Source organism: Mesocricetus auratus, unplaced genomic scaffold, assembly GCF_017639785.1.
Source record: "Mesocricetus auratus isolate SY011 unplaced genomic scaffold, BCM_Maur_2.0 Super-Scaffold_100007, whole genome shotgun sequence".
Classification (NCBI taxonomy): Eukaryota; Metazoa; Chordata; class Mammalia; order Rodentia; family Cricetidae; genus Mesocricetus; species Mesocricetus auratus.
The window spans coordinates 76,666,879-76,723,508 of NW_024429191.1; the positions used below are offsets into that span (position 1 = coordinate 76,666,879).

Here is a 56,630-nt window from a genome sequence, read left to right on the forward strand (position 1 = left end):
GAGCCACAGCTCAGTCCTGGATGCTGAGTGAAGCCTGCCTTCACCAGGGGGCGTATGTAGCCAGGGAAGACATAGCCGGCCCCTGTTTCTGATCCTTAGGCCATGCCTGCTGGGCAGCACAGCCCTGGTAGTGACTAAGTCGCTTCTGTCCCGGGGCTGGCAAAGTACCAGACTCAGCTCTTCTCGGTAGGTGAGTCACTGCCCTGGCATCTTCCCCGGATGCGGCTGAGTCACCAGGCCATGCCCGCCTGGTAGGTGGGCATCATGCTAGGGCTAGGGCGGTGGTTATATGTGTACCCCCAGTGATGTCTCTGGTCTCTTTCATCTCCTTGTCCTACCCATAAACCTGCAGGGCCAGGCAAGCATGATGCTTCCCCCACATGCTCTGTTAAGAAGGTAAAGGAAGAGTAGCAGGCTTCAGGATAGAGTGGGATATGTTTGATTCGAAGGAAATGGGGAATGTAGACTTGATGGCGGGCAGGAGCGTGGAGCAGATGGCTATGAGTTTGAATCCTGGATCTGCATTGACAAACTGCGTGACCTTGGTAAAGCAATTCATTTTGTTTTGTTTGGGCTGGCCTGGAACTTACTAGTAGCCCTGGCTTGCCTAGAGCTCATGGCCGTCCCCTGTCTCAGTGTCCCAAGGGTTGGAACTATAAGCATGAACTACCACATACAGTTGGTTGGCAATTCCTTTTTAAGCCTCAGTTTCCTATTCTGTACTATGGGAAAAGGACCCATGTTGGACTGAAAAGAAGTAGATCCAAGACAACCTCGGGGAATACACCTTTTGGATAAACAAGCTGGGAGGCTGGGGAGGAGGAACCGGTTGAGACTGGCTCTAGCAACGAATCTGTCCTTCCTCACCCATCTGCAGGTGGTCTTGGAGAGACAATTTTTCCCCAGGCCCTCTACAGACTTGGCTTATTGCCTGCATGAGTGTGGAGTGTCCTTCCTGTCCCTCTTTAGGTTGTCCTCAAACTCCTGATTCTCCTGCTTCCACCTCCCTGGTGCTGGGATGCTGGGTAATGTAAACACACACACCACCAGGCCTAACTTAACAACGCTATTCCTTGGTTGGTCTGTTTTGAAACAAGGTCTCACTGCAGCCATGGCTGGCCGCAATGACCTTGAACTCCAGCAGCGCCTGCTGGAACATCCCAAGTGCTGGTGTTACAGGTTAGAGGTGTGTGCTACCACTCCTGGCTTAAAACTGTTCTTTAGGGGTTCCCACAGGCTGCAACTCCTTTGATGCCTAGGAACTGTGACTAGGAGCTGTCACTGACAGTTCCTTACCTGCCTGAGCCCTCTGTGGCCTCCACTAGTCTGAAGAGGGACTCTTGTCTTGGGAAAACCAGTGTCTCCCCTGCCACACAGCCTGTTTCCTCTGTGCAGGGAGGGCAGAGGCCCTAAGAATGTTTCCTGAAGAGTCCCAGCTCGTCACTTCCTAGACTCTTGCTGTATTCTAAGTACTCTGCTCTCCTGAAACAGCATCCCTGGCAGAGGTAGGCGGGGACCATGTTTTGAGACCAACACAGCTGCTGCCATGGACTCCTGACTCCTGCCCCCCACCACACACACCTAGGGACTTCTGATTTCTGCAGTAGGAGGAGGGTAGGGCTGCACTTTGGACCTGTGGCACTGAGTTCACTGGGCATGAAGGAAGCCTCCCAAAGGTGTGCAGGCTGTGTGTCCACTCTTGTATGTGTCTGACCCCTGTAGGAAGTGGTTTGTGTAAGTATGGGTTTCCTCCGTCATCTCCACATGATCTACAGCTACATCTGTTCACAAGCAGGGTCCACTCTCCGCTTCATGCTCTTGTATATATTCATAGATGTCTCTCGGTGCTTTTTTGAGCTGGGTGTGCATATCTGTCTTGGAGGTGTACACATTCACACCATGAATGTGTGTGGGTTATGATTTGCGCCATGGTGTGTGTACAAGAAGAGTGTACCTGAACTCATATGCTGGCAGGTGTGCCTGCAGGCTGTCCATGTGGGAGGCAGTGTAGCTCTATGCATGCACACTTGAATTTTCCTGTCCATGAACCTTCCCTTTCTGCCTCAGAGAATCTAGGCTGGGAGGAGCCTGTGGGAGCTAGATGTGAACTGGCCCTAGGCCCCCTCTTAGCCTAGTTCTTCACTTGGGTGGAGGCCCTTGAAGATGGTGGGACTCTGGCTGGAAGGCTCAAAGGGGATGTGGGCGGGGTGCGTGGAGGGTAAGGGGTTAAGCGGCTGCCTCCACATCTGGGAGCCATTGGTGCATTCTTGCCTGCTGAGCGCATGTTTGTGGATGGATCTGTATGGGACAGACTGGGGAGGACAGAACAGGAGGGAGGGGAGGGAGGGGCTGGGCGGGTGGTTAGCACCGGCGGAAATCCAGACAGGAGCGGGAGACGGCTCTGGCCCAGCGGGCGGGAAGGGCCTGGGGAAGCACAGCTCCGCTTTGCCTAGTTTTCCCTTGCGTCGGTTCGACCTGACCTGTGCTACCTTCCTCGGCCGCAGAGCAAAGCCAGAGAGAGACAAGCAGACACCACATCCTTTTCTGGGTTCAGCAAACGATGCAACCGTGGACAAAATTCATTGTGGGCCTTGGACCTCCTGTTCCTAGTCTGCAAATCGAGCCACCTGGTCAGACTGAGCGTCTCTTCCTTAGGGTGGAGGCCTGGGTGTGTGGCACTTCCCTTTCCAGTGGGATGTCCTGTGGGGGCACTGCCACTTCTCTGCCCAGGAACAAGGTGAGGGAGGCGCTCCACAGTGGACCCACCCTCCTCCTGTGGACTGCTGTAGCCGCAGGGACTTTAGCTTCCCAAATGGCTGGGAAGGGGCTTGTGACCGTTGGGAACTGAGATCTGAGATCTGCAGATAGAGTATTATTCAGATCCTGTCCTCCTGTAACATGTATGAACTGCCCTGGCCACTTGAGTGGAGCCTTCTCGAATGGAGGTGTGTGTGTGGGGGGGGTCCTGGCTGACCCAAGAGCTATCTTTTGGTATGATGATAACATAAAAGCTAGCTGCTCGGAGGAGGAATTGCGTTGTTAGAAAGTTTCCTCTAACCCACTCAAGCTGGAGAGGTGTTGGGGAAAGATAGTCGTGTGGAGAACAGTCCACTCTCTGTACTTCGGTTTTTGCAGATGAGAAATATAAAGGTCCAGAGAAGGGAAGTGGCTTGCTCAAGGTCAGATAGCTTTCAGTTTCAGCTGGCCCCGGAGGACTGTGATTAGGAGAGACAAAGACTTGACAGCCGGGGCAGGAGTCAGTGCGTTCTCTTCCATATTACACCACCTCCTCTCTTCCCAGGGTTAGTAGGTGTGTGTGATGTGTGTGTCCCTGCGAGTGTGGGCGTGTAGCTGGGGAAAGGGAGTGTGTAGGATACCCCACACTGAGGTTCTTTCTCCGCCGAGTCTTATTTTTATTCTTTTCTCTGAGCTTCACACACACACACACACACACACACACACACACACACACACACACACACACACACACACCTTCTCTCTCTGAATCTCTTTTTGGCGTTTTGAGGGAGGGATTCTCCAGGATTCCCACGGTCCAGCCGTAGGCTGGAAGCGTCTCCTCTTAAAGGAGTCTTTAACTCGCCCTTCCCTGGGTCTATTAAGGAGAGAGGGACGGGTGTGAGCCTGAGAACCCGCCCCCGGCTAGTGATTGGCCCGTGGCTGGCAAGGGCGGACCTTCGAGAGGGGGAGCCTCCCTCCCACCCCAGCTCCATACCCTCCGCCCCCCCAGTCTGGGGCTCCGGGTAAAGTTTCAGCCTCCGCACGTGACTCGCCATGGCCGCTGCCGTCGCCCCGCGCCCCTGATCCGCGGCCCCCTGGACGGCTCCTCTCCGAGGACCTCACACCCCTGACTCCGGGCAGTGTCGAGGCGCCGGCTTGGGGCAGACGCCGTGCTCAAACAGACACCCAGACGGGCTGCATGCCCTCGCTTCGAGGTAACCTCTCCCCTGGGATCCTGGGGAGCCCTCGGCTCTCTCACGTATCGGGCCCGGTGGCCTGCTCTGGGTGGGAGCTGCGGGCGGGGACTGGGTGGCGGGCGGTTTCGACGGGCACCCGGGGTTTCCTGGGCTTCCCAGCCTGCCGCTGGCGTGTCCGGGGTTGGGGAGCCCCGTCTGCGCCGCATCTTCGCGCGCAGCCTTGAGGCTTCTGCGGGCCGTCTGCCGCCTGTGTCCCCGGCACTCCGGGCCGCGGAGGATCCACCGCTGGGAACTCTCCTTTTCTTTTCAAAACCAAACCAAACAAAAAGATTTGAAACCTGTTTGGGGAGAGATCGGATGCCCAACGGACTAGCCCCCTCCTACTCTCTCTCCTGTTACCTGAGCCGCCCTGTGGTTTGGGGAGAATCAGCCAGGGGGCCCACCCCCACCACAGGGAACTGGCTGGGGGGCGGGGCCCGCTCAGCTGGTGTCTCGGTTGGAGTGTGGGGGAGCCGTCAGAATTGGGTGCGGGAGCCGGTGCAGTTGGGTGAGATGCGCCTGTGTCTTGTGTTTCGTGGAGGTTATGGAAGCCTTTTGGGTTGAGGGAAGGACAGAATAGACCGGCCGACCTTGCTTTACTGAGGATGTCTGGGATCTAGTGCCACCCACGAGGCTTGGAAGCTGCTAACCAGATGTGTGTATGTTGAGGGGTGGTTGGCAAATCAGTTTAACTGTGTCCCCTTTTCCTCCCTGGGCACTGCCCTGCTGTCAGACTGTTCGTGGGAAAGGGGGTCAGATCCTCCAGTGTGCTAGGCTGGGGGTGGGGGCCAACTCAGATGGAAATAATTTAAAAAACAACACACACACACACACACACAAAGCAACAACTCAGTCTTGAGAAGTTTCTTGGGGTTTTATTTTTTGTTTTTGTTTTTCACTGCCCATCCTGTCTTAGATAGGATGCCCAGCATGTTGGCATGGAAGGAAGGGCACCCCTGCTCGTACCTGGTGCCACCTGGCGATTTTGCAGCCAGATCGCTACCTCCTGCCTGCTGACTGTGCACATGTGTGTGCTCTCCAACAGAATTGTTTCCTCTGCCCCTGCTCTTTATACCAACTCTCCGTTCTGCTCTTGACCCACCCCGCCAGCACGGGGACTCAGGAGTGCCATCTCCTTTCTCTCGCTGAAGGCTTCCCAAGGCAGATGCTTTTGGTGGAGGACTTAGTAAGGACTCCTAAGTCCTACTAGGAAATTAGGGTTCAGACCCCCAAACCTCTCCAACTTCTCCAGGACTTTGTGCGGAGACATAGCTGGGGAAGGCCCCAGGTTAGAGTGGGGGTAGTCTGGAGCCTTGGGGCTTTCCCCAGGAGGGGTGGAAATGAGTCTGGGGGGGACAAGAAGAGTGTTTGGTGTTAGATGTGTGGTTCTTCCTTGTGAAGAAGAAGGATGTGGAGTCATAGAGTTTGGCTGTGAAAGTTGGTATGCTGGGAGGAACCGGCACATCAGTCCTGCCTGGGAGTCTGGACCATGCAGCAGGGAGGTCAATGGGGTCAGATTCAAGGAGGCCCTTGGGAGCCTACAATGGTGGATTTGCAGGCACTTGGAGGGTGTGAGCCTGTGGTGTGTGCAGAAGGCCATCCCGGGAGGGGTTTCTCAGGTCTGGTGGCAGTCAGTTCTGTGAAGGTGCTAGGCTGGGAATTAGCCTTGTCCTGCCACAACCCTAAATATCTGTCTCTTTAGTCTGACCCTAAATGCACCTGCTCCACCCTGGGTTACCTCTCTAGTTCACCTCCTACTCCTAACCATGTGGCAGCCTGGCAGGAAGCTAGCTGTAGGCAGCCTGATCACCCCTGTGCCTCCCCCGATGGGCACAGTCACCCACACACACCATGACGTTGTTCCTGCCAGCCTGTTTAGTGTGGGGCTGAGAACACCGAGTGGCCTTCGGGTCCTTTTGGGGGACACCGGCAGACCCTGATGGGCTGTCCTTTCATTAGCCATTTGGTCTCTGAGGCTGGCTCTGCCCTCTGGGATCTTTCTCACCACGTCTCTCTGCTCAGGTTCTGAGGTTTTAACTGGATGGTCCTCAGAACTGTATGATACAAGGGGCAGACTAACCATGATATAAACCTAAATGCCCAGATCCCTGAGCAGGGAAGGACTTCTTCTCAGTTGGAGGGGAGATGAGTTGAGCCCTCAGTGTGTGTGTGGGTGTCTTCTGGGGAGCACTGCTGAGGATCTAGAGTGATGGATGTCTAAGGAAGGTAATCCTATCCCTTGACAAATAAGCACAGTAATCCACTCCCAGCACCCCACACCCCTGTCTGGTGGTGGTGGTTTTAGGAGTGTGGGAAGCTGGCAGAGCCTCTGGCGAGATGACCAAGGTTGTCATGACTTCCTGAGTCTTGAGAAAGAAGTGTAGCCAGTGATACCCCCAGCTCGCAAGGCTTTGGCTACACATCTTAGCTGCCGCCCGCCTGCTGTCTTTCCTCCTGTGTTTCCCTCTCCGCCCTCCCGCTGCTGTCTGGAGCCCACAGGGTTTCTGTGGGATGTGGGGGCAGGGCAGGCTCTGGTTCTCCGTGTGTGTCCAGGAGGTGTTCTGGGAATTGGCAGGGTTAGTTGAGGGTGTCTGGGTGTCCCTGCAGGGTGGGCGGCATGCGAGGACCTGGCCCAGAGTGTGAGAATGTGTCAGCGTTGGTGTGTGTGTCCCTCGTCTGGTTTGGGTGTGGGTGTCTCTTGCTTCGTCTGGCTCTCGTCTGGATCTTGCCTCCCTCTCTGGTCCTCACACCCCTCCACACACATTGCCCCCCCCCTCCAAAGCTGGGACCGCCTGCCTGCTCTCCTCTCACTGCAACTGGAACCTCCCTTGCCTGTTCCAGGAATTTGGTAAGGAGGAGGAAGAGGCAGGCAGGCAGACGACAGACCTCCCACGCTTTAGTCCGCCTGCTAGCCTGGCATCACTGGAAAGATGAAATAGGTGCTGTGGTAGGTTTTGCCTGGCTACGCTGGTCCCTCCATCTCATAGGGGCTGCCTCCTGCAGAGGTCCCTAGTTTGCCCTGAGATACCTCCTCCCACTTAGCATCTTGCCCCCAAGGCCCCCTGCTGGACCTCCAGGCTCCACACTCAGTCCCAGGAGCTGGTGGGGGATTAAACTGCTGCCAGCCTGGCCAGCACCTGTTGCCATCTCCTGCCTTGTAACCAGAGCTGGCCAGTGAGGGGCTGCAAAATGACAGGTGGGATTTCTCCAGCCAGCCCCCAGCCTCTTCTAGATATGCCTTTCCCTTCTGGTTGGAACTGGGAAAACCCATCCCCCACCTCCGTAAGTGTCAACCTAATCTGCGCCTTGATGCTCCTATCCTGCCTGAGGACCCTTCTACCCCATCATTGGCTGCTGCAGAGTTAGGCAGCCCTCCTTCAAGTTCTTAGAGCTCTCCTGCCTTGACAGGGCATGTGTGTGTGTGTGTGTGTGTGTGTGTGTGTGTGTGTGTGTGTGTGTGTGTGTGTGAGTGTGTGTGTGTGTGCGCGCGCGAATGGGTGGGGAGCAGATGGGGGGTTCTCTTAATGTTTTAATTGCATAAAACTGGGAGCTCAGCTCTCGGCCGGTGGGGAGTCTGGAGCTGGCTGGCCGCCCAGTTTGAGCTAAATATAGGCTGGGACATCTGCAGAGAAGGGGAGGGGAGTGGAGGGAGGTTCCATTCCCCTCACCTCAGCCAAGGTGCCCTCGTCTGGGCGGGCACCTTGGAACAGGGAGCAGGGATTCCTCAGCACAAAAGGCAGGGGAGTGGTGGTAGAGGCTGAGAAATTTCGAATTTGCCTGCTTGGAGGCCATGGGGAAACCAGAACGAACTTTGAGGCTCAGGCTAGGACCCTGTGGGGTTCACGGGGCGCTGGTTAGGTCCTCTGGCCCTGGCTCCCTCTTCCAAAATTGCCTAAGGTCAGGCAGCCTCAGTGTGTCACGGTGACCTACGCACTGTGTGCCCTGAGTCCACACCTGTGGGGTGGCCCCTCCCGGCCCCTCCTCCAGAGCATCTGTCCCTGGGGCTCTACTGCAGGTCCCCGGCCCTTCTGTCCCTCGCCTCACAGCGAAACCTTCAGCCCAGGAATCGAGACTTGAGAAGGGGAAGCTGTGGGATGGAGTTCTCTGATCTCCAGTCACGGCAGGAAGTGGAGATGAGGGGGATGAAGGGGGGTAGCCTTGAGTGGCAGGTGGAGGAGGGCACTTGGAGCCCGGCGTGAACTGACCGTGCACACAGTGGTGGGGGGTGGACAACCATCCCCCGTCCCACCTTCTCTCCAACTCCAGGTAGGGGAATGTTGGGGGACGACAGCTGATTCCCCAATGGCTGCAAACTCTCCTGTCAGCACCCCCCCTCCTTACAGTGAGAAAAAAAGTCTTCCTGTCACGTGCTCATCACTTCCTGTCCCACTGTGGTTCCTGGGATGTTTGTTGTTGGTTGCCATGGCGATGGCCGCCGTAGGCACTACCCCTGGTTTTTGTGGGGAGGGATCTGCCCCTCCCCTCAAGGCCCACAATTGGGAGGGGGTGCTGGGGAGGCCTGACTAGGGGGCCCTTTCAAGCTGAGTCTGTGTGTGTGGTCTCTGACGACTCAGGTCCCTTAGGGCCCTCAGACTTCTGTCTGTGGGAAGGAGTCACAGCCACCTACGCAGACTGTGTTGGGAAGACTGACTTGTGGCTGTGACTGTGTGAGACTGATTTAGTGGCTGCATCCCCTCAGTCTGGGTCCTTCTGCGTCTCCAGACATCACTTCACAGACCCTACCGTCCTCTCTCCTACCCTTCCTCCCTCCCTCCCTCCCTGGAGAGTTTGTGGCTTCTTGGGACCCAAGGTGGAATATCCAGGACTGTGGGCCACCGGGTCTCCGATGGGTGGGGAGACAGCAGTGGCTCTGCAGCCAACTGGCTCTCCCAACACAGCCGCATCTGTTTCCCTCTGCTTCAGCAAGCGCTGTTCTTGAAGGGAAGGCCCAAGAGTTCAGTGACCAGATTTCTCCACCCAACGTGGGCTTTCTCTGCTTGGCTAGGCATGGAGAAGGGAAGAGATTCCCCTTGATTCTTGCTGGACTTAGGGGCTCCCTGTGGAGTAGGAAGTTCCTGGGGGGTCCTAGGGTGTGGGGTTGTGGGGCAGGGCCCAGTCTGACTCAGGCCTGGTCTGGGGTCAGAGCCAAAAGGATATCCTGAGCTAGGAGGGGGTGTTCCTGGCTTCCCTGCAGCTTGGGTCCCTGAGGAGGGATGCTGGGAGGGGACTGGTAGCATCTAGTTCTATTGGCAGTGTGCCCTAGGATCCAGAATGCAGCGGGCTGGGTTGGGACTGAGCTGAGGCGATGAGTGGGGATGGATGTAGCCCACCTCTGCTTGCTTATCTGTGCCCCCCCAACACCTTCCCCTAATTATGAGTGAATTGTACTTCCTGCATGGTGGAGAGGAGGTGGGGGGGCAGCTGCCAAGGTGGGGTGGGAAAGCCCCATGCCAGGCTGGGTATGCACACCGGTGGTTTCCAAGCTGGGGGGTCCCCTTTGTGCCTGTTTGGGCCCCCATAGACAGAGTTGCTGTTGTACCGTCCACGCACTCCTGTGGTCTGGCTGGGGCCAAGGCAGGCTCATTTCTTCCTCTTCCTGTTTTCTTCCTTCCCCATGGGCTGGCCTCCTCTTCCTGCAGGCCTGGGCTGCCCCCTGCCCTTTCACCTACTCTCTGCTCCCGTGGAAGACCCAGCCACAGCCCTGTTTCTGGATGGGCTCCTCAGCCACCCTGGGCATGGGAAGTCCTGAATGAACATGTCCCTCAGGAACCCTGAGGTATTGTCCCTGTAGGTATCGGGAAGAGCCCTTACTCCTTTCTCTTGGGACCCAACTTGTCCTGAATGATCCCCATGCTTGCTAGTCATTCCCAGGTGACATGTGGCACCTGGGAGATGGGACGGAATTCTGGTTTCGTGGGGTATACATTGGAGATGTATGGGGACCATTCTTGCGGGGATGGGGCACTGTGTCTTAATGTGGGCAGTGTTGGTACCCAGCAGCAAGATTGTATTCTTACCTCCCTGACCCCTAGTGAGGGAGGCCCTGCTCAGGGCCTGTCTTCACACTCTGGGGCAGGCCGGCCAGGCTGTAGAGACACAGGCCGGCAGTGTGTAGGACTGGTGGGAAAGAGCGTGCCTTCCGCCGTCTTTCCCTCAGTGAGGCTGAGTGGTGAGGCTGAGCGTGCCTGTGAGGAGGAGAGAGAGAGCTATGACTGGGAGGACCTTTGGAGAAAAGAGGGTGGTACAGCTACTTCCCAACCCGGTCTGCAGATGAAGCTGTGGGGGAGGGGAGGGGAGAGGTTGTGGCTTTGTGTGTACAAGTATTTTTCCTGGAAAGCTTATAAATAGTTCTAGCCCACTGTTCTGGTTTGAAATCGGTCCTGTCCCGCCCCACCCCTGCCTGGCCAGCTCAGCTAACTCCAGGCAGGGTTGGGGGGTCCAGAGAGTATATGGCTCCCCTGTCCTGCCAGGGCTGGAGGCCCTCCCACCCAAGTTGAGTTTGAGCTCTGTGTCTCATTTGCATATGATTCATTAACTGTCTAGAATGCTTAGGAAACCCCCATCTCCCCTTGTTTTAAGCTCTCCAGCCTTTGCCCCTTCACTCAGCCCCTTCAAAGGGAACTGCTTGGGGCTGGGGATGTAACTTGGTTGGTAAAGTGCTTGCCTGGCGGGCAGGAAACCCTGGGTTCTGTCCCCAGCACCATGCAGACCTGTCATGGTGGTGTATGGCTGTAGCACCAGGATTCTGGAAGTGGCAGCCGGAGAATCAGAAACTCAAGGTCATTAGCTAGTCTGAGGCCAGCTTGGGTGGCAGACCCTGTTCAAAGACTGCAAATAGCCGGGCGGTGGTGGCGCACGCCTTTAATCTCAGCACTCGGGAGGCAGAGGCAGGCGGATCTCTGTGAGTTCCAGGCCAGCCTGGTTTACAGAGTGAGTTCCAGGACAGCCTCCAAAGCCACAGAGAAACCCTGTCTCGAAAAATCAAAAAAAAAAAAAAAAAAAAAAAAAAAGACTGCAAATAAAACAGAGGGAACTGCTTGACGTCGGTCTCTGGAGAACCCTCCTTTTGAGGGAGCGCAGAGTGGAGGGGATGAATCAAGAAGGGAGGTTGGCTCAGCTAGGTTTGGGGGCCTCTGCGTTCTCTCTCCCCAGGACACGGGAGGAAATGGTCTATTTCTCTTCCCTCCCCACATCCAAAGATTTCCCTTTTTTGGTTTGCGAAATGCAAGAAGGGAATTTGGGAAAGGGTTGTGGTCAGGCCTCTGCCCACACCCCAGATAGCCCTCTCCCCACAACCCTACCCTCCGTCTGGGAGGAAGCAGATCCAGAAAAATGGGTAATGTTCCCTGCTAGCCTTGTTCACAGATGTGGGGCCCTGGTTGGGACAAGGCAAGGGGACAGGAGGCAAGGAGCCCAGGTGATGGAAAGAGATCAGGATGGACACACACACACACAGAGAGAGAGAGAGAGAGGGAGGGAGGGAGGGAGGGAGGGAGGGAGGGAGGGAGGGAGGGAGGGAGAGAGAGAGAGAGAGAGAAGAGAGAGAGAGGACTTAAGTGCCTTCCCTGCACCAGGCAGTGCTAGGTGCTTTCCAGGACCTCGTTTGTCAAGGGAGACAGTTCACAGGCAAATAAACATGCTTAGAGAGGTTAAGCCACTCGCCTAAGGTCACCCAGAGTGGCAGAGCTGAGATTGGACTCCTCAGACCTCTAGGTTTTTCTTTCCCATCTTCACGGCTGTTGAAGCTCTCACCTTTTCCCCCCCCCTAAAGTGTGTAGCTCTGGAGTGATGTGCATGGTGTGTGTGTGTGTGTGTGTGTGTGTGTCTGAGGGCGACAACTGATCAGGATACATTTTAGGGATTAAAGAGCTCGGTAAGGAGGGGTGCGTGGCTGGTGGCAGCACACCACACTCTTGCTTTTTCTGCTGGCTCAATGGATTGCAGGTACGGGTCTGTGGTTTTCTAGCTCAGGGTAGGTGCCTGTGAACAGTGGAGGTTGCTGGCAGAGGGTGGGGGTTAGATGTGGGCAGCTTGTTTTCCCTCTTTGGTGCTGGTTCAGAGTCTCTGGCCTGGGCACAAAGGGCCAGGGCATTCATTGGTGTCTCTTGAGGGTCATGGCTGCCAAAGCTCCGTGGCAGCCCCGCCTCATCATCTTTGCCCTTGCCTATCCCTGTTCCCTGGTCAGCTTGGCCCTTGGCCCATTTCTGTGACCTTTGTCCCCGCCCTCATCAGAGAGCCTTCCCTCTTCCCTCAGGGAGCTGAACAACTTTGTATTGAAGTGTGGAGGCCCTGCTGGGTTGGGATACTAGAGGCTCTGAGGCCTTGCAGACTCTCCCCAAGGTGTGTGTTTTCAGGATAGGCTGGTGGTTTGAAGCCTGATGCAGTTTTAACTTCTTCAGGGCGAGACTTGAGGCATTTGTTCTAAGGTAGATACCACTAGTCTTCTGTGTGGGCAAAGCTGGATTCTAGAATGTGAAAGTCTGGTCCTCGAAAAGCCCGAGCCAGGTGTCACCCACCCCCAAGGCCAGGATGCCTTGGGTTTGGAGTGAGTAGCTTTCAGGGTTCAGCCATAGCTCTGATGGCCTCTCTCTGGTCAGCTGCCTCTCTAGGCTTCACCTATAGGGAGGTAACCCTCTATGTAGACATGACCACTTCAGGGCTGGGGAATCCTGGTACATGTTGATGTTGGGGGCCACAGTTTGGGGCTGGCCTACAGGGATGGCCTTGGAGCATCTCCTAGCATGAGAAGCCGGCCTGTTGGTAAGCAAGGCTGGGAACAAAAGGAGCACCTTGGGAGGCTGGATGGCAGCGGTTGCATGTCTTCTGGGAGTGCATAGAGGAGCCCATGCACACAAGGCCTGAACTGATGGTTTCTGTAGACTTGCATGTGAGAGTTTCTGCAAGCGTGGGGGTATCCGTATGAGGGTCCACGTTGTTGATAGGCCAGCCAGCTCTCCTCCTTAGGCCTGGCCCTTGCAGCCCATGTTCCTGTTGTATGGGACCCCATAGGAGATGGGGGACAGAGAGGCAGCTGGCCCTGTAGGTGGAGCCCCGTTTTTCTCTGTCATCAGTCTGTGAAGGGAAGGGGACACCTCATCCAGGAGTGAGGCCCAGTGGTTGGTGTGACAAATTACGGTGGAGACCATGGCCACTGACACAGTGCAGATTCCACACAACTGGCAGCTGTTGCTTCTGTGGCCGCTACCTGCCTCCTTTCTCCCTGTCTTGAGTCCTCAGAAGATACAGACTGGGACAGTGGACTGACTGCTCTTCCACAGTGGCCTTGGCCAGAACCTCCCCATTCTCATCCTGGTCCCCAGCCAAACGCTGGTTATGTATGGGGCCCCAGTCTGCAGGTTTAAGCCTGGAGCTTGGAGCTTAGAGCTTGGAATGTCCTAAGTTTGGGGAGTAGGGCAAAGTGAGAATGTTGGAAAGGGACAATTGTTACTTTAGGCCTCTGTAGCTCTTTTTTTTTTTTTCTTGGTTTTTTTCGAGACAGGGTTTCTCTGTGGCTTTGGAGGCTGTCCTGGAACTCCCTTGGTAGTCCAGGCTGGTCTCGAACTTACAGAGATCCGCCTGCCTCTGCCTCCCAAGTGCTGGGATTAAAGGCGTGCGCCACCAACGCCTGGCCTCTTTTTTTTCTTTTAAAGAGCTTTACTGAGATATTAACTCACCACAAAATGTACCCATGAAAGTATACAGTTTAAGCCCAGCATGGGTGGTGTACACCTATCATCTTAGTCCTCTGGAGGTTGGGACAGAAAGATTGCAAGTTCAGTACCAACCAGAGTGAGTGAGACCTTTTTTAAAAAGCCAGAAAGACAAGGAGCACACACAATCGCGTAGTTTTCACGTTTATAGTCATGCAGCCGCCGCCGCCACCGATTTTAAAGCGTCTTCACCACCCCCATACCCTTAGCAGCAACTTCTCATTTCCCTCACACCCAACCCTAGTTCCTAGTAACCACAAATCTATGCATGCAGATCTGCTCCTCCTGGACATTCTTAGAAGTCGAATCATACAGCATACACTCTTCAGCAACTGTATTGTTCTCAAGGTTTGGCCATGTTTGTGCGATAGTTCTTTGTTCTCTAGTGTCTTGGGTGTCCACCATTTTAGACATTCAGGTTGGTTTCACCGCTCAGTTTTGATCTGTGATCCTGCCCTGATCATGTTCACACAAACTTTTTTGGGCAGGATTTCTTGTTCCTTGGGTAGATACTGAGAGTGGACTTGCTATGTGTGCTAGTGCCATGTTTAAGTGTTTGAGGAACTGCTCAGCTGTTCTACAAAGCAGTTAGTGTTTGACACTTCCAGTAGCAGTGTGTGGACTCATTTCTGCATATTCTCAACCAGTACTTCTTTTTTTTGTTTTTGTTTTTCGAGACAGGGTTTCTCTGTGTTGCTTTGGAGCCTATCCTGGCACACACTCTGTAGACCAGAAGGAAGAAAGACCTGGTTTTGATTGGCTGCAATTTTTTTGTGTCTCTTCTATTATATGTATGATATGTGATATATAAATATATGTATAGCTGGGCTGGACCAACAGCCTCCAGGAAACTAGCTCTTGTAGACCAGGCTGGTCTTGAACTTACAGAGATCGGCCTGTCTCTGCCTCCCTAGAGCTGGGATTAAAGACATGCACCCCCACCGCCCGGCCCCTGCATATTTATTTTCAACACATGTCCCTATCCATGTGTATGTACTTGCGTATAATCAACAAACGGATTTGAAGAATCCTTAGCTCTGCTTCTTTTTTTTCTGTTCTGCTGCCGCCTACCTGGCTGTGGTCACAGAATCTGTAGGTCACAGCTGTGTCTGTACCCCAAGGTGTGATTCGTGTATGTCCTCTGGCCTCAGCTGTTCAAATAGGGTGTGGGTCTGTGTGATCTGGGAGCATCTGGTCTCGCATGGCCTGTGCTCACCACCTCATCTCCTGCGTGTCGCTTTTGCAGATGGAGGTATGGAAGTCTGGATTCTGTCTCTCTTTATGCTGGGGGCAGGCACTTCCATCCTGGGCAAGCCTTGCCCTCCTGACTTAGGGCTTCCCGGGGCCACCGGTATGGTTTGGTATTGGAGGCGTTGCCTAGGAGACCTGGAGATCCATTTTCCTGAGTGCATATATGAAATTGGGCCTCCTCCTCAAGGAGGGATGTACTGATCTGGGATGCTGGGTCTTAGGTTTGGGGGGAAGTGGTGTGAGAGCCCCCCTCCCACCCAGGAGTCATTTTCTGAGAAGTGCCAATGCTTTAGGGAAGCGGCTTCTCCCCCTCCCTGCCAGCACACGTTCTCTGTATCTTGACCTCAGGTAACCTGCACTGGGGGAAGGAGAGCCAGCTGCCTGCCTCAGCTGCACTGATCTTTTGGGTGGCACTGTGGACCCTCTCCCACACATTCTGGGTGAGGGCCCCTCCTGTGCTTTGGGCCCTGTCCCTATATTCCCCGTCTGGCTGTGCTCTCCTGCCACCCCCAGCAGCGTCTGGGCCCTGGTCCTAGGCTGGCCTTGCCAGCCAGGCATGGTGCCAGGTGTCTGCTCAGCTGGGTGCCACAGGAAAACCTCTGGCTGCCCAGGTTGGGGAGCGCCCGCCGTGGGGAATCCCATGCGCTTGCTCAGTGCCCACTTACCTGTCTTTCCTCTTTCTGCAGCACCGCAGGCCATGCCACCCCCCAGCTGCCTAGCCGGGGCCCTTCTGAGAGGGCCATCCTTTTTGACACCCTGAAGACCAGCTCTGGACCATCCTACAAAACTGCTTAACCAAAGGACCGACTCTTGGGACATCCCCCAGTCCACCTGGCCCCTGGCTAGGGAGGGGCTCCGGAAGGCTGAAAGTAACTAACTTTGGACTACAACTCCAGGGACAGGAGGGGTGGGGGTGGCCTGACCACCCAAACCCCCTCTGGGCCCAGGCCCCATGCCCGGAGGAGGAGAGACTGCATGAAGCCCACCTCAGTCACCTGCCAGACTGTTTGCCTGCCATTCTGACTGTGATTGCTTGGCATGGCCAGCAATAGCAGCTCCTGCCCAACACCTGGGGGCGGGCACCTCAATGGGTACCCGGTGCCCCCCTACGCCTTCTTCTTCCCCCCTATGTTGGGTGGACTCTCCCCTCCAGGAGCTCTCACCAGTCTCCAGCACCAGCTTCCAGTTAGCGGATACAGCACGCCATCCCCAGCCAGTAAGTCTGGGTGGGGAGGCTTGAGGGGAGGGCTGTGGAGGGTGGCAGGCCTCAGGATTTGGGTTCCTAGACACACCTGTTCTGCTGGAGGCACAGTCACAGCGAGGGATAAGGTCTTTTCTAGACTAGGGGGGCATCATGTGTATGGGGGTGCTTGAACGTGGTCCCACTGCTGTTAGCCAATCAGTGGCTGTTTGATATTGGGGCGGCAGAGGAGAGATGAAACCATTTTGTTCCTTCCTGCGTTGTTGTCCCCCTTTGTCCCTTGTGTCCCTGGTGCTGTGCTGTTGAGAGCCTTATAAATAGCTCTGAGGAGGAATGGATGTAGAGGCCGAGGTGGGTAAACAAACCTCTCAGCATTTGGTGGAAATGACAGCTCCACACAGTGAGAGTGAACCCCACCTCCACCCCACCCGCTTCCAGCACTCTGAGGGGAAGGGCTTCAAGAGACAGCCCAGGGCAGCTCAACACAGCTGGAGCCCTTACACTCCCCCTGCCAACTCCCCCGCCCCCCAGAAGGACAGGGAGGGACTCCACGGGGGCTTTCTGCCTGGACTCTGGCCTTGGACACATGCGCAGGCTTGGCAGGGCCTGTGTTTTCTGCCTCCACCCTCTGCCATAGGGTCACACGTTGGCTGGGGGGGGGGGGGGTCTCAGTACCCTTCCCTAGCTGGCCAGGCCAGGTAGTGGGAGGTGGCAGTGGCTACGGCCAGCTGGCAAAGTCCAGGCTTGGGGCCTGCCAGGCGGTTTACAGTAACTCTGGCCCCCAGGGCCCAGCTGGGCTCCGGGCCAGGGCCTAGGAGGAGGGAGCTGGGCCTGGTCTGGGGCAGGAGGGGGTGGAAGCTGGCTGGCTGGCTGGTCAGCTGCTGACCTGGGAAATGTGTCCCACCTCTCCTGGTTGGCAGGAACTAAGCACCCTGCCTGGCACCCACTGCCCCTCCCACAGCCATTGGCAAGCTGCCTGGCACCACTGCCCTGTATGCCCGGCTGGGCTGGGTCAGTGCCCCCTTCTTGGTGTGGGGGCAGCACTCTGTCCCCGGAGCCAGGGAGTCTCTTTGTCCCTGGGGCAGGCTCTGGCTGGGCGCCTCGCTGCCCACAACTGGCCCTCTGCCCACAGCCACACTGCTTCCTGGACCGCTGCCTCTGGCTTTGTCGCAGCCCCCTCCCTTCCAGGCCCCACCAGCCTTCAGGAGCAGATAGTCTATGCCCATGTTCCTTTATGTCTCCAATCCCTTATGCTGTGGGACTCGTGAACAGACAGGTACTGCCTCAGTTTCCCCCTGCTAGCACCTCCTCAAGCCTTTGCCTTTTATTTCTACCTTTTCTTCTCTCCACCTTACACAGGAGCGTCTGAGAGCCCTGTTCTGTTCTGGTTTTCTAGTGTCTGCTGTTGGGGAGACCAGTGTTGCTGGGGATTGGGCCAGTTGCGCCTATGTAAAAATACTCCCTGCAGCCTGGTGGTGGTGGGGCATGTCTTTAGTCCCAACCCTCTGGAGGCAGAGGCAGGTGGATTTCTGAGTTCAAGGCCAGCCTGGTCTACAGAGCAAATTCCAGGCTAGTTAGGACTATACAGAGATACCCTGTCTTGAAAAACAAAACAAACAAAAATGCTCCCCGCATCTGAAGGGAGCTAGATAGAGCTCACATTGTCACCCATCCCAGGAGCTGGGAGAATTCCTTTCCTCCAGGCTGGAGTTAGGGGGTCTGCAAGCTGGTACCTGTGAACCGCTTGTCCTTTTCCATGCCATGGCAAGCAACAAGGGTCTGGACAGACAGGCTCACTGGAGGGCTGCAAGGGGATTTGGGATCTGACCCCTGTGAGAAACAAAGTAAATTTTCTTTCTTCCCCCTGAGTGTTGCAAACTCCTTCCTCTTTCTTAGAGGTGGGTGGGGAGAGCCCCCACCCTGGTAACCTACTCCCAGGGTGGGGTGCCCATATTTCGGGCAAATGGCAGCCTTCTTTGGCTTTCTCCACCCAGGTTAGGCAATGCCCTCTTCCTGCCCCCTCCTCTGTGGGCTTGTGGGTTTCCCACCCCTCCCCTCCCCTGGTAAACAACAACATCTCTTCCTAGCTACTCCCCAGCCTCTGAGCGCCTTCCAGGACCTTCTAGGACCAGGGAAGCAGCTAGAATTTTACACCTTTAGCCTCTCCTTGGGACTAGGACAGGGGTCAGGCAGTTCCTGGAGGTGGGCAGCCGTGGCTTTTCTTCATTTCTTCATGGAGCAGTGATGACGCTCTGGTGACCTAGGCTCCCTGCTCCAGCCCCACATCACAGGGCTGCTGGCGGTGGCCTCCCCCTTCCTGGCCATCTTGCTAGATTGCACCTTAGGTGTTTTGCATGAGCTCTTCAGAGAAAAGGTGACCCGTGGGTGGGCCAAGCACTCTTTAGGTCAGCGTGGGGAGGTTAGGCATTGTCCTGACCTCCTGCTAGTCTCCTAGAGAACCAGGGTGGAGGCCCCAGAGATAGCACTAGACACCTGTGCCTTTTGTGGTCGACCCCCAAGGCCTGGTGTGTTTACTGTGGAGGTTTAGACTTGTGTGCAGTTTAAGGAGGGTCAGAGTTGTGTGTTCTTTGGGCGGAAGGGTCAAAGCTGAGTATGGTGAGAAGGGGAATTAATGGCTTGTGTATACAGGATGAGAGGGTTCTAGAATTCAGTGTTTGAAGAGCATTAAATCCAGAGCTAGGGAGGGGAGTGTCAGCCTGTATTCTGAGTATTCTGAGACTGTGTATGGGGGGCATGGTTTAGGGCAGAGGTGTCCTGGTTTAATGGCTTGGGGTGTGTGTGTGTTACCTTCCTTCAGCTTGTGTTTGGGAAAAGAAGAGCAGTGTCTCTAATGTTCTTGGATTTTCCCGGCCTGAGGACAAGTGGTAGACTTTGTTGTCTTTTGCACCCTTGGAATTCCTTGGGCTTCGGAGGTTAAAAACTTGGCCATCCTGTCACTTATGTGTTGATCTCTTGGCATGTCTCCCCGTCTGTAACACAGGGACATTACCAGATACCTAAGAGGGCCAAGCTAGTCTAGCACATCCAGGTGTGTGCTGCCTGGCACGTGACCCAGGAGACGAGGAAGCGGCAGGGCACCTACTGTGGGTCAGGACTTTATCTGCACCTAAAAGTCTTGGTCTGGACTGACATACAGCAGTGGTAGCTTGCATTGACAAAGGATAGAAGGTGAACGTCACAGTGCAGGAGAACTATCCTGGGCTGCAAAGCAGGCCTGTTTCCAACCCTCCAGACAGGCAGCTTTAGAAGGAGATTGTGGGGGACATTCTGGGGCGTGGGAAGAGTATTGGGGTCTCCATGCCCTTGTTGAATCTTGTCCTGGTTGCTGGAGACCCTGCCTCTGACTTCTTCCAGTAGGGGGCGCAGGGAAGGACACTCCTCCCCACCCCCATGCCTGCCTCCTGTGTTTTGGATTTGGGGACTGGAGAGAAAGATAAGAAGCCCAAGGAAAAGTCTCCATCCTGCCCTGGAAGCTGTGGATACAATCTGTTCACACCCCCGCCCAACCCCACTCTGCCCTCTTGCAGCTCAGTAAGAACTCAACAGCAGCCACCTCCTGACAGACTCTAAGGAACACAGTGTAAAAGCCATAGTTCTTATACATATTTTGTTGCAATTTGTGAGGTGGGGGGGGGTTGGAGTTAGAAGCAATCAATAGAAAAGTTGGGACAGGAACCTGAGAGGGTGGTTACAGATTTTCCTTCCACATGTTGGCTGAGAACTTGTCTAGATAGGGGGATGTGGTCCCCTCCTCCTCCCTGTCTTCCCAGAGCCCAGGCCTAGGAAGGAGGAGGGTGCGTGTCGTTCTCCTCATCCCCTGCTCAGCTGTTCCCTTAGCTAGGCCTTTCTTGGGGCCCAAAATGCAGTCAGCCCAAAGACCTTCAGCTGGGGTTTTCACTGAAAGTGGGGTACCTCACTGTTTATCCATCTCCCAGGAGGGAGGGATAAATGTAGTTTCTCTCAGGGTAGGATCCCAGCATGGATTGAGGGAGGGAACATAGGGAAGGAAGCCTGTCTTCCTCTTAGGCCAGTCAGGGCCTCTAGGCATTGTATCCCCCTCTTGTCAACCTCCTGCCCAAGGGGTGTGTGCCATGGGGCTGTGCCAGTGCAGCCAGGGCTGCCCTTGGATGTGTGTGTTTAGGATTGTAGCGTGTGTGTGTGTGTGTGTGTGTGTGTGTGTGTGTGTGTGTGTGTGTGTGTGTGTGTATGTGTGTGTGTTTGGGACTGTAGCATCCATATGCGTGTGTTTTTTCTGCCATAGCCAGGATAGACTAGGAGTGGTCCCTTAGCCCTGGTGGCATTAGTAATCCAGGTCCTCCCCTGCACAGCTGGACTCCAAGTTGCTGAAAATGTCAGCCCTCCTAAAGGCTAATACTGCTCCCCTCCTTGCTCACACACAGAAGTCTTCCTATTGGGCTTTTCCTGTGCAACCTTGGGCAGGTCACTCCACCTTTCTCTGAATCTTTTTGCCCTTCTGAGCTGCCCTCCGGCAGGCTGCTTGCTGTGAGGCCACAGTGACCTGCTTGCTGGGTATGGCCTCCAGTAGCTTCAAGTACCTTGAAGATCAGTGAGGACAAGGGGAGGGGTGGAGCTGGGTATTGTCTCTCTCGGGGATGGCTGCTCTGTATTAGGACCTGATGTCTAGTCTGGCACCGGGCCTCATGTTCTGCTGCTCGTTGTCCCTTCCAGATGAGGGTGGGCAGAGGAGGGAGCCCTGCTTGGCACAGGATGGGGCTGGAAGTGGTGGTAGTGAGGGTTCAGCCCACACCTGCTAAGGGCTTGCTCAGCACAAAGCCCTGGGGGAGCTGAGGATGGGAGACAGACTGAGTAGCAATGAGGCCACAGCCTGCAGGCAGCTGCCACCCAGTATCCCAGCCCCTGCTGCTGGCCAGAGCCTTCCCTCCCTCCTCTCACTGCCCTGGGACACGGAGTTCCTCCTTGACCTGCTTCTCGACCTCATGGCTGCCAGAGCAGACATCTCACCCCAGCTTTTCTGTGTAGCTTCGGAAATCCTGTTCATCCTTCAAGGGACTTTTTTTCTAAAGCTGGGGATCGTGAATGTGGCCTCTTCCCAGAATCCTCCTCAGATGTCCCCTTCCTCATGGCAGTCTCCTCCCTCCTTTGAATGTCTGTGGCTCATACCCTGGCTTACAGCATTCATCTCCACCATGAAGTTCCTCCTCCCTGGTGCCAGTTATTCGGGAGATCGCTGTCTGATCGTGAGGCACGGTGTCAGATCCCTTAGCACCTTGCAGCTGTGAGGGGAGCCTACCACATCACTGGTGCCAGGAGCTACATCAGTGAGCGGAAAGATATGGGGGCTTCCATGCCAACGCCTCACACTGGCTGCAAACCCCAGCCCTGCATTTGCAAGCCCCTGCCCTCTCCTGGGAGTCCACAGCCTTATGCCCGGCAGCATGTAGCCTCTCCCACCTCCAGGACATTGCTGTTTTTGTTGCGGGTCCACAGCACAGCTGGGTATGGCAGAGGGGCTGCAATTCCAGCATTTAGAAGGCTGAAACAGGAGGGTGGAGTTAAAGGCCAGCCTCCGTTCTATAGGAGGCCTTGCCTCCCCATCAGAACCCCCAAAGCTGTATACCAGATACCACCTCCTCTTTTTCCAGCTCCCCCTCATGGATTCTACTGTTCACATTTCCTGGGAGGGCCAGGGAGATAGCTGAGTGGGTAAAGGAACTTAGCATCAAGCTTGACAATTGGAGTTTGGTCCCTAGGGACCCACATGTGAAAGAAAACCAATTCCTAAAAGTTCTCTCTCTCTTTCTCTTAAAAAGTTGAACTTTACTTTATGTGTATAGGTGTTTTGTATTCATGCATGTCTGTTTACCATGTGTGTGCTTGGTTCCTACAGAGGACAGAAGAGGGTTTTAGGTCACCTAGAACTGGAATCATCGTGAGTCACCATTTGGGTGCTGGGAGTTGAACCAGGGTTCTCTGGAAGAACAGTCATTAATTTTTACTACTAAGCCATTTCTTCAGCACACACACACACACACACACACACACACACACACACACACACACACACTTGCTTTTGGATTACACTATATGCCTGTATCTACCTCCTAAATGCTGGGATTAAAGGTGTGTACCACCATACCCCTTGAAAGCTGTCCTCTGACCTTCATACACATACAATAAATGAGATCTTATTTGAAAATATCTTGAGTCTACCATCTGTCTTATTACCACTGCTACTTAGACTAAGCCAACCTTGTCAGCTGTTTGGATTGTCATAGTGCCTTTTTTTCTAGACAGGGTTTCTCCGTAGCTTTGGAGACTGTTCTGGAACTCACTCTGTAGACCAGGCTGGTCTAGAACTCACAGAGATCCACCTGCCTCTGCCTCCTGAGTGCTGGGATTACAGGTGAGCACCACCATGGCTGACCAGATACTCTTGCCATCTTGTAACTCATTCTTTATAGCCTGGCAAGGTCTTTTTACACCACAGTGCTTGTCTCTCCTTTACTTTGAGCATTCCTGTTGCCTACAAGTGGATAAGCCCATCTGGTGTGGGCTGGCCTTAGCCTCCTCTCTGACTTGGTTCTGCGTGCCCTCTCCTGGATTCTATTACCCATCCTTCCTGGTCTTTTTCAGATGGTAGTATGGACTCACCAACATCTGCGGCCTTCGCACAGCCGCCACCCCTCTTCGCTTGACTCTGAACTTCAACTCTCTTTGGTCTCTGCCTTGAGTTCTTCCCTGATCCTTGAACTTAATTGTCCCCAAGAGCACATTGTGTTTGTGTCAGAATATCACTTATTGGTTTACAGCGTGTATATATAAACATTTGTGATGATGTCATTGTTTGTCTATTTTCTGTCACTTCATAAGGTCTTTTAAGGCATGATCACCAGTGCCCAGATACAATTCATCTTGAGTTGGCTTGGTTTGGAGGGGACATGAGCTCTGCTGACAAGAGTTCCCTCTTTCCTTTTGTGTTGGAGGCCTCTGCTCATTTACAAAGCCTCCCAGCTTCCCACAACAGGACTAGGGACTGACCTAGGGTTTGGGGCATGCCAAGCAGACATTCTGCCACCCACCTACACCTCCAGTGTTCTCTTTATTTCTGACAGGGTCTCATTTATCTAAGCCAAAGATGACCCTAGAACATCTTTTTGTTTTTCGATACAGGGTCTTATTGCTTGGCCTTGGCTGTCCTGGAACTCCCTCTGTAGTCCAGGCTGGCTTCGAACTCAGAAATCACCTGCCTCTGCCTCCCGAGTGCTGGGATTATGGTTAGGATTGGAGGGTTAGGGCTATGGCGATTCTGATTCTCTTGCTTCCGCCTGCCGTGTTGGAATTATGGCACGTATGCCACCCTGCTGTATCAACTTTGGCTACAGCTCCGCCCCCTCTCTAAGGTCTTTTATTTTTTGACTTTTTAAGACTTGACACACCTTTGCACTGTGTTGTTTTACGGAATGTTGATTGACTTTGTAGCCCAGGCTGGCCTTGAATTCGTGGCTCTCCTCTCTCTGTAGCTGGGATAATAGGCTTGTACCTCCAGACATGTCTATATAGGCTCTTGGAGTTGTAAGAATTAAATGGCAGCATATTTAAAGAACCTGGCTGTAGGCAGGGAAATAGCTCATTTGTTAAGGTGCTTGCTGTGCAAACATGAGCACCTCTGGACAAAACCTGGCTTCTAGGTTAACCTGTGTATTCTTATGCCTTCTCTTAATAAGATAACAGGATACCCTAGTCTTCCCTGGGTATCCCTTCTTTCTAGGGACCTACCTGACCTAGGCGTTTCTTCCACGGAAACACACATCCTAGGGAGGAAGTGGTCGGCTGAAAGGCACCAGTCTTTCCTTTTATCTGTCCTGGGCTGGCCCATCCCAGTTCCCGGGTTGGGAGACACCCTGGGCGGAGCTTTGCTCACCGGAAGCACGCAGCGTGTGGGAGGAGAGCTCCCTACTTGTGTTTGTGCTAATAGCTCAGTTCTGCCGCGTCGGATTCCGGCAGGCGAGCCGGCAGCCGGAGTCTCACATGATGTCACAGACAGTGACACAAGCTGGGTGTCTCATTCCGACACAGCACCCAAGCTGCACAATGTCATACTCGGGACACCCAGCAGGCTGCATTGATGGCTCTAACGCTGGGCCACCTGTAACTGGGCTCTGTGCCCATAACCCGCGTATTCGGAGTTTGGGGTCGGGCCAGGCGGAGAAGGGGGCCGGTGGGCGAGCCCGGAAAGCGGGTTGGCGAGCGGGTGATGTCTCGGGCAGCGGTGGGTGGGTCATCAGGAGGTGAGGCGCCGCTAGGCGAGTTCAGGGAGAGTTCAGCCGCATTGCATTAGGCAAATGAAGCTAGGACTGGGTTGGGGGGGTGTGTTTTTAGGGGGAGGACACCGGGACCACCCCCACCTTACCGCTGCAGCATCGCCCGTTCAGGAATTGACCAAAAGTACTAGGGGGGCTGGGAGCCGGAACTGGTATGGGGAGGATTCCCTCCACTCTTCCGTCTTGCCTCCTGGTGCATACCGCTCTCCACACCCAGTCTGGCTCTGTCCTCGGCGCATTTCCCGCCTCTGCTCCCCCATTCACTGTCCACATGCTACCTTCTAGCCCTCGCTTTCTTGCATCTTGTTCTGTGCAGTCGGACCCGCAGGGAAAGGGTTAAGCCAGGGGCGGCGCCTGGCCAGGGCGGGGCGGAGGCGAGGGGCTGGGATCCTAGAGAGGGGGCGCGCGGGCTGGGGGGGGGGCGGCGCGCACACCGGAGACGGAGCAAGCGGCCCGCCGCCGGGCCGGCGGAGGCGGGGTCGCACAGGGTTCCCCCACCGGTACCCGGAATCTAAGCGACGAAGAAGCCCGGGAGCTCTGGCCGGCAGAAGGAAGTGCTCGGTGACCCCCGTCTCCGCCCCGATCCCGCCCCAGGCCAGCGGACTTGGGGAACCGCTGGACTCTGCCTGGGACACCGGAGCCTCCAGTTCTCGAGCCACCGGGCGTTCCCTTCGAGCGAGCGCCGAGGGACCTCCTCCCAACCCGCGCAACTTCCCGCTTTTCACCTGGGACCGGCGGATCGACCTGCAGACTTAGGCGCGGGCAATTCTGGGCAGGGCGCCCCGCCGAGGGGCCGCCCGTCGGGGCGAAGGGACTTGTCCCTTTGCCCCCCCAGCCTCTTTGCGTGGATGGCACCTCCGGCTGAGTGACGGGAGCCGCGTACAGGACTTTACCTCCTGGACCTCTGGCCTTCGTGGGGCAAGATGTACGAGAGTGTGGAAGTCGGGGGACTCGCCCCCGCCCCAAACCCCTTCCTAGTGGTGGACTTTTATAACCAGAACCGGGCCTGTTTGCTCCCAGAGAAGGGGCTCCCTGCTCCGGGTCCCTACTCCACCCCGCTCCGGACTCCGCTTTGGAATGGCTCAAACCACTGTACGTACCGGCCTCCACTGTGCTACCGTAGGAGCTGGGGTGGGGGTGGCGGTGGGGGCCTCTCTACCCCTCACTTTCTCTCCGTTGTTTCGCTGTAACTCGGTTGTCCTAGCTGGACAGTTGCCCTCCACCCAGTGACCCTGGCGCGCTACCATGGTAGAGCTCAGTAACTTTGAGCATTCCTCCTCCCGGAGACATGAAATTCCAACCTCTGGCCCCCCAATTACATCTTCAGGGTTAGGATCCACAGCCAGCTGGAGGGTGGGGTAAAGGTCCTGGCTGTGGGCTTGTCTGTTCCGAAGAGGAGGGGCTACCTCCTCAGATCCCACCCCTGCCAAAGCCTAGGGAGACCGCTGGCTGTCCCGCGTGCAGCCCCTGCTGCCCCGCGTGCAGCCCCTGCTGCCCCCAGCCTCTGCTCGCTGTTGCGGGTGGTAGGGGACTGCTCCCTGTCTGTGGTGTTGATAGTTGGGTGTGGGTGTGGCAGAAAGGGACTTCAGCTGACAGTTGCTGTCCTGGCCACCCTTTACACTTTGAGAGGCAACTAGTCCATCTTGGGGGCAGGTCTGGCCCCACATCCCACATACCTGACCGGTGGGGCGCACTTTCATGCTGGCAACAGGGGGAGAAGCTGGTGTGAAGAATCGTCTTAATTTTCATCCCGGTTGCTTTCTAGGGGGTGTTTGCTTTTTAAGATCGGGGGTGGGGGGTCTCTGGCAATGAGAATACATCTCCACCACTCATGGGGCCTTTTGTTACCCTGTCTAGGAAAATCGGGCCAGGCTTTGTGCTGTTAAGAGGGATGAGTGATGTGAACCCTGATGTCCTGGCCGCCCTCTCTAGTCCGGTTCAGTTGGGTTCGGGCTCTGCTATAAGGGAGGGTTCTGTTCACACCCAGGACCTGTGTGCATGCCCAGGGTGCACACCTGGGCATGTTTATGCTCAGCTGTGAGGTAGTGTGTATTAGCGGTAGGGAACTGGTGCCGGGTGTTGTTAGGTGGCTCAGGTTTCGTCTCCCACTCTGCTGTGGGATCGGTTCTTCCCAGGAGGCTCTCCTACCTTCCCGTTCCTGCTGCCACCCTTCTGCGTGCCAGGGAGCAAGAAGATTGGGTCTCTTAAGGCCTGCCACAGGTTTTCTCAACCTGTGGGTCATGACCCCACGGAGGAGGGTCAAATGGCCCTTTCACAGGGGTCACATATCAGATACTACTTATGATCCCTAACAGTAGCAAAATGACACTTATGAAGTAGCAGAGAAAACAGTTTTATGGTTGGGGGTCACCACAGCAGGAGGAACTGTAGTAAAGGTTGGGAATTGAGAAGGTTGAGGACCACTTGGCCTAAGCATACTTGGGAAGGCTGAAGCAGAAAAGGATTTGCCCACCACAACCCTTCTTGCATCAGAAGAGAGCCCTGAGTTAATGACAGCCACCCCTGCCCTTCAGACACCTCTTCCTTGGGCCTTTCCTATTGTCCTGCCCCCTGACCTTTGCCTCCGAGGCAGAATCAGCTGCTGGGTTTCAGACTAGGAGGGGTGGGTGATCCTTGGCTTTGGAAGAAGGAGGTGAGAAGTAGCATCGTGACACTTCCCATTATCCCAGCACTGTGAGGAGGAGCCACCCCTGGGGGGATGATGGGACTGAGCCCCAGGCTCCCCTCTCCATTGCACTGGGGGAAGGTAGGATCTCAGCCCCTGGGGTCTCTCTTCCCAAGCCCTCTAGGACAGCTGAGCTCTTCTTGGCCCATAAAGTGAGGGGGGAGGCTGGCAGAGAACTGAGGCAACAGCACATTTGGGGAGCCTCTCTGCCCCCTCCGTTCCCAGCCACTGGACTTAGGAAGTGGAGACCCGTCTACACACAGAGCCTGCTGTGGGATTACGGTAGTGGCCGGAGGAGAGCTTCTCGCTGTCCGTGTTCACCAGCCTTCACTCATGCTGAGTTGCTTTGGGGTACTTGGTAAGGACCTAGAGTCAGGGTGGCCACTGGACCTTTCCTGGTGGAGCCCGTGCCACCACCTTGGGGAGAGCCTGTCGGTGTGTAGAGACTAGGACCTGGAGTCACCTCTTGCAAAACACTACCCAGGGCCTGCACCAACGGAGGGAGGAGAGCCAGTTGGCTGTGGGTGCAGACCTGCCTTGGGGACTTTGAGTCCCTCCCATAACCCCCATTTCAGTGCATTAGAGGACAAGGGGGGTGCACAGGATGTGGCTCCCCATCTGTCCCCCACCAGTCTCCACAGCTCACGCCTCCGCCCGCTTCCAGACGTCCAAGAATGTGAAGCACGTGGATGCCCATAGTGGTGGTGGTGGGGGGATGGGAGAGATGCTTATCATCCACCGACCGCTAAGTTCGAGCCTTGCTTTAAGCTTTCTGGCTATGCTGCACCCAGAGCCACCCTTACCCAGTCCCCATGAGGAGAAAAGGCAGTAACAGAGGGTTCCACTCCCCTCCCCATCTCTCCCTAGGGTCTGTGAAGGGAGTTGCAAAGAGGGCGCCAGCTGGTTTGGGAGGGGAGCCGCTGGCCAGGGGCCCAGCTGATTTCCTGCTGATCTCCTTCAGGAAACTGGCCCCTTGCGCGAGCCTGCGAACTGCTCTGGGGCGTGGGGACCCGCTCCGTGTGCGCCCGCCCAGGAGGGGAGGGGGGAGGGGCTCCCTGGCAGCGGCGGCGAGAGGGGACGCCGGGCTTCCTGGGTCGGTTCCAGCCCTTGGCTGCTCGGTGGAACTTTGAGCTGAGGTCTGGTCCTTCTCCAGCCCCAGCCTTTCTGCAGGAAGTGGAGAGATTTGTGGGCTGGGGCCTCCAGGGAGGGTGGCTGGTGGAGTGAGGCCAGGCCAGGGTAGTCCCCCCCCCCCCCGCCCCACCTGCTCATACTGGGCTGTAACTCTTCTGACTTGGTCTTGACGTTGGCCTCCCTAGGCTGCTGGCTGGAGGCTTGGGGAGGTGGGGGACCTGGGCCTTGGGATTTGAACTTAAAACATAGAGCTGGAAACCAGGTTGAGTTAACCTGAGTGACAGGTGGAGGTAACCTGACAGCCAGTTACTGGGGGTGGTTTGAGAAAAGGCTTTACCCAGCCCCCAACCCACCTAGGGTCATGTCCACCATCTTGCCAAAAACAGTTTTGAAAAGCACAACTCTTTCATCTCCATGCACAGCTCTCTGGACTTTGCCTTAACTCGATTGTCTGAGCCTTTTGCCGCTCGGGTCTGCCCTTGGCCTTTTGGTGTTCATCCTGGTTCTCTCTCCCTGTGCCTCCCTCCCTCCCCTGGCCCTGAACCCCAAATCTTCAGTCCTCCCTTCCAATTTGGCTCAGTTTGGGGGTTGGAATGGGGGACAGGTCCAGGGCAAAGGGTGGGTTAGCAGAAGGGAGGGGAGGCCAGTGCCTTCTTCCTGTGCTTGTTGGAATGCTGACCAGGATTGGGAGGCCAGGCCCCCCTGGCCTTGATGCCCCCCCAAGTCTGGATTGTCTATTGTTACTGCTTTTTACGTCTTGGAAAAAGTTAGCACGACAAAGGGCTCCTTTGTCACTCGCCCCTTTGCCTCCTGGCCTCACCCAGGCCCCCCAACCCCGCCCCCCAGCAGCTGTTCTCAGGCCTCCCTGACTGTTTGATTTGCTTGTCAGGCCTCCCGAGAAGGAAGTGGGGTGAAAGGCTAGGGCAGAGAAGTTCTGTGTAGGCACGAGGAGCAGATTGGGCAGGTCAGTTTACCCTTCACGGGGTGCAGGTGAAAGTCCTTTCCCTGCAGGATGGTCTCTGGTTAGGGAAGGGGACATGGCTTTCAACAGTGCTGGTTGGCCAGGCTGATGGCCAGATCCAAATAGGAGCCAGGAAAAGCCCTGCCAAGGCCATTGGCATAGTTCCCTGGTGTGTTTGCAGGTAACGAGGGAGAGCGGTAGATAGTGCGCAGCCAGGCTCCCGTGTCCCCAAGTGTCCTTACCCCTCTGCCTGGGCTTTGCAGCCACAGGAGTCATTCACAACCTGACATAGCACGAGCTGTTAGATGCTTGGGCGCAGGAACTGTGTACCTCGCCATGCGCTCACCGGGGAGGCATAGAGCTAGGCAAAGTGGAGTCTCACCCATTCTCGACTCTGTAGAAATGGATGTGACAAAGGAGGACGCTGGAGGGCCCTCTGGGAATCTGCGATAGTCTCTGCTATAGATGTCTGTCATACTTTATCTCCTGTGGCCCAGGCTCTGGGCATAGCCAACTCTCACCCAACTAGCCATGTTCTGTCTGGGGCGACGGGCATAGAGCCAGGCACAGAGCTTTTGCTTGGGTGGACTGCCCCTGTGGGCTAGGTCACCCCTCCTGGCTGCCCTCTTGGAGCTGAATAACAGCGGAGGGGGTAGTAACCCGGACGTAGTATTAGACCGGACAGACAGAGCATTGATGGGAACAGACCCCTTTTGTCACACTGCCTCCCTACAGACAGACACGGGGCATCCAAAGAGATGGACTTCTAGGGACTGTGGGGGATTCTTCTCTGTCTCCAGGAGCTCCCCGACTATCTTGGGGTGTTCCACCTGCTCTGTGTCTGCATCTGATTCTTCCTGCGTGTGTGCTGCCTTGGACCCCACCTTAGCCAGGGGATTGTTTGGGTGGGGGAGGGGTTCTGCCTGCTGTCTGGGGGTGGAGGAGAGAGCGGAAGCAGAAGGGGCCAGGGAGTGGCCGGCTTTGAATATCCTGTTGACCCCAGTTTCCTCTGCTTTCCTGCCTGTCCTTCCCTCCCTCCTCGCTAAGCCTTGACTCCTGAATTTGGGGGAGCCCTGGCTAGGGTGCTATTTCTATTAGGGCTTTGAAATCAAGCTCACCGCCTCACCCTCCAACCCTCCAGTTATAGCTGTGTGTGAGTGTGAGTGTGAGTGTGTGTGTGTGTGTGTGTGTGTGTGTGTGTGTGGAGTGTTCACACACAAATCTAGAATTGAAGGTGGGGATATAGGAGCCATGAGGTCTGGTAGATATTTAACTGTCATCCTCCTTCCCCTGGCTGGCTGTGGAGGATCAAGTTTGCAGAGACCGTCACCGACCAGGCTTTGAATCTTGCCCTCAGTGACGAGGCCAGGATTACTTTGCGCAGAGCGGACAGGGTGCCGAGGGTAGTGATCTGGGCCTCTAACTCTCTGTCTTCTCTTGTAGCCATCGAGACCCAGAGCAGCAGTTCGGAAGAGATAGTGCCCAGCCCCCCCCTCCCCACCGCCTCTGCCCCGCATCTATAAGCCTTGCTTTGTCTGTCAGGACAAGTCATCGGGCTACCACTATGGGGTCAGCGCCTGTGAGGGCTGCAAGGTGAGTGGAGAGCGTCTTGGGTATTGCCGAGGCCGCCTCTTTTTTGCTTCTTCAGCAGCCGTGGAGGAGGAGGAGGAGGACGAGGAGGAGGAGGAGATGTACAGCAGGGCCTCCTCCATAAATGAGCAGTGTTCCCTCAAACCAGAAGCCCCCTCCTGCCGGGCTCTCCTTGTCTCTATCCTCTGGGTGGCAGGGTATACACTGGCCCTGCCACTGTTGCCCAGGTTGCCATGGTAAGCTGGCTGCTGCCTGGCTCTTGGCTGGGGACCCAGGAGGCCTGCCCCCAGTGGCCTTGCCTGAAGCTTTTCCATGACATCCTTGCAGGAGACAGCTAGTAGCAGACACCCCGCCTTGGCTCCCTTCAGGTGTCCAGGCTGTGGGCTCACCAGTGGCCGCTGGGTTTCCTGTCACCTTAGTCATACTGGTCTCTAGGCACGCATGTGGCTGGACCTTCCTGGCCTCTCTGGTCCTGGTCACTCTGGTCCCTACGTAGTAACAGGACTTGTGCTTCGGTTTCTTTCTTCAAAAATAAGAGCCTAGAATCTCTGTGTCTTCAGTACTTTCGACTCTGGGTCCTGGAACCTCAGCGTGGGGTAGCTACCCCCAAGTGGATCAAGGTCAAGGACAGTGTAGGACCATATGCATGTGCTGATCCTGTCTTGGTTGGCTTGCCTTATTGCTGTCTAATGACTCTGTTTCTGGGTTGCAGAACCCTGGACAGCCTGGCTTTTCTGTGATTGTCCAGTGTGTATGTCTCGCCGGGGAATGGCTTGTCTTGCTCACACGTGTGGCTTGCGTGCACACGGTCCTTTCTCGGCCTCATGAGTGTGCATGACTGCACAGTCCCTCCTCGGCTTCCTCGACTGTCTTCTTTTGGTTTTTTGAGACGGGGTCTATTATGTAGCTCTGGCTGTCCTGGAACACACTGTGTAGACCATGCTAGACTCAAACTCGCCGAGATCCACCTGCTTCAGCCTCCTAATGCTAGGATGAAAGGTGTGCGCCACCATACCTGCTCCGCCTGCTTTTTTTTTCTTGCTGTGTCCTGAGTCCCAGACTGTTGCAGCCCAGACACCTCTTCTCCCATCCCCAGCCTAGTCTATCCTACTCCAGACTCAGCCCTGAGTCCTTTTCTCTGAAAGACAAGAGTCAAGTATTGAGGTGGAGGTTGGGGAGATCCCGGGCCAGCCTGTGGGATAGTCAGGCCTGGGTCCTCTCGAAGAGTGTCCTTTCAGGAACGCCACTGTTCCTGCCTTCTTAGGTAGGCCATGGCAAAGGCTCCGGGTAGCAGAAGCTGGGCTGCTCCCATTGCGGGTGTGGATAACCTGTCTCCTTTCCCTCTGGACCCAGGGCTTCTTCCGACGCAGTATCCAAAAGAACATGGTGTATACGTGTCACCGGGACAAGAACTGCATCATCAACAAGGTGACCCGGAACCGCTGCCAGTATTGCCGGCTGCAGAAATGCTTCGAAGTGGGCATGTCCAAGGAGTGTGAGTGTCGTAGGGCCGGGGGCCAAGCCCCGCCCAAGGTGGGGCCTGCAGTGCTTCTGAAGGCCAGGGGTGGGAGGGCTGTGTGCCTGTGTGCACATGTGGGAACATGTGTGCCGTGGCAGGCAGGCAGGCAGGCAGGCAGAGTTAAGGATGCTTTGTAGATAACTACGCAAACCTGTCCGTGAGACTGGAGGACTCTGTGTCCCTGCGTTGTTCAGTGTTTAAGCACAGAACGCACAAAGCCATCCCGCTCGCGTGTCTGGCTGAGTGCTTGTATGCTTGTGCATGGGTGCCTACCCCCAGGATAGCTTTCTCCTAGGCTTTGCTTGACTTTGGGGTGTGGCTCAGTAGCATACCCCAGTCCCTTGTGTGTCTTAGGGGAGGGGCCTGAACTCCAGAGGGTGTCAAGTTTGTACATATATGATGGGAGACTGCCACAGGACCCCTGAAGCCATTGTCTGGATAAGCCTGGAACTTTGGAAGAGAATGGGGCTTCTCAGATCCAGGAGGAACAGGGGTTTCCAGTTTGGACCCAGCTGAGGCCCTGATGGAGGAAGGAACAGAGGGAGGGCTGGACAGGGAGAGACCCTCTTGTGTTGAATCATGGGTGTTGCCGTGGTGACCAGTGATTGATGATGTCAGAGATAAATGACGCTGACAGACGCCTCCTTGTCTGCGTGGCCGTTGCCATGGAGCCTGAGCCTTGGGGGATGAGGTGGGGGAGGGGGCTGCAGGACCCCCTCCAGCCCTTTGTGGGGAGGGGTGCAGGGAAGGATGGTTCTGACTAATATACCAAGAGCCACCAAGAGCCCCCGCCAGGAACAGAGGACTGGATATCCTGCTGCCTCCTGTCTTCAAAGGCTGGGAGTGCTGGTCCTGCTCTCAGGAAGTGGTGACTGTCCTCTGTAGAGTCTGTGACAACTTGGGACAAGCAGAACTGAGACCTTTTTGCTAAAAGGGTGTTACTTCCTCTCCCTTTGGTCCACCTTCTTTTCACTGCAGAAGGACAGGACGAGGGTGGGGACCCCCTCTCTTCTCACCAACAACCCCCCTTTCTCTCCCTCCTTCCCCTCTCTCTCTGGCTGCTCTGTGCCCTGGAGCTGAGCAGCTGCCATTTCAATAGAATTAAAGCTTCCGAATGATAAACGTCTTGTCACAGCTGCAATTTTCTCTTCCCAAATTATCCCCCCACTCTGCCTCTCCCTCTCCCTTCTCTCCCCTGCACTTTATTGAATTTGCAGAATCGACATGAGTGATCTCCAAATTATGCCAGCTCCCCCACCCCCATCCCCTCCCTGGACCCCCACCCCCACCCTTCCTTCCTCCCGCGTCAGCCGCCACCGAGGCCCTGTGAGTGATTGTGTGTCTGGGGTAATCGGCTGGTAACGACCCCATCGCTTCTTTAAAACTGAGTGGTGTGTGCGGCTCAGCGCCCCCGGTGATTTGTCAGCTCCCCAGCTAATGGGCCAAGAGATTCTTCCGCTGGGGGGCCCCCAGTCTGTGCTTGGGGAACCCTATTCCCTGCTCACCCAGGGAGCCGCTTTTAGGCAGTCTCAGGGATCCCCAGGGGAGCTGCCAGGGGAGCTGGGACACTAAGGTTCCTGGCAGGCACAGAAGCAGGGACTGTTTGCATGACTGCCAGTCTGGGCATGTGTTCTTAGAGCGTGGGCTGGGGTAGACCTGTGGCAGGGTGCTCCATACTGGCCAAGGGCGTTATGTGCACTCATGGCCACAGCCGCAGTCGTGGGCCTGGAAAGGGGTTTAGGATGGGTCAGGTGGACATGGAGGGCTAGTATGGCACGTTGCTAGTTTGGCGTATTGCTTTGTGTGTGCGTGCATGCGTGCGTGCGTGTGTGTGTGTGTGTGTGTGTCTGTCTGTCTGTCTGTCTGTCTATCTGGTTGGGAGACAGCATGGGCTGGGCCTGGCCCTGAGCTGCGGTAGTCACTGTCTAACCCACCCGTGTTCTCCACAGCGGTGCGAAACGATCGAAACAAAAAGAAGAAAGAAGCAGCCAAGCCTGAATGCTCAGAGAGCTACACGCTGACGCCGGAGGTCGGGGAGCTTATTGAGAAGGTGCGCAAGGCGCACCAGGAGACCTTCCCTGCCCTCTGCCAGCTGGGCAAGTACACTACGGTATGCTGGCCAGTGAGGGCGCTGCATGCCCGGGGCTACCCCTGCTGCTGCTGCCCCTGCTGCATGCCTGAGGCTACCCCTACTGCTGCTACCCCTGCTGCATGCCCGGGGCTACCCCTGCTGCTACCCCTACTGCTGCTACCCCTGCTGCATGCCTGGGGCTACCCCTGCTGCTGCCTACTCCTGCTGCTGCTACCCCTGCTGCATGCCCGGGGCTACCCCTGCTGCTGCTGCCCCTGCCGCTGCTGCCCCTGCTGCCGCTACCCCTGCTGCTGCCCTTCCTGCGTTTTCTCCCAACAGCTGTCCGGAAGCAGAGTCTGGGTGGAGGGCGGGCGGGCGGTGGACAGGCTGAAGAAGGAACGGGTGCCACAGCTGAGGCTCACTCTCCTGGCCTCTCCCAGAACAACAGCTCAGAACAACGTGTCTCTCTGGACATTGACCTCTGGGACAAGTTCAGTGAACTCTCCACCAAGTGCATCATTAAGACCGTGGAGTTCGCCAAACAGCTTCCCGGCTTCACCACCCTCACTATTGCTGACCAGATCACCCTCCTCAAGGCTGCCTGCCTGGATATCCTGGTGAGAGTCTGCCCCTGACCTTGGGCCATGTTCCTGTCCTTGTAGGATCTGTTCTCGGTCCAACAGCCACTTTCCTGAACCTTTTCCAGAGTCCAAATGCCCTCATGGGCCGCACTCTTCCTCTCTGGTGTCTTCCTGTCCACTGCCTCCTAGTGCTCAGGTGTCCTCCGTGCATCGGCTCAGCCCATGCCCTACCTGTCCATTCAGTCCACGGAAAGATTTACCTAGGCCCCTCTAAGCTGGGTGTCAAGAGCCCAGAGGTGGTCACACTTCCTTCCTCTCTCCCAGTGGAGGAGGCCAAGGGCGAGTTAGTGGATGTTGCCAGCTGATAATGCTGGCTGAAGTGGGTGAAAGCTGTCCTGCCCCCTCCCTGTGCTGAGCAGTGTGACTCCTGGGGCCCTGGAGAGGCTCCAGCTCTAATACTTGGTAGAGGGGCTGTTTGCTGGGAGCGGGAAGCAGAAAGGCCTGCTTCAGGGACACACGCTGCAGTTGGAGTACTTGGTGGCCTGACTTGTGAGTGGAATGCCAGAATTAGTGAGAACCGCGCAAGCCAAGGCTAGGAGGAGGTTCCCCTATCATCCCTGCCAAGGGTTCCGCCCACCTTTTCCTTCAGATACATCCTGGGTGGACTGTGGAGGAGCCATGTGCCTGTCCCCAGTGCACAGATGTGGGAGGCACCTTCGGGAGCAGACTGTTGAGGCTGAATGAGGTGGCCCTGGGGACAGACCTGCCTGTTTCTTGCTGGCTGGAAAGGTCCTGAGGACGTATCTGCCTTGTTTCTTGCTGGCTGGAAACTCCTTTCCTTCCAGATTTCTCTATTTGGAGGCGGCTACATGGCCTAGATCTGCTACCCAGTGCAATGGCGATGGCCACGTGTATCTGTTTAAATTTAATTACAGTTAGACTCAGTTCAGCCCCCTAGTTGCTCAGTAGCCACATGGGGCTGGTGGCTACTGCACTGGATGGTGCAGACGGAGCCTTTCCATCATTGGAGAAAATTCTGTCAGCCAGCCAGCCACGCTCTGGCTGCCTGCCAGGGGGCCTCTGGGGATGCTGGAGCTGGTGTGCCAGGAGGTGGGGGGGCCCTCCAGCCTCTGAACCTGTACATCCTGTGCACCCAGATTCTGCGAATCTGCACGCGTTACACGCCTGAGCAAGACACCATGACCTTCTCAGACGGGCTGACCCTCAACCGGACGCAGATGCACAACGCTGGCTTTGGCCCCCTCACCGACTTAGTCTTTGCCTTCGCCAACCAGCTGCTGCCCCTGGAGATGGACGATGCGGAGACTGGATTGCTCAGTGCCATCTGCCTCATCTGTGGAGGTGTGTGAGGTACAGGCGGCTCTCAGGAGGTGTCCTGAGGCCCGGAGGGGCAGGTGTGCTCTCTGGGCACACGAGCAAGGAGAGAGCTTGTTCTCTCCGGGCAACAGACACTCTTCTACAGGGTGAAGGATGAGACCCAGTTAATGGTCGACGGCTCTTTTATTGCTCTCTTTCTGCCATGTTAACACTGCTGTAGTCATGCCATAGTAATGACGGCTGGGAGTGGAGAGCGGCTGGGAATTCCCTGCCTTGTGTGAGGAGAGCTGTCAGGGCTAGGGAGTGGGGTTCCATCAACACAGCTGCCGTGGAGAGCTTTGGGCAGCCCACACCCGGCTTCTTTTTAGAGTTTAAAGCCTCTGTGCTGAGAGACCCTCTCTGTCCTACCTTGTGGCCTGGTGTGTGGGAGCAGCCTTCTGCCCTCCGTGGCTTGGGCAGACCCGCCCCCATGTGGTCATATCTGGGAATGCAGCCTTGTGCCTGGGTATGAGGATGGAGGGGGCTCCTGGCTCCTGCTCAGGGGCAGTTTTGTGCTCAGACCGCCAGGACCTGGAGCAGCCAGACAAGGTGGACATGCTGCAGGAGCCGCTGCTGGAGGCGCTGAAGGTCTACGTCAGGAAACGGAGGCCCAGCCGTCCCCACATGTTCCCCAAGATGCTGATGAAGATCACGGATCTTCGGAGCATCAGCGCCAAGGGTGAGCCTCCTCAGGTCTTGGTGTCTGCATGTGTCTTCCTCATGTGAACCCGGCTTGTCCCCATCTGTGTCTGGCCTGTGGCTCTTGCTGTCACTTTGCCGTGGTAGTTCAAGGCATTCCTCTGTAACAGATCATGTGGGTGTAGTCTGTGAGTGACCACTCGGCAGCTCTGCCAGCTTTGAACCTGTTTCCTGGGAGGAAGGGGATGGTGATGGGGTTTGGCAGCGTCTGCTGCATAATCCATGACTTGAGGACTGGGACAACCCCGGGCCAAACCTGGCAAGTGTTCAGAATGCTGTACCCAGTTGTCACAGTGCGGGCTCCAAAGGGCGGGCTTGTGTCAAGTAACTGAGTCCTGAGTGCAGTGCACGTGGATGCCCTTATGGGTGCACTGGTCCCCTCACTCTGTGACCCTGGGTGAGTCTGACCTCCTCCTCCCTCCCCACAGGAGCCGAGCGAGTGATCACATTGAAGATGGAGATCCCTGGCTCCATGCCGCCACTTATCCAGGAAATGCTGGAGAACTCTGAGGGCTTGGACACTCTAAGCGGACAGTCGGGGGGTGGAACAAGAGATGGGGGTGGCCTGGCGCCCCCTCCGGGGAGCTGTAGCCCCAGCCTCAGCCCCAGTTCCCACAGAAGCAGCCCCGCCACCCAGTCCCCGTGACCTCCACATGGACAGCCTTCACCCCGGCCCTGGCTTTCTCTGCCTTCCTACTGGCTACGTGACCCTCCGCCTTGCCCCGCCTCATCTTCCCAGATAGAACTGGGAACCCTCTGCGGGGACAGGAGGGAGGAGGCAGTGACTCTGTGGACAGAGGTCCGGACCCAAGATGGACTGCCCTCTCCCGGCAGCCTGAGCTGGCATCGGGCCAAGCACTGAGCCATGTGAGGATCTGGGCCTGAGCCCTATGCACCTTGCCACGTCTTCATCACCAGCAAATGCCGGGACCTGGCTCCCTGTCCTCTGAACTCAAGCCATCGCTCCCCAGTTGGGGAACCTCCCCCCTGCTTCAGATGGTGACAGGGGGGGTGTCCAGGGTGGGGGAGACCCCCTGTACATATCCTGCATACCAACCCCCAGATATTAATTCTCGCTGGTTTTGTTTTTATTTTAATTTTTTTGTTTTGAATTTTTTTAATAAGAATTTTCATTTTAAGCACATTTGTACTGAAGGAATTTGTGCTGTGTATTGGGGGAGCTGGATCTAGAGCTGAAGGGGTGAGTCCTGGGGATGGGCAGAGGGCTCTGAAGGGCTCCCCTCTCCCTTGTCCCAGTGGATGCTCCCCGCCCCCCAGCCTGTCCTCCTCAGTTTTCTCTAATACTGTGAAATACTAACTTTCCAAGGCCACCGCCTCTCCTCCCTTGTGCAGGAAGCAGCTTCCCTTCTCTGTCCAGCCACTGGGCGTGGGCGCCTTGGGCAGCTACCCCTGGGAGGAGGGGATCCTGGATTTTGGCTCCTGCCTCTGCACACCAACAAGTAGGGAAGGGTAAAGCTAGGGCCCCTTGGATGGATGGGGTTGTTACCCATCACTGCCCGTCAGAGCTCACTTCATCAAGCCCCAGCCCCACTGTGAAGGGTTGGCTAAGGGGTCCAAGTTACCCCTGCCCCAGCCTCATAGCCACCAGCACCCCATGGGGCCCTCAGACACACCACACACACACACACACACACACACACACACACACACACACACACACGGCCTGAATTCCTTCATTTCCCTGACCTATCCCCAACCCCTCTCCTGTGCCCCCTCCCTGCCCCGCAGGACGGGACTCCAGGGGGTCCCTTCCCTCCCCCTACACCCCTGGGCTGGGGGAGCAGGCTTTACCCTGCCCTCCTGCCTGGCTAGGGTCTCACCCCGGAGCCCACTGGTGTACCTGTTACTGCTGGGTTTCCACTGAGATCTACTGGAGAAAGAATAAAGTTCTATTTATTCTACAGTGCCTCTGCCTCTGCCTCGACCCTCTCCTCTCCCTGTCTGGGCAGGGGATTCGAGATGGGGGGCTTTCCACAGGCTCTGGGCCTCAGTGCCTCAGCACAATGCTAAGTGCCAACGGCCTGTGTCTCAGCTGCCCTGTGGCAGGGTCCAGGGCTCAGAACCCCAATCTGGCAATGCCCTCAGACCGGGCCCGGGGAGAGTCTCCTCCATGGCAAAGGACTCAGACTGGGAAGGGGGAGCAGGAGGAGAAATGGTTCTTCCCACAGTCTGAAAAAGGAAGCCAGGGCTGGCCTTGGGGTCCCTAGACACTGAAGCTACCGAGTGACAGACAAGTGGTTGCAAACTTGATGACCATGAAGTCCTGGAGCTGGGTTCCTGGTGCCCTGACTACAGGAGAGTGGGGAATCTGTGTGAGCCCACTTTGAGGTGCTGATAGGCAGCAGGAGCTTGGGGGGGTGAGCTTTCTGTTCCTTCCATTCCTTTCTGTCAGTGTCCTTGCCCAGGGTCGCTTGGTGGCAGGTGGGAAGGGGTGTCACACATCAGAATTCCTGCCTAACTTAGGGTTCTTTATTGGGTTCCTGAGACTCCAGAGGCATCAGACACCCCAAGATGATGGTGCTTGGGGGTGGGTTCCCACTTCCTCCCCCTTAGCAGTAGAGAACCAAAGGGTTCTGTCGCTGGAGGCCCTAGCCATTTCTAGTTCAGCCACTAGATGGCAGAAGCTGCTCACTTACCTGGGGGGGGGGGGGGGGAGCTTGGACGGTACCGCTTCCCTAGTAATTTTCTAACATACTTGTACAAACGGGCTCCCAAGAACCAATATGCACTTGGGAGTCAGAGGTAGGAGAATGACCACAAGTTCAGTTCCAGGCTAGCCTGAGCTACATAGTAAAACTTTGCCCTAAAATCAAAATAAAAAACAAACCAGGATGCTGTCACATGGCATTGTAGAGCAGGAACAGAGAGAAGGGCAAGCTCAGTACATGAGTAAGTACCTTAAGAGGAGGAGCCCAGGAAGGGGGCTGCGTTAACAAGGGCAGAGTACTTGTCCAGCATATGTTGGCCCTGGACGCTGTCTGTCCCCAGCACGTACTTGCATACAGTGAATTATGATCACATCCACCCCCATTCCTGCTCCTTCAGTTCCTTCCCTTAACCCCCACCACTCCCCGCTCCAACTCCAACCTCACTGAGTCTACTTTGTGCTCCTGGGTGTGCCTGGGTGTAGGGCCCCCTGCCTGAGCATCCCTGAAGAAAGCGCACTCCCAAGGAGCTAGCGACTGCCAGTAACTCCTCAGCTACGGGGTGGGACTTGGCGACCCCCTCCCCAACCCATGAGGAGATTTTGTCTGGCTTAACTTGAGTCTGCCTCGTCTTTTAGGCTGGGTCTCTCACCGAGCCTCAAACTCACAAATGTGCTAGACGGGCTGGCCAGCAAGCCACAGGAAGCCCCCTGCCTCACACCAGTGGGCCCCGTGTTATAGGTGGGTGCTGAAGATCTGAACTCAGGTTCCTGTGCCCATGTGCCAAATACCTGACCACACTACACCATCTCCCCAGCCCGTGACTTATTTTCTTAAACGGTGGGAAGGTAACTTGAGGTTCATAGTCCCTGATAACAAAAACGCTAACAGGATGTCATCACTATGACAACCTAGAAGAGGCCCCTATACTGATGAGGAACTTTTGACAGTATCTTCCCGGTGGTGAATTGTTGGGCTTGAGCGGTCTCTACTAATCCAAAGTTCATCACTGGGAAGCAGTTTCTCAAGCTGTAGCACAACTGACATTTTTTTTCTTTCTTCTCCCTTTTTGTTTTTGTTTTTTTTTTGTTTGTTTGTTTTTGTTTTTTCTGAGACAGGGTTTCTCTGTGTCCTGGAATTCACAATGTAGACCAGGCTGGCCTGGAACTCACAGAGATTCATCTGCCTCTGCCTACTGAGTTCTGGGATTAAAATTGTGTGTCACGAAACGGGGCGTTGGTGGCACACGCCTTTAATCCCAGCACTCGGGAGGCAGAGGCAGGCGGATCTCTGTGAGTTCGAGGCCAGCCTGGTCTACAAAGTGAGTTCCAGGACAGCCTCCAAAGCTACAGAGAAACCCTGTCTCAAAAAACCAAAAAAAAAAATTGTGTGCCACGGATGCCCTGCCTTTTTCTTTTCTTTCTGTTTTTGAGACAGTAGGGTTTCACACGTAGCCCTGACTGGTTCAAATTCTATGTCTGTAGCTCTCCTCACAGAGCTCCACCTGCCGTGCTGTCCAAGTTTTGGAACTAAAGGTGTGCAATGCCATATCTAGCCCTTAAAAAAAATTTAAAGACATGGTCTCTTCATGTAACCTAGGTCTAGCAGTGACATTTTGGGTGGGATGATTTTTTTTCTGTGGGAGTTTGTCCTGAGCACTCACAATGGTTAGCAGCTATATTCTATGTTGGTCTTGCTGTATAGCTCAGGCTAGCGTGGAATTTGAGAACCTCCTGTATCAGCCTCTCAGATTCTGAGGTTACGGCTGTGTGCCTCCGCGAACAACTCACTGTAGGGTGACCTTTCCCGTCTTCCTGCCTCCACCCCGCAAGCGCTAGGATTACAGCCATTCCACACCATGCCTGGGCTTTCTGCTCGCTTCCCAAGGGCTCCACCAAATGTCCCCTACTGACCAGCTCCTTCACGGCCTATCTTCCACAAGCAGAGGGACTCAGGATGACAATGAGCCAAGTCAGAGGTGTGTCACCAGTGAGTCTTCACGGGGGAGCGCTCCCCCCCCCCCGGGAACTAGGTGGGGCATGGGGGTAGTTAGGGTGCTTCATGATCAGAATTTATCAACAGCTCGTGTCTGGTTTGAGAGGGAATATGGAGAGGGTGGGGCTTCAGAGGCCTGGGCAGGGGTAGCAGGAGCAGGATTCAACCCTGAAGGGGCATTTAAGATGACAAGAAGTGTTCAGACGGAGCCAGCAGGGCCTGAGGAGGCTGTGGGGGAGCCTAGGCACAGCTGACCCTGCACACCTTCTGCAGGGGAGAAGGCAGCCACAGGCGGTGGATGCTCACGGGTAGTGAGGTGCGTGGGTGACTGAGGACTTGTAGAACTGAAGTTGAGCAGGGGGGGGGGCAGCAGCTGGCACAGGAGGGCGGGGCCCGTCATGGAGCCGAACAGCTGAGGAAGGCAGAACTGTTGCTAGGTTTTGGTTACCCGCCACAGCCATCGCTCACTCAACTCCAGCCACACTAGTCTCTTGGTGGCCTCAGCACTTGCCACCTGTGTGCTTTTCTTGGAAACAGCTTCATACTGGCCCCTGAAACGTCACCTCATCAGGGACATCACACATCACACTCCTCTGATCTTTTTTTTTTTTTTTTTGATGTCTTCCCCACCACAGTGCAAGCTCTGAGAGCACAGAGGTTGTCCACCTGCAGCCCAACATCTGGGTCGGTGCTGTGGCCCAACATCTGGGTCGGTGCTGTGGCCCAACATCTGGGTCGGTGTTGCACGTGGCAGTCACTGAGCCCTGCGTACTGAACCGGCTGGATTGAACTGGCATGGACTTTATGTGGAAAAGTACACACAGGATTTGAGTGAGCAGCTGGGCGGTGGCGGCGCACGCCTTTAATCCTAGTACTCGGGAGGCAGAGGCAGGCGGGTCTCTGTGAGTTCCAGACCAGAGTCGTCTACAAGAGCTAGTTCCAGGACAGCCTCCAAAGTCACTGGAAAACCCTGTCTCGGAAAAACAAAACACACACTTACACAAACACAAAGATTTGAGTGAGCAAAAGAATGGGAAATACTTCTATAATACTTCTGAATATTGGCCATGTGCTGAAACAAACTGTTGAGGAAAAAGCAGTTAAAGAAAACACCACTTACATCAATCTGGCTGTTTCACTTTTTTAATGTGGCCAAAGGAAAATTTGAAATTACATTGTAAATTGGACGTAGCGGCACAAGCCTTCAATCCCAGCACTCAGGAAACAGAAGCAGGCAGATCTGAGTGATTTAGAGGCAGCCTGGTCTACATAGTGAGTCCCAGGCTATGTTGAGAGACCCTGTCTCAAAAACCTAAAACCAAACAAAAACATTACAATATCTCTCACATATAAGCGTATTGGATGGTGCTGGACTTGAACCAGTATTGAGTGACGTTATCTTTGGAAAACAGCTGGTCATCCACATCTGTGCTTGTGTGGAGGGGTCCAGGCTGTAGCCAGACATATCCACTGGGATCCTAGACATGAGCGTTGTTATAGTGTGGACCCTGATAATTTATTTTCTCTCCCAAAATACCTACTATATGTCATGCCCAGGAGACAGTGCTGGGACATGGAGTGCCTGACTCCAGCTCAAGTCTTCTTCAAGTGGGACCAAAGGCAAAATCAGGCAGTTGTGGGGGCGGGGCTTCAGAAAGTGAGTTTGCATCGGACAGCATGCCTAAAACTAGCATCAGAAATGGGCTTGGTAGTCAGGTGTCACCTTTAATCCCAGCACTCGGGAGGCAGAGGCAGGCAGATCTCTGTGAGTTCAAGGCCAGCCTGGTCTACAGAGCGAGTTCCAGGACAGGCTCCAAAGCAACACAGAGAAACCCTGTCTCGAAGAAAAAAAAAAAAAAAAAAAAGAAGTGGGCTTGGTGCTTGTTAGGGATAGAGACTTCAACCTGGTGTGCCAAATGGCAAGATGGCCATGGAGGCCTAACCAAGGGGGCCCAGGGTGCAGGAAGCCTGGGGACAGGGTCCCCCAAGGACTTAGGCTAGGTGGGAAGCCCTCAGGAGGAAGAGGGGTACATGGAGGACAGAGGGGGCAATGTGGGGTGTTGCGGCTGAATGCAGGGCCTGGGCAACAGATCTGAAGGAGCCTGAGGTGCCGGGGAGAGCAACCCTGCTCTGTCAGGATTCATCACTTAGTCCTAGTGTTTTCCGGGTGGCCACACAGGCAATGAAGGAGGGGGCAACAGACAGAAAGGGTGAAGTAGCCATGTGCAACTCTTTTCAGAAGAAAGGCTACTAGCAAGGGGATGGGGATCCAGGTACATCTCTGTCTTAGGGCAGCTTTCCCTATGGACAGAAAGGCCTCAGCCATGTTTACAGACTACAGAACAATGGTGGCTGGGAAGAGAGAAGATGTAAGCCAAAAAAACCACGCTACTGCCTGGTTTTGTTTGTTTGTTTTTGTTTTTTGTTTCTTTGAGACAGGGTTTCTTTGTAGCTTTTGGAGTTTGTCCTCGAAATCACTCTATAGACCAGTCTGGCCTTGAACTCAGAAATCCACCTGCCTAGCAGGGCGGTGGTGGCGCACGCCTTTAATCCCAGCACTCAGGAGGCAGAGGCAGGCGAATCTCTGTGAGTTCGAGGCCAGGCTGGACCAACAGCCTCCAAAACAATACAGAGAAACCCTGTCTCGTAAAACCAAAAAAAAAAAAAAAAAAAAAAAAAAAAGAAAGAAATCCACCTGCCTCTCGAGTGCTGGGATTAAAGCATGTGCCACCACCGTCCTGCCTCACCACGGCCTGTTCTATCTTCCAGCCCACTCCCAGTTTGCCTCACTGTGGAGCTTGGCTGTCTGGGTGCACAGCATTGACAGTATCACAAACCTATAGGATGACCCTTGTACAGGACTCTCCTCCCCCTCCGTTCCTGGGGGAGGGGCACTGCTCCCTCACAGGTGGCTGGGTTATGCCAGCAGGGAGGAAGGCATTATGGCCACCACTGGCATTGGGTTCTGGTAGTGAATGACAGTGTTAGTTGATGCACACACAGATTGTGTGTGTATAGGTGTGTACACAAAGCTTACACAGGATGCATGCATACATGCTTGCACACAGAGCCCACAGCAACATCCATGTGCATGGGTGTGCACACATGCATGAATACAGGTCTGTACCTCCTGTTACTTGGGAGGTGCATACTAGTGCGCACCCTCAGCAGGTGTACACACACATGCATGCACACACACAGTCCACAGAGGTTTAATGTGCACGAACAACCAACCCATCTGGGAGTGCACGTATGTGTGCACAGAGAGCCCACAGAGAAGTACACTTCTCTGACCAAGCAAGGAGCCTGGGAACACTGCCATCACTGCTGATTTCGCCCCCGGTAAAACAATCAGGTCACCCAGTGCCCTTGGCCTGTCTGCTTCCTCTCAAGGCCCCTGGCGTCCTCCCTTTCCGCAGGGATCACATCACGAAACAGGCTCCCTGATTCAAAGCAGCCCCCAGCATGCTGCTGCAAACAGCACTAAGAAGTGCGACGCCACCCCGCCCCGAACCCCGGTGGTTCCCCATCTTCTGCTGGGGGGGGTCCTTCTGCTCATCCTCAGCTCAGGCAGGGTCCTACGCCGTCTTTAGGAAGCCACTTCTCGCTTCTGCCTCCAAGGACCCCGGTGCTGAAGGTTGGGCCTCGGACCTCGCCGCTAGATGGCCAGGTCCTGACGCACGGTGGCCAGCGACGCCTTGCTGTGGCCGCTGCCGCCCTCGCTGTCGCCGGCCGGTGCGCGGTGCGCGTAGGCGGGCGGACCGAAGGGATCGGGATCCGCTCGCCGCGAAGGCAGAGCGGCCGGTGGTGGCGGCGGCGGGAGCAGCTTTGCGCGCTGGCGACCCTTCCAGAGCAGGTGACCCAGCTCGGCCACGCTGAGCAGCGCCGAGAGCAGCCCGACGGCGAAGTAGAAGACCACGAAGACCGTCTTCTCGGTGGGCCGGCTCACGAAGCAGTCGACGGTGTGCGGGCAAGGCGGGCCGGCGCACGCGTAGTGCGGGGCCACGCTGAAGCCGTAGAGCAGCGTCTGGCCACCCAGGAAGGCCAGCTCGGCGAGCAGGCGCAGAGCCACGCTCAGCAGGTAGCAGCGACGCGCGCGGCGGGCACGCAGGGAGCACGGGGCGCAAGGGGCCTCGGGACGCCCGCGCGTGCACGGCGTGACCGGCTGCGCGCCACCCGCCTCCTTGCTGGCCTGGTGCATGGAATAGATGACGAACAGCACCGGCGGCGCCGACAGCAGCAGGATGTGGAAGAGCCAGAAGCGGTAGTGGGACACCGGGAAGGCGCGGTCGTAGCAGGTTTGGCGACAGCCGGGCTGCAGCGTGTTACACACGAACTCCTCCTGCTCGTCCTCGAACACGGCACCTCCCACCGTGGCCAGCACCAGGATGCGGAAGATCAGCATGATCACCAGCCAGAGGCGACCCACGAGCGGCGACTGCAGCTGCACCGCGTCCAGCAGGGAGCCTAGGAACGCCCACTCTCCCATGACGCTGGGGACAAGGGAGAGGGGTAGTCAGAGGCTGGGATGAACTGGACCCCCGCCCTCCACGCCCACCACAGTCGCTAACCTTGGAGGGGACCAGGGGGTCAGAGGTTTTGTGGGGTTCAATGCGTTAATGTCTGAGTGCGATGTAGTAGGTGAGTCCATCCTCAGCTATGGAATCCCTTCTTCTGGGCCTAGGGGGTGCTGAGGAGGAATCCCTCCCCACCTCCGCCCGGGCCTGCTTGGCTAGACCCTGGGATCTCTCAGATTCTAGGCTCTTCTGCAGGGCCAGCCCTTGCCTGCCTCTGCGCAAGGATGATTTCTAGAGAGCGGCTGCTGGAGTCCTGGTTCCATTTGAGACTCTGGGGAGCAAGGGGAGGGCCAGGCCGGGGGAGCCCCCTCTGGTCCTGTGTCCTTTCTTCCTCACGGTGGAGAACTCCTTTGGAGGCTGACACAGAAGCCTGTTATCTTAGGAATCTCTCGCCCTTGGCCCCCCTTTCCTACCTCGGGCCAAGGGGAACGGGAACAGCCCCCTCGAACTGTTGTCAGGTCCCCTCTGAGCCTCCCCTGACACACAGAACACAAGTCCCCGTAGACCCTTGGTGGCCTCTAGGTCCTCCGACCCCACTTACCCCAGGGCCTGTGCTTAGAGCTGAGCGCAGGAGCTTGGGAGACAGCTGGGACCTGTTCCTCTTGGTCCCTCTTTCATTTTCCTTTTCGGATTTGGCTGGGATGGATGACAGGACAGGATGGCTGAGAGGGGCTAGCTCTCCCCCTTCTCTTAAAGGGACAGGGTGACCTGCTGCCTGGCTCCACCCTGGGAACAGACCCAGGGCCACACCCATTGCTGGGGCCTTCCATCCTTCATACCCCCCACGCCCGTCCTGTACCCATGGGATGGTCCATCTAGTAGTGATGGACTGAGGCTAACCAGAGCCACGTCTTTTTTTGAGGGAGCCAGAGGCATCTTGGGAACCCCCCTACAGACTCCCCAAACTAAGGTCTAGGTCCACACAACCGACGGACCCCTTTTGAAGGCGGGCTTGTGAGGCAGAGAGAGATAACACGTGTTTTAGCAAACATCTATGGTTCTTGGCTCTGGCTCTACCACACTGAACCTTGTGTGAGCCATCTAGGTTGTTTGGGTCAGGATCTCTTGGTCTGTCATCTGAGCCAGCTAAGCTCCAAGATCCGTCTTACTTTGTTCTGAGACAGAGTCTCACTGTGTAGTTCAAGCTGGCCGGGACCCTACTGCGTAGGCCAGGCTGCCCTGGAAGTGTTGATCCTCCTGCCTCAGCTTCCTAAGTGCCAGGGCATTAGTTATGAACCACCATGCCCAGCTTTTTCAGGTCTCAACTACGTTACAGAAACCTAAACCCCGAGCCTAGAAGAACTCCATCTGGACAGCATGAAGGTGTGGAGATGGCTGGGTTCCATGGTTAAACAAGAGCTCTGGTCTCTCCTTTGCAGCAATTTCTAGATTTCCTGGGGGGAGTGTGGCTCTTTGTAAGGTCAGCAGCAGTTAGAACTTCACCAAGGGTTCTCCACTGAGTGTCTTCAAACATCTAGTGCGGGGTGTGCTGTCCCTCAGGAGGAGGCTGAGGAAGACCCCCAGTCAATCACAAAGGCCTGCACGAGTTTCTGTCTGCTAACCCGGGGTTCCCCAATGGGAGGTGTGTTCTCTCGCCATTGCTTAGCCAGGGGTCTAGCCCAGCCTGGAAAAACTTTTGGTGAACTCCAGCACGGGTGTGACCTTCGACATTTCCACCCTCCGGCAGGGTCCCTTAAAAACAGGCCTGGGTGTGGGGGTGCTACCCTGGCTAAAATCCAAGAAAATAGCACATGCTGGGACCCCGCCTTCTGAAAACAGGATGTGAGGTGGGGTGCCGTTGACCTCTGTCACTTGCTTCTGTCCTCAGCCATGGAGGCTCAGGGTCACCTCTCATCTCTCCTAACTGTCCCGGAATGGTCCCAGCCCAGCCCTGTTGCTCCTGTTACATCAGCCTGGAAAAAGCCCACCAGACCCAACCCCACCCCGTTCTGTGCCCACAGGGAGTGGGAAAGTGCCAGAGTGGTGGCTAGGGTGGAGAGCCCATGCTCGCCCTGCCCTGTCCCCCAGCTCCTGATGTCATAGGAGCCTCTACAATCTCCAGGACCCACTCCCCTGCCCAGATAGCACTGCCCAGCCTGGGAGGTGTTGCTGATGATACCCAGAGCCCGTGGCACTGGCCCTTCTTGGCCCTGCTTGAAGAAGGACTGCACTGGGAAGCTCTGTGTCCCAGACACCTCAGTCTGGCTATCGGGCTGTGGAGCCAGAGCCCTGCATCAGTCACACGTGGTCATTTGCAGGCGTTTGTACTCGTCTGTACCTAGTAAGTTCACTGCAGAGCTGTAGCCGATACGGGGCAGAATCTTTTTTAAGAAATATGGTTTTTCAGGACAGGGTTTCTCTGTGTAACCTTGACTGTCCTGGAATTCACTCTGTAGACCAGGCTGGCCTCAAACTCACTGAGATCCACATGCCTCTGCCTCCCGAGTGCTGGGATTAAAGGCATGTGCCACCACTGCCTGGCGGCAGCATTTTTAAAAACAAAACATGTCACAAACGTCTGGGTAGAATCATTCCTGGCCAAGAGGCCTTCTCAGTGGCATTACTGTATTTGAACTTAATTCCTACTTCTCATCCCTCCCGCCTTGCTCCTCTGCACCAGTCACCAGATATTTTGTCTGTTTAGCTAAGTATGTGAGTGCTATTATTGATGGGATTTGGGGCGAGTCCTTCCATGTCACCCCCCAGCACCTAGGACACTAGGAGCCATGGTAGATGCTCTGAAATAGCCACTGGCTGGATAGAGGGTGGAGAGAGAGGGCAGCGTGCTGGGAATATCCCTGTCCCCTGCCGGCTTCTCGCCCTGTTCCCCTGGGCTTCAGTCCAGTAAGCACCTCATTCAGTGTCAGATTAGCATGCAAAATGTACGGTCTGCGCAGAGGGCTGGCACCCAGGTGGGGAAGGGACAAGGGTGGGGAAGGGATGGGTGTTCTCGTTCCTTCTGCAGTCACCGTCACCTTCCAACCTGCACAGCTCCTATGCCTGAACCTTTTCCACAGCCTAACTCCCCCCTCCCCCCAGGGAACTTCATGCTTGGCCTCGGTTCCACCACCACACTCTAGGGTGCTGCAGTTCTTACAGTTAGAACCGTCTCCCTCTCCTGCTTGGATACCTCCTTTAGCTCTGGGACTCATCCATTGAACCTCCTTCCCTCCCTCCCTCCCTCCCTCCCTCCCTCCCTCCCTCCCTCCCTCCCTCCCTCCCTCCCTCCCTCCCTCCCTCCCTCCCACCTTCCCTTCCTTCTGTTTGTTGCTCTGGCTGTCCTGGAACTAGCTCTTGTAGACTAGGCTGGCCTCAAACTCACAGAGATTTGCCAGCCTCTGCCTCCCGAGTGCTGGGATCAAAGGTGTGCCCCCTCACTGCTGTCTGGCTCTGGAATTCTTTACTATTTGGTTTGGCTGTAGCAGCAAACATACCAACCAATGGCTTAGTTAACCAAGAAGCTAGTGTCTTCCTTGCTTAGAGGGGTAGAGAACTTCTAGGCCATTCAGTCATCACCTAAGCCCTGTTCTGCACGATGTCTCAGGAGAGTCTGGGACTAACCTGTGTCCACTCTTCTTGAACATCGTTAGCCAGAATGGGCTCCTATGTCTACTGCCATGGGCAACCGGAGGCTGAGAAGGGTAGTCTATTTTAGGGGATTGTATACTCAGGAGGGGAGAATATAGCCCTCAGGGTCATGGGTCTACTTCTGGTGCTGGTTTTCCACACTGGAGTGGGTACTGGGGTCACTTAGTGTCCCTAGTCTCTGCCTCCACCAGCTAAGGAAGAGGAGAAGCCTTCCTGATCTGTCTGTCTTGTCACCTTCTTCTAGACCCTTCCAAACCACTGCACTTCTGAGCCTTTCTTTATGGGCAGCTGACAACCCCAACCCTTCTCCCTCAGTGCCCCACGTGAGGCCCCACCTGTCCCAGCCTTTCACCCCACTTTGGGAAGGCAACCCTTCTCTGGGGACTCGAGCATGGGGTCATCGAGTGACCAGAGAACTTGGGAATTGGAGGCCGTGCTCTGAGACTGGAGTGCAGAAGGGCTTGATTAATCCCAGCACTCGGGAGGCAGAGGCAGGCGGATCTCTGTGAGTTCGAGGCCAGCCTGGTCTACAGAGCGAGTTCCAGGACAACCAAGCTACACAGAGAAACCCTGTCACGAAAACAAAAACAAAAACAAAACAAACAAAAAACCCACAACAAAAAGTATATGTTTATGTGTGTGCGTGTGTGCGTGTGTGTGTGTGTGTGTGTGCTTGTGTGCATACATGTGTGCAAGTGCCTGCAGAAGCCAGATCTCCCTTGGGGCTGAAGTGACAGTGGTTGTGGGTGCCCTGTGGGAGCGGTGATTTGTGCTGGGAGCAGAACTTGGGACCCCTGGAAGAACAATATATGGGTTTAACCACTGAGCCATCTCTCCAGCCCCTCAAATTTTAAAAACGTTGTTTATTATTATTGTGTATGTATACCCCTACATATGTACCATCATCACATATATGTGGAAGTCAGAGGACAACTTTTGGGAATTGGTTCTCTTCTTCCTCCATGGGTCCCAGGGTCCAAACTCAGGTGGTCAGACTTGTGCAGTGAGCGCTTTTACCAATGAGTCACCTCATTGCCTGCCACTTTCAAATGTATGTTTTTATACTTATGCATGTGCTCGCAAGTGTGTGTTCATGTGTGTGTGTTGTGTTCGTGTGTGTCTGTGTGTGTGTGTGTGTGTGTGAGAGAGAGAGAGAGAGAGAGAGAGGGAGAGAGAGTTGTTATTAGGGATTGGATCTAGGGCCTCATGCAGACTAAGGAAGCAGTCTGCCAGTGATTACATCTAGCGTGGGCTGGAGAACTGGCTCGGGTTAAGAGAACTTGCAGAGGACCTGGGTTTGGTTTCCAGCATTCACATGTCAACTCAGAACCATCTGCAGACCCAGCTCCAGGGATCCAGTGCCTTCCCCTGTCTTCCTCAGCATCAGGCACATATGTGGTGCACATACATGTACGTTGGCAGGACACTCACACATCTTTCAACCCCGCCCTCCCACAAGCTGGTCTGAATGTTTGGAAACTTCAAGGTACAGACATCCAGGTGGTAGTACATAAGGGTAATTCCTGTACTCTGGATGTTGAGACAGGAGGATGGCAAGTTCTAGGCCATCCTGGATATAGAACAAGCCCGTCTCAAAACAAAAAATCTGCATCTCTCTGTGTACCTATGTATACAAGCAGTCACAATCGCTGTATTCTGCCTGGTCCTGGCCGTCATTACCCCAGGCTCACTTTATGATTCTCTACTTGGTTTGGTCTTGTGAGCACTCTGAGGTCTTCTCCAGCATCTGTGCAGGAGGATGCAGACAGAACCAATGCCAGCCATGCCTTGCCTGGAAGCAGTTCTCCATCCAAAGGACCGAGCTTGAAACTGGTCCTGGAAAGTTATAGAGAGTCACTGGAGTCAGAAGGCAAGGTCACCGGCAGACCAAGCTTTGTCCTTCCCTCTAGCTAAAATGACATTTACTGGTATATCTTTTAATTTGAACTGGGGCAACCTGAGGTGAGTATAACATTTTACACCAAAGAAACACGTCTGATTCTCGAGGAAAAACATAAGTATAAATGAAACCTGTGTTTGGACAGACAGCTCTTCGGTTTGTATAGTTAAACATGGGACCTGGTGAGCCCACTGCCAGGAATTCCATCCACTGTGGAAAAAAAAGGGTGAAATGGGAACATACTATACAATTCACAACAGCTTTACTCGTAACAGACCCAAGCTGGAAATAATCCAATTGTCCATCAACAGGTGAATGGATCAACAAACCCATACAATGGAATAATACTCAGCAATAATAAAAAGAAACTATTTTTGTCTGTTTTGAAAAAGGAACTACTGATACATGCAATGTAGGTACATTTTAAATTTAATTTAAAATTTTTATTGGCTTGGCATTCGCCACCATTGTGTGTGTGTGTGTGTGTGTGTGTGTGTGTGTGTGTGTGTGTGAAAAAACTATATATATTTTGTTTTGTTTTGAGACAGAGTTCTACTATGTAGCCCTGGCTGGCCTAGAACTCACTTTGTAGACCAGATTGTCCTCAAACTCACAGACTTGCACTGCCACTGCCCAGGTTGCTTTATAGTTTTAATTTCATGTGTGTGAGTGTTTTGCCAGCTTGTTAGTCTGTGTAACACTAGCGTGCTTGGTGCCTGAGGGGGTCAGAGAAGGTATTAGATCCCTGGAATCTGGAGCTACAGATGGCCTGAATCTCCATGTAGATGCTGGGAATTGAACCCTGGTTCTTTGCAAAAGCAGCAAATGCTCCTAACCACTAAGCCATCTCTCTAGTCCCTAATAATTATAGTTTAAAGAGAATCATTATTGTGGGTGAGAGTGCATGTGTCATGGCGAACATGTTGAAGTCAGAGGGCAATTTTGTGGAGTCGGTTCTCTCCTTCCATCTCTATTAGGATTTGGGGGGATCAGATTAGATTTTCAAGTTTGATGGGGGGACAAGTTCTTTTACCCACTGAGCTGTGCCCCCCAGCCCCTAACAATATGAATAAAATTAAATCATCATACTAAATAAAAGAAGCTAATCACAGAAACAGTGGCACCGTTATTCCATCCCTGGGAGGTTGTGGAACAGGAAAAGGTGACCCGTAGCTGTGGAAAGCAGACCCATGACTGAGCCCAGAGGTTGTGAAAAGAGGGGGAGGTGACAAAGGCTTCCTAACAGCAGGATGTGGTGGCTCGTGTCTGAGGCAGGAAGACCAAGGTCACTCTGGGCTAAAAAGCAGAAGCCCGTCTCAGCGAACGAGAAAACCACCTTCGGGATCAGTTCGTGAGTCACCTCGCTAGCTGACGGCTGTTAAGTGTGTCTGAGCTGGGCCGTGGCAGCTGGCAGCGGTAGCGGCTCACGCCTTTACTCCCAGGCAGAGGCAGGTGGATCTCTATGAGTTCCGGGACAGCCTGGTCTACAGAGCGAGTCCCAGGACAGCCAGGGCTACACAACACAGTGAAACCTGTCTCAACCCCCTCCCCCCTCCAGAAGTGCTTCTGAGCCCCACAGTCCTGGGGGGTGCTCAACATTCTGTATTTCCTTTCTTTATGGGTGTTTTGCCTGCCTGTTTTTACACCATGTTTGATCAGCACTGGTGGAGGCCAGAAGGCATCAGATTGAAATTGGGTCCTGTGTTTTCTTTTTTTTTTCTCTCTCCTTTCTTCATTCCTCTCTCTCTCTCTCTCTCTCTCTCTCTCTCTCTCTCTCTCTCTCTCTCTCTCTCTCTCTCTCTCTCTCTCTCTCTCTCTCTCTCTCTCTCTCTCTCTCTCTCTCTCTCTCTCTCTCTCTCTCTCTCTCTCTCTCTCTCTCTCTCTCTCTCTCTCTCTCTCTCTCTCTCACCCTCTCTCTCTCTCTCTCTCTCTCTCTCTCTCTCTCTCTCTCTCTCTCTCTCTCTCTCTCTCTCTCTCTCTCTCTCTCTCTCTCTCTCTCTCTCTCTCTCTCCCTCTCTCTCTCTCTCTCTCTCTCTCTCTCTTTCTTTTGCTGTTTTTGGAGACAGTGTTTCTCAGAGTAATAGTCCTGGCTGTCATGGAACTCACTTTGTATACCAGGTTGGCCTTGAACTCTCTGAGATCTGCCTGCCTCTGCCTCCCAAATGCTGGGATTAAAGGCGTGTGCACCACTACCACCTGGCAAACCTGGGTTCTGTGGAAGAGAACACTGAGCCCTCTCTCCAGTCCGAACACTCTGTACTTCTAAGAGGCTCCTAGATGATGTTGCCACCCTGGTCTAAGGGCCACTCACTGAGAGGAAGGTTTCCAGGAGTTAAATACATTATGCTGGGTGTGGTGGTGTTGCACGCTATATTCCCAGCATTTGGGAGGTTGAGGGAAGACTCTCAGTTCAAGTTCATCTTTGGCTACTGTAGGCAAGTCTGTGGGGGCACTTTTGTTTGTTTGTTTTTTTGATTAATGACTGATATGGGTGGGTCCAGCCAACTACGGGTGGTGCCATTCCTGAGAAAGGGGTCCTTTGTTGTATAAAGAGGGGAGGGTAGCTGAATGCGACAGCAAGCCAGGAAGAAGCCCTCCTCCCTCGTCTCTGCTTTGGTTCCTGCCTCGTCTTCCTTCAGTGATGGACTGTGATCAGGACCTGGACGCCAAACAGACCCTTTCTTCTCCAAGTTGCTTTTGGTCATTGGTGTTTATTATAGCAATAGAAGTGAACAACAGCATGAGGATGTTCTTGTGTTCTTAAATATGCAGGGGAAAATAGGTTTAGTGGTTGGATAATACATTGCAAATGAGAAATGAGGATATACTGTTTATTTATTTATTTATTTATTTATTTTCTTCCTGAGACGTGGTCTTACTCTGTAGCTCAGGCTGGACTCGAAACTTGCAGAGATCCTCCTGTCTCAGCAGTGCTAGTATTACATGTGTGAGCCACATATGGCTCAATTTAGCTAATTCTGTTGCTGGACATCAAGACTGTTCCCAGTTTCCCACCTGTGTAAATAATGCTTTAATGGATGACTTTTGCTTATGAGATGGAGGCTTCACTAATTGCTCAGTCTGTCCTTGTCTGTTCTTTGAGACAGGGTTTCTCTGTGTTGCTTTGGAGGTTGTCGTTTCTTAACGATTTATTTTAATTACTTTTAATTGTGTGTGCTGAAGCAAGTATGTACATGAGAGCAGGTATCCCAGGCTAGAGGTGGTGATCTCCTGGAGGCGGGGTTACAGGTGCTTGTGAACTTGTGCAGGTGCTGGGAATTGAACAGCCTTTTTAACCGATGCACCCATCTCTCTAGCGCACATTTCTTTGTTGTTCATCCATTTATTTTTGAGATGCACTATTTATATAGAGCCTCTTGGCACTAGCGACTAGGTACTAGGATCACAGGCATGCATCACCACACCTAGCTCTGGTTCAGTTTACCAAAGTGGAATTACTAAGGAAGTTTTAGACATTGGGTAGGTTCAAATAGCTCATCTATCACTGTTTTTGGTGTGTACATTGTATGCATGTGTTCATGTGTTTGGGTGGGTGCACTCACCTGTATGGATGTTTTCATCATTCCCCAGTCTAGTGTTGAAGACAGGGTCTATTCACTGAATCTGGAGCGCAGTTGCAGCTAGACTGGCTGGCCAGGGAGTCCCCTGGATAGTCATGTCTGCCTCATGCGGTGAGGTTTTGAAACCCTTTTCTCAGTAACTGTAATATTTGTGTAATGCTTCATATATACAGGAAACAATTCCTCTAAAAGTCTGTAACTATGAAATTTTTAGTGGTAGATTTAAAGAAGTTCCCTTGAATGTTAGTACCTTATGGAATAGTGAGTGCTCAAGTTATTAACTTCTCTCGTCAGTAGCATGTGACCAATATGATTTTTCTTTTATGAATTTGTGGTTTTTCTCCCACCAAATTGGGTTCCACCTTTGCCTTGAAGCTGATTCTTTCCACTCAGCAACATCACAGACAATGTCAACAGGTATAATTGCTCTTAGTATTTACCATGTTTAATCCTATTGTTGGGCATTTACATAACTTTCCACTTTTATTTTGGTGTTTCAAGACAAGGTTTCTCTGTCGCTTTGTAGCCTGTCCTGGCACTCACTCTGTAGATCAGGCTGGCCTTGAACTGAGATCTACCTGCCTCTGCCTTCTAAGTGCTGGAATTAAATGCATGCACCACCACTGCCCAGTAACTTTCCACTTTATTATTGAAACTTTACCAAGTATCTTTTTGTAAAGATCCAACTCAGGTGGTCAGGCTTTGCTGGCCATCCCAGTCCACCAGAAACATTTTTTTTTTTTTTTTTTTTGGTTTTTCTGGGTAGGTTTTGGAGCCTGTCCTGGAACTCACTCTGTAGATCAGAAACAATTTATCTTTTGACACTAAACATTTAGTCTTGGGTGGGGTGGTAGCTTTGGTGTAATATACTCAGACACACACCAGGCTCTGGGCTTAATCCCCAGCGTAAAAAGCAAAACTCTGGATCTGGAGTGAATTTTGATAACAGAGGTTAAGAAAGGAATTAACCAGTTGCTCCAATAGAACTTTACTGGTTCTATCAAGTAGTTGACTAGGCTATCAAAATGGCTAAAGTAGGCATCCTTTGAAGATACATGCGTGTTTTGTTTTTGAAACAAGGTATCATGTGTCCCAGGCTGATCTGGTATACCTTTAATCCCGGCACTCAGGTTGCAGAGGCAGGTGATCTCTGTGAGTTTGAGGCCAGTCTGGTCTACATACTAAGTTCCAGGACAGCCAGGGATACACAAAGAAGCCTTGTTTCATAAAACCAAAACCAAACCAAAC

General features: G+C 54.6%; 2 protein-coding genes across 2 annotated transcripts; one reads left to right on the forward strand and one right to left on the reverse strand.

The window, feature by feature from the left end:
- Positions 1-3,755: 3,755 nt before the first annotated feature.
- Rara (retinoic acid receptor alpha) lies at positions 3,756-38,996 on the forward strand. Its single transcript, NM_001281621.1, is given in 11 exon segments — positions 3,756-3,953; positions 15,622-15,673; positions 16,138-16,151; positions 30,682-30,731; positions 30,733-30,831; positions 32,182-32,323; positions 34,297-34,457; positions 34,859-35,035; positions 36,157-36,361; positions 36,897-37,055; positions 37,504-38,996. Coding segments are annotated over 11 exon segments (1,293 nt in total). The 5' UTR covers positions 3,756-3,937; the 3' UTR covers positions 37,722-38,996.
- A 5,412-nt stretch (positions 38,997-44,408) lies between these two features.
- Positions 44,409-47,019, reverse strand: Gjd3 (gap junction protein delta 3). The gene is made up of 2 exons (XM_040749658.1): positions 46,855-47,019; positions 44,409-46,229 (listed from the first exon to the last, which is right to left on the reverse strand). The coding sequence occupies exon 2, from the start codon at positions 46,223-46,225 to the stop codon at positions 45,395-45,397; it is 831 nt and encodes a 276-aa protein (XP_040605592.1). The 5' UTR covers positions 46,226-46,229; positions 46,855-47,019; the 3' UTR covers positions 44,409-45,394.
- Positions 47,020-56,630: the final 9,611 nt, after the last annotated feature.

Excerpts from the sequence above, each read along its gene's own strand:
- Gjd3 (XM_040749658.1), bottom strand. The coding sequence starts at position 46,225 with ATGGGAGAGTGGGCGTTCCTAGGCTCCCTGCTGGACGCGGTGCAGCTG.